This window comes from Lethenteron reissneri, unplaced genomic scaffold (assembly GCF_015708825.2).
Source record: "Lethenteron reissneri isolate LAM-NWPU_2019-01 unplaced genomic scaffold, ASM1570882v1 scaffold_115, whole genome shotgun sequence".
Taxonomy (NCBI): domain Eukaryota; kingdom Metazoa; phylum Chordata; class Hyperoartia; order Petromyzontiformes; family Petromyzontidae; genus Lethenteron; species Lethenteron reissneri.
The window spans coordinates 285,605-346,552 of record NW_026890838.1 but is presented as its reverse complement, the minus strand read 5'-3'; the positions used below and the strand labels follow the sequence as shown (position 1 = coordinate 346,552).

At 44.3% G+C, this 60,948-nt stretch overlaps 1 pseudogene; it reads right to left on the bottom strand.

Annotated features, from left to right (window-relative positions):
- Positions 1–1,366: 1,366 nt before the first annotated feature.
- On the bottom strand, positions 1,367–50,981 carry LOC133361581 (zinc finger protein 91-like; annotated as a pseudogene).
- Between the last annotated feature and the right edge of the window lie 9,967 nt (positions 50,982–60,948).

Here is a 60,948-nt window from a genome sequence, read left to right as displayed (position 1 = left end):
CAGTACATACCGACTGTGGTGGTACCTGCTATGATCACAGAAGTACTGTGGTGGTGGTACCTGCTATGATGACAGCAGTACATACTGTGGTGGTGGTACCTACTATAATGGCAGCAGTACATACTGTGGTGGTGGTACCTGCTATAATGACAGCAATACATACCGAGTGTGGTGGCACCTGCTATGATGAAAGCAGTACATACTATGGTGGTGGTACCTGCTATTACAGCAGTGCATACTGCTGTGGTGGTACCTGCTATGATTACAGCAGTGCATACTGACTGTGGTGGTACCTGCTACTTTACTTAATAACTAGGCTACAGTCTGCATTATAGACTGCCAGTACACTCACCCAGCTTAATAACTTTGTACAGTCTATATTTAAAGAATCGATTCTTGGCGCGCTCGGGTTTATTTTAATTTACTGAGTTTTATTTTCATTTCTCTGTTACGTTTTAAAGTTTTCAGAAGTTTTTTAATGTATTTTTCCCCCGGGCAACGCTGGGTATATCGACTCTAACAAGTGTGGGGTGTCGAGGCCTAGTCCCGTGCAGAGCCTCCGGCCTCGCCTAGATTGCCCAGTCGGGCGAGGCTGGGGGCTGGGCCACTACCCCCCCCCCCCCCCGCGCTAGAATAAGTCTAATCTCTATAATTTTATCATCTACCGACCCTATAATAGTAATTGCACACATTGGGGTGGAGGGAGAGAGAAGAGGACGTGAAACTTTGATGTATTTACCTCAGCGTCGCGTGTAAATGTGTGCGCATATTTTTAACGCGAGTGAGAAATGGGGTCCACCCTGCAGCGACGGCGCGCTGCCCGTTGCCAGGGGCAACCCTCGGTCAGCGTCTCGCGCATGCGCAACTGGCGTGCTAAATAAATAAATTAAGAGAAATCGCACTAAATCGATAATTAAATCGCTTTAAAGTTTAGGGACGAAAAACGGAAATGCCTATTCCCACCGCGGGGCTCGGGGCGTGCCTCCCGGCAAAAAAACGTCTCGACAAACCCCACGGTCCGAGAGCCATAACCCCCGCGAGCGTACGCGGACGGACGGACGCACAGAGACAGACAGACAAAAAATTTGTCTTATAGGTTAGATGAATGATCCGACTATGCTTCCGATTTCAAAGACAATGAGTTGCACCAGAGTCAGATGCTTCCCGATTTACAAAAATACCCTTTGACCCGCATCACAAAAATAACAGCTCTCACGTGAGCTTTTGTAAAGGTTACCACCAAAACAGACACTTTGTCCTGACATCACATATTCCATTTTGACATTAATACACAAAATGTTGCATGTACGTACAGAAACACACAAGCATTCTTTCAATTATGATTCAAAATAATCAAAAGGCACATTGGCAACATTTTTATTACTATAATGAAATGTACTGCATCACATTACAACGTATTTATAAGTTGATCTCTGACAAGATTAGGCCTATATGTGCAGCATTCTTATAGAGGGAAGCCAAGTAGTAGTACATTCTCTATTTGTTGCAGAGGTTCAAGGTTCAAATCCGACTGGCATATCAATCATCTCCCCCGACTTACAAACTCATATCCACATGCAGGCCAGTGAACGGTCACCTTGTGGCACACAGGGGCAGATGCCCATTATGGGCACCCATCGAGCGTCTAAGATGAGATATGATACAAAACACTTGAGTCACTCCTGGTTAGAGATCGCCCCAACCCACAGGTTCACAAATACTGGCCACTCTTACACTGCAGTTTGAACCTAGAAATTGAGTGTTCAACTTCACATTATATTCATTAGAAAGGCCTGTGACAAAGGTGCATCCATTGGAGCTTAATTGTCTCAAGCTTGCACATCTACCTGGTCTCCATTTGACTTTGTATTGTCTAAGAAGTCCACCCACACCTCCACATCCACAAACTCCTGGGAGTTGCCTCGCTCTGCCTCACAGTCAGAATTTAGTTCCTGCTTCACACTGCCTCCATCTATGTGAAGGTCCAATTTTGGAGTTGAATCATCTTCAAATTTAACCTTCACTTCTACGCTCTTCACTGTTACTTCTTCACATTTCACCTTCGCCTCTTCATATTTCACCTTGATACCTTTCAAAGTGTCCAGGCTGGGATTGTCTTCTGGTTCTTGTTTCATGAACAATGGGGTCATTGCAGCACTTTGACTTTCACAAGCTGATTTCAGATTACACTTCTTGTGTTTTTTCTGATGCTTGTGTGTTCTCTGGTGTTTTTTAAGATTTGATGACTGTGCAAATGCTTTCCCACAAACACTGCACTTGAAGGGTTTCTCTCCTGTGTGTATTCTCTGGTGTGTTTTAAGAGTAGATGAATCTAAAAACACCCTCCCACACAGAGTGCACTTGAAGGGTTTCTCTCTTGTGTGTGTTCTCTGGTGGGTGTGAAGAATTGATGACTGTGCAAACGCCTTCCCACACCGAGTGCACTTGAAGGGTTTCTCTCCTGTGTGTTCTCTGGTGTTGTTTAAGAGTAGATGAATCTGAAAATTCTTTCCCACACACACTGCACTTGAAGGGTTTCTCTCCTGTGTGTGTTCTATGGTGATTTTTAAGAGTAGATGAACCTGGAAATGCCTTATCACACAAACTGCACTTGAAGGGTTTCTCTCCCGTGTGTGTTCTCTCGTGTCTTTGAAGATGTGGTGACTGTGCAAATGACTTCCCACACACACTGCACTTGAAAGGTTTCTCTCCTGTGTGTGTTCTCTGGTGGGTCTGAAGATTTGATGACTGTGCAAACGCCTTCCCACACATAGTGCACTTAAAAGGTTTCTCTCCTGTGTGTGTTCTCTGGTGATTTTTAAGAGTAGATGAATCTGAAAATGCCTTCCCACACACACTGCAAATGAAGGGTTTATATCCTGTGTGTGTTCTCTGGTGGGTCTGAAGAGTTGATGACTTTGCAAACGCCTTCCCACACACAGTGCACTTAAAAGGTTTCTCTCCTGTGTGTGTTTTCTGGTACTGTGTCAAGTTTCCAGTACGATCCGTGGTGTTTGCATTCTGGTTGCATTGTTTCCTTCTTGTACTGAGCTGCGCTGAGTGCCTTTGATCCATCAGGCCAATTCTGCAGAACAAGCGTGAGCTGCAGACAGAAAAACATATCCACACCATATATGTAAGTATGAGGCAAAGAGGAATGCATATATACACAGTCACACATGACTTACACGTCTATACATATTCATATTTTCATGATATAGTGAAAGAGATCCCCCAATTCATCACACGGGCTGTTAAGGCACACAATGAGAGGGCAAATGGTCATAAACATGCCTGGACACCCTAGTGTTTTGAAAATTAATGTTTACCAAAAACTCCAAGCACACAATTTCGGTTGTCTAGCTACGACAGGAATATTTATTTAAGAAAAATTAGCTAACATAGGAAAGGCTGTTGAAAAGAATATTATTTGTATTATGCAGAAATGTATAAATTAATATTAATTTGCAACTTAGAGGTGTGAAGCCAGGCTCAGATGAGCTTGAATGCGAGGATGAACAGATCTAACTTCAGCTGCATATGTGCAGTGTTAATTTCCTGACTGTATCCATTCTTATAAAATCTTGTTCTGTACCTGTTGAATTCCATGACGAAATGGGGCCTTGCATATGTTCTACAAAAAGATCACCTCAATGGGAAAATCTTGACTTAAAACTTTTGTGATAGCGGGAATTCATATTCTTTGGTTATTTCGGTAAATTCACGTACATAGAAAATAATAATACAAATAAAGTGAATAGAAGAAAAAAAAGACTAATGTAGACTGTAGCCTGGTTCTTAACCTCGGTGAGTGTATTGTCAGTCTATAATGTAGACTATTGCCTGTTTTTTGACGAGACCTTTGCAATGGACTAGACCTTGGCGATGGACACTCACAGCTTTGTATGTAAAAAAGTCCAGGCAGCTTCCACATAGTGTTACAGAGCCTAATGAAAGAATGCTGCTAGACCAATTTGAAGTGAGACTTTAGATGCCAAACCAGAGCTGGTCGTGAAGACATTAACCAGGTATAGGAGCTCCTCCACCAGGTGTAGAACGACCTGATTATGTATGGACAGCTGAGCAGGTGCAGTGTTGTATGACATTTAATTCCCAGGGAGGTGTTCTTTGAGTCTTTCGGTAAAGTCACGTCACTTAACCAAAAGACCCAAAGAATATGAATTCCTGCAGTTACGAAAGCTTTTGGTCAAGATTTTCACAGGGAGGTGATATGTTTGTAGAACATATGCAAGGCCCCATTTCGTTATGGAATTCTCCAGGTACATAACAAGATTCTCCAACTCAATATCATTGAGTAGCCATGTCCAGATCATCAACATGTGTAACAAAGTTGACCAGCAGGGGACAATCCCTTGACTTTAGCCAGGCATCGATTAGCATATCATTGTTACTGTATGAAATGCAATTTTTTATAGGGTCATTGTGAGCTTCTCAAAACACATCATTATTTGAAAATGCTACGTAATGTAATGCATGGGGCCAGAGGGAATTTCGGCCACAAGCCAAATTGAAAAGGAAAGGGATCCGACTCCTGGTCACGCAGCTTTAGATGGGCCTGCCTAAAATAAAAATCCTCAACGAATGTGAACAGAGGCAGAGACATCGAAAACCAAAAAAAACAATCCAAAACCCCAAGCTTCTTTATGGTACTATAGGCCGTAATTACACCAATAAAGCAGAGATCTAGTTGCTGCTGAAAATCCGTACTCCTATGCTATAGCTGATGGACAGAAAATACAGCAGCCCCTTGAATAGTGCGGAGGTTACATTCTTGGAAAGTGCCGTGCGAAAGGTAAAATGACGATATTCAATATTTAAGCCTTACCTAAATAACGTGGTTAGGTTAACAGCAACTAAAATATACATCACAATTGAAATAAGTACTGTACTGTATTCCAAATAAACTAAATTACTGAAATAAATGTGGAGAAACCGTATACTAAATATTCCAAGATGAGTATGAACGTATATAAATAAAGCAGACTCTGTGTTTTTTTGAGAACCAAATTGCGTCAACACTTTGAAACTTACACACATCAAAAATTCCATGCGTACTCAAGGGTAAGTTATTATGTTTTTCACACAATTTTTAGCTTACCTGTTCACCTTCAACACCTGTAACACCTGCACACTCCAACACCCCGCTGCTGCTATATTTTTTCTCATTTACCACATTATCCTTACATATTATCAGGCCTGTATTTTTGCCACAAAATTAATTAACTTCCAGCTCCTTACTGTCCTCTCTGCACACGCACGGCTCACCTCTATATACTGCAATATTTAATCATGGAACCTTTGCCAGTACCAACATTTGAGAATAGGTTTTCCCTGTTTTTCTGGCAACAAAACAGGTGTTAAGATGTTAAAACACCAAACTGAAACCTTTTACAAGGAATCATGTGTGCATTAACCACAATACTTGTGGTCCGAATGCAAACAAAAACACTCTGATAGAAAATGCATGGACTGCTGCTGAGGCAGACTGTTTTTAAAAGGTTTGAAATGGGTGTAGCCCAAGGGTCATAAAGAAGTGGCTGGGGCTAGTGATGTTAATGTAATAAATTACTGTGAAATCGAAGAGTGGTGCAATCCAAAGCGACCTCCTTACAAGACAGAGAAGGAGCGAAGCTCTACCTGGGTAAACAACAACTACCACCACGACAACAATAACTACGATGTGAACTTCTCACTTCGGATCTCAGTGAGCGCGCACGAAAATAAATCACGCTTGCTAACACAGAGCGCACGCCTGGGATACACTGCCGAGATCATCGATGACCTCGCCGCCGAGAAAGTTCAGCAGTATCTGACAAGCACAATGGGGTGGCAGCAAGATGCTAACTGCCCATATCCCCCATCTAACACCCTTGCCGAGCACGCGCACGTGTGTGTGTGAGAGATTTGCTCGCGAGCGTGCGGAATTCCGACGGCTGGACGGGATAGCACCATTGCAAGTCTTCTTCCAGAGGAGAAGGTGAGGGGGGGGGGGACAAGGGAGCCTCCGGGACCCCGTGGGACAACCCCAGGATGGGTGGCAGGGATACAGTCCGGCATAGGAGATATCGCAAGCAATGCGACCCAAGTACGCGAGGAGGTAACCCAAGTACGCGGGGAGGTGGCCCAAGTACACCTGAATGTGACCAAGCTGCAGTCTACAGCGGAGATAGTCCAGTCCGAGGTGGGAGGGCTACGCTCCATGGTCAGGGGGCTAACCAGGCGAGTATCTCAATAAGAGGCAGAACTCGAACAAATGCGCACTGAGAGGGTAAGGGGGAGTGGGCAAGGGGCCACTGCCCTTCCCCGTGCGTGCTATCTATGCAACCAATGGGGGCATCTCGTGAGAAACTGTCCCCAGATCGCTCGCGCGAGAGAAGCACCAGGGTTAAACACCAAGGCCTCCCTAAAGAGGGGACCACAGAGGGGTGCAATCGACGTGGTCCCAACACAAATAAACTGTCATGATAATGGTCACGAGTGACCCCCACGCAGATGCCGACAACAACATCCCAGAATGCGGCGACTGTGGCTGCGGGAGCTGGTGGCAGGAATAATGGGGGCCACGTCGCTCGTGGAAGGGCAGGTGAACAGGCGGCGTACTCAGATTCTGCTGGACACAGGGGGCGGCGGTAACGTCACTCGTGAGTGCAACACATTGCAGCGTGGTCGGGGTTGACGTGAGCCACCTACAGGCCCCGGATCGTGCGCTGCACACTGCAAGTGGAAGGGGGATGGGACTGCTGGGGAGGGTCACCCTTAAGGGTCGCCTCGGACACCAGGTGTGTAACCAGGAGTTATATGTCTCGAGCGTGTTATGCCACGAGTGTATTGCAGGTACCGACCTCCTAGAAAAGTTGGGGCTCAACGTGCAGCCCCGCCGGCGATGCGCCACCGTGGAGGGCAGCGGGGAGCGGATTCCTTTCTTGGGACAAGAGCCGGGTTGCCCTCTCTTCGAGCCCGTGGCCGCTATCCTGGCGTCGGCCGTCACTGTCGGCATTGGTGTTCCACTGGGTTTTCCGTTTTTCTCCCAAACCTAAACTCAAAATATATTTGGTGGTGGTCAAACAGTCCAATGCAGGACCCTCCTGAAACATAATTTTTAACTGCTAAGTAAGAAATTAAATTGGAAAACCCTCAAACACAGTACGCTATTTTTATTTTACCAGGTGAGGCCCACTGAGCTGCATAGTTCTTTTTCAGAATCGACCTGGACACAAATGATAGCTCAACTTAGTGGCTTATAATATGGAAATGTTTTGCAGCCAAATTCTCAAAATGCATGTTTCTAAATGTGGAGAAAAATCAATGCCACTACAGGGAGAGAAAGAAAAGAAAATTAAACTCCAATTATAAATGCGTCAGCGTTGGACTCGAACCCACGACATCCTACATACCATGTGAGGTAGTTAACATCTCGCCACCACAGCACAATACATCACACACACACACAATACAATGAACACACTGACTCCCTCTCCCTGTACACACTCTACACGCGTGACTCACTCGCAAGCACTCGCCCCAAGCGCACCTCTCAGCTGCTGTCCCCAACTCCTCTCTCCGGTCTGCTCTTGGTGACGTCACCCGCCAGACAGAAGGGGGGGAGCCGACTCTGAGGGTGACGTCACCGCACGACACGGCCGCTCCCCACACAACACACACGGGGTACACTCACACACAGTAGAGTACTGTCACACAGAGTACTCTAATACAGAGTAAACACACGGAGTACACTCGCACACACGGGGTAATCTCACACACGCAGAGTACACTCACGCACGTAGTTTACGCTTGCGGAGTACACTAACACAAATGAGTACACTCACTCACAGTATTTGTTTTTCTTAGGGTCCTTCGATTTTTTCCCTCCACATTTAGTAACATGCATTTAGATTATTTGGCTGCTATAATCTTCCACGTTTAAAGCCATTTCGTTGAGCTATCATCTATGGCCAGGTGGCTTCTGACAAAAGATCTAACAGCTCTGTGAGCCTTGGTTGGTAATATAAAAATAGTTTACACCATTGGAACCTCATTTGCCAGTAAAAAATATGATAATTGTTTTTTTTACCCTTTTATCTGGCAACAAAACTGACACCTTTTTATGAGGAGTCATGTTTGCATAGACCACAATACCTAGTCATAATGAAAACAAAAAAACATAACTTTGATAATGTATGCACTGTCCTTGAAGTTCATTGGTCCACACCCGAGATAGCTTTCCTTAGAACCTAGTCTCACATGGTGTTGGACCAGATGACGCCAAAAGGCGCACAACTCAAAGACAATGCACCATCAGAGAGAGAGAGACTCTCTTGTTGCCAGATAAAAAACCAATTATCAAAATAGTTGTTCATCGGTCTAAAGGGTGCATCAGCAAAACCAACTCAGCAGAACGCTCCTGTATATTTGCAGTTTCCCCGTGGTCGCGTGGAATTTCCTCGGGTTTTCCTCTCCACATTAAGAGTCAACATCACCACGCGTTTAGAGTATTTGACCGACAAACATTTCCACACGTTGATAAGCCACTTTGTTGTGGGAAGGTCGCTTCTGAAAACAAGAGCGGTATAGCAGCTGAAGTGGGCTTGGCTTAGGTAGGATAAAAACAACTGTAGAAATATTTAAAAGAAACAAATTTTCACAGTGAGCCAGATGAAGACAAATTAAACTTAAGCAGAGAATTAAAGCAAATGCAATCAGGCGAGGGCAGGAGGCAAGGCCCAGCATGGATAGGCCCCGCGTTGTAATGTTCCAACCTGGACATCGATTCCATACTCGCTGCTACTCAATTGATATCCCTACGAGAGACGGAGCGAGGCTCTACCTGGGTAAACAACAACAACCACCACAACAACAACAACCACCACAACAACCACCACGATGTCAACTTCTCACCTCGGATCTCAGTGAGCGCGCGCGCGGTGCAGCAGCTTCCGGATACATCGTGACGTCACGCGGCAGCAGGAGGTGACATGACGTCACTAGCGGGGAACAGCTTTCCCTGGCGTCTCACGCCGACGAGTTAATGAGTGGTGACGTCACTGTGCGCGTGTGTACACTGTGCGCGTGTGTACACTGTGCGCGTGTGTACACTGTGCGCGTGTGTACACTGTGCGCGCGCGTACACTGTGTGTGTGTACAAACTGTGTGTACAAACTGTGTGTGTGTGTACCCTGTGCGTGTACACTCTGTGTGTGTACACTGTGTGTACAAACTGTGTGTGTGTACACTGTGTGTGTGTACACTGTGTGTACAAACTGTGTGTGTGTACCCTGTGCGTGTACACTGTGTGTGTGTACACTGTGTGTGTGTACCCTGTGCGTGTACACTGTGTGTGTGTACCCTGTGCGTGTACACTGTGCGTGTACATTGTGTGTGTACAAACTGTGTGTGTGTGTACACTGTGTGTGTGTGTGTACACTGTGTGTTGGCACAGTCGGGGGTACAGATGGTGCATCGGCCAGTCAACTGAGTCAGTCGACTCATGGCACCTGGGTCTACCCCGTGCACATAGCCTGGCACAAGCGCCATGGTGACGTGACCGCCACTTAGTGGCGAATGGCGGTTGTTGTTATTGTTACTGTGTGTCCGGCAAAACAAGAAATGGCACCTCAGCCAGCCATCTCATTGAGTAGCCATTACCAGATCATCAGCAGATGCAACAGGGCTGACCAGCAGGGAAACAGGTCCCTGCGGGGTGGGCTGGTAGGAACGAACAAATGAATGGCTATAATAAAATGAAATGGCGGGGGTACGATACGAAGGGAGAGTTTGAGGCCTAGTTCTAGCCTTTAGGCCTAGCTGTAGGCTTTAGGCCGCTGTGAGTTAAATTTAAATGTTTAATTAAAAGCTATCTCAGGGAATTATAAGGGAATGTTACACTTGTTTAGCCAGGAAAGCCTCACTGAGTCTAAAGGTTTTTGTAGGGTCCTGCCAAGTGTTTGCAGTAGGGGGCGATGTTGCTACACGTAATCGGACATCGGACGGACGGACGATATAATCTATTGTAGGCTGGTTCACTTCGTTCCTACCAGTATAATCCCTTAACTATAACCAGTCATCGATAAGCATATTATTTTTAACTGCGACGAATCCAATTTATTTATACGGCCATTGTGAGCTCCTCAAACTGCATAATTATTGAAGATGCTATTGTAATGTGTAATAAACCCCGTTGAGACGTCGTGAATAGAGAATTCTTTATTCAGTTTCGTTCACAGCTTCCACCACATTCGTTCCTCCAGTTCCCTTGCTCCTTCACGCTGTTGGCTGACAGCGAGAGAGACTGCGGCGGCCCGCCACGTGGCAGGCTCCGGACCACGACATCAGCCACGTGGCTTCTCCGCTCCTTTTAATCCCTGGCCCACGTGATGCCCCGCAGCCAATCTTCAGCCACACCCCTGGAACTTTCCCGAAGCTACTGTACGGCTCCAGGGCCACGCCCCTAACTCGACTCCCCATTGGTTGCGGGCTGAGGCCGGCAGAGCCCATCATTATTATCCAGGTGTAACCTCACATTACAAATGTAATGCATTGGGCCAGAGTGAATTTCTGTCACAAGCCGAGTTGAACAGGAAATGGTTCCAACTCCTGGTCACGCAGCTTTAGATGGGCCTGCCCAAAATCATAAAAATCCTCAACGAATGTGAGCAGAGGCAGAGACATCGAAATCAAGGAACCCAAAGCACCAAGCCTATTTAGGGTACCATAGGCCTGCTGTACTCGATAGACAGAAAATACAGCCGCCCCTTGAATATCGTAGGTTACGTTCTTGGAAAATTCCGCGCGACGGCTAAAAACGCGATATTCAATACTTAAGCCTTACCCAAGTAATAGCGTTAGGTAAACGTCAACTAAAATTTACATCTTCTTGGTTCTTTCGGTAAAGTCACATAGAAGGGAAGTAATAAAATAATAAAAATAAAACATAATAAAACAATTCTCACGACGTTTCGGCTACAACGCAAGCAGCCGTCTTCAGGTGAAGAATGAGACAATGCCAAGCTAGGAGCTTATATATAAGCTGCGTTGGAGGTGGAGGAAAGAGCGCCTTAACAAAAGAATGTGCATGTGAAGAGGAATTTAGCATATTCATGGAAAATGCGTAGGAGGTGGGCGGGGGGGTTTCAAAGTCATATTATGCCCATGCATTATGCAGGATCAACAGCACCAAGGGGGGGGTGCAGGGATTAGCAGTAACAAAGGAAAGGAATGTTAATGATATGTAGCTGCAGTTACTCAACTACCACGTAGAAAACTAAAGTATAAACTACATAAAAAACTAAAGTATAAATAGCATAGCACCATCAGTATACTTACTATACTCTACACTAAGCTGAGTTACTAACAGCAAGTAATACATTACAATTCTACGTCGTAAAAATTATATAATATGCTTCCATCTAAACTTTATTCTATTGCATCAACGAGCATATACCGTACTATATACTGCCAACATTAAATTATATACTGTATTGCTGTAAACCAACCTATATCTTATACATTTAATATAACACTATGTATTATTCTACCCACCCTAATGTGTGTCGAAATGGTTTATTACGTCCTTCCAATGATTGCTAAGCCAGAATCCATCTTCTCGGTTAAAATTGTCTCTGTGTTTGTATATGTGGATCGCCTCATGAACGAATCTCTCATGATAGCCAGATGGCTTGCAGAGAACCTCTGTCTTGGAGAAGTCAATGTCATGTGAGCCCACTGAATTGTAACAGTGATCTGCCACGGCTGAGGTGTTTGTCCTACCGTGTTTCAGGTCTGCCTTATGTTCACGGATGCGGTCCGAGACATGTCGTTTGGTTTCTCCAATGTAACTGCTACCACAGAGGCAACTTAGTTTGTAGACGCCAGGGTACTGTATGTCTGGAACCACATCTTTTACAGACGGGACCAGATCACGGATTTTATGTACTGTGTTGAATCGGACCTGGATCTTGTGTTTAATCAGGATTTTGGAGATCTTTTTTGTGACCCCAGCAATGTAGGGTAAGGTGATGGTCTTGAAAGGCTCCTCAACAGGATCCTTCTTGATGGTTGGAGTGATGGCTTTGCGGATTGTGTAGTCGGAGTAACCATTAGCCTTAAGAGCTTGGCGTACGTGTTTGAGTTCACTGGAAATGTGTTCATGGTCGGAGATGCATTGGGCTCTATGATATAGAGTCTTGATGAGGGAATTCTTCTGGGATGGATGGTGGTGGGAATCCGGTTTTAGATAAGCATCCGTGTGGGTGGCTTTCCTGTAGACAGAGTGGCTCATTGAACCATCAGGTCTCCTTTTGATTAGGACATCCAAAAAGGGTAGCTTGCCATCATTTTCGACTTCCATGGTGAATCTGATGGCTGGGTGTATGGAATTGATGTGGTCGAGAAATTAGGTCTAGAGCAGGCCGGCCATGTGGCCAGATGACAAAAGTGTCGTCTACGTACCTCTTCCATAAGGTCGGGCGTAGAGTGGCAGTCTGGATGGCGTCCGTCTCAAATTTCTCCATGAAGATGTTGGCTACAACCGGAGATAGGGGGGAGCCCATTGGGGTGCCCTCAATTTGCTTGTAGAAGGTTCCATTCCAGGTGAAGTATGTATTGGTTAAGCAGTGTCTCACCAGGGGGGGTACCCCAGCATTCAGTCCTTGATGAACCAAGTCTTCAATGATTGCGATGGTGTCAGGCACAGGCACCTTGGTGAACAAGGAAACCACATCGAAACTGACAAGCAGGTCGTCTGGGGACAGGGCAATCCCCTTGATTGTCGATACCAGGTCAGTAGAGTTTAGTACTGCAGAGGTGGTTTTTCCAGTGAAAGGCCGTAGGATTTCGGACAAAAAAACGAGCCAGTTTGTAAGTGGGGGAGTTGATAGTAGAGACAATGGGACGAAGAGGTGTATCTTCTTTATGTATCTTTGGCAAGCCGTACAATCTTGGTGGCCTGGCTGCAGAAGGTTTCAACGAGAACTGTTTGGTCTGATCAATTAATGCGGTTGAAGCAGAAATGATGTTGTTGGTTTTGGAGACGAGGCTGTTGGTGGGGTCTCTTTTTATTTTTGTATAGCTGCCATCGTTGAGTAGTTCTTGAATTTTGTTGTTGTATTCTATTTTGTCCATGATGACAGTGGCATTGCCTTTGTCGGCTGAGAGGATGACAATGTCATCCCTCTTTTTTAATTGAGCTAATTCAAAACGCTCATCTTTGCTAATGTTGCTAGCTGGCATCTTAGCGTTTTTGAGGGTTACAGAGATTTCAGATCTTGCTACGTCTGCAGCGATGTGACTCAAGCCCTTGAGAGCTACATCTACTCGAGCAATTATATCATTAACTGGTATGTGTCTAGGTGTGACTGCAAAGTTTAGTCCTTTAGCTAAAACGGATTTCAAACCTTCAGAAATAGGACTGTTACTGCGATTAATTACGACTTTGTTAACATCTAGCTTTTCAATGTGTGGGTCCGGTTTCTTGTTTGAGAGGCGGTTGAATTTGGAAATCAAGTTGTCCTTACATTTAGTCGACATAGCGGCAGCTGAAGAGGCAGTCATTTTTTCCACATGTTCCCAATCCGATGTGGACATTGTTACACTCAAAGATAAGTGTGATTTGTAGAGTGTCTTGTCTAACTGATCTAGTTCGGTGCGCGTAAGTCTGATTTTCTCTGAGATAAGGGCTAAACTAGTTCTAGACAGAATTCGTTTCGCATTAGAAGAAGTTACAGCAGCAGATGTTAGTGTAAATGCGTTTGGTATTACCTTAGAGTCGCGGCATCTCTTCAGAAAGGTGAGAGACTCGATTAGCTGAGCCTTCTTATCCCGGAGCTTGTTGAAGGATCTCAAAGTTATGTGGAAACCCTCCCCGTAGAGGCGGTTAAATTTCGATTTAAAGCTTTCGTGACTGCAGGGATTCATCTTCTTGGTTCTTTCGGTAAAGTCACGTAGAAGGGAAGTAATAAAATAATAAAAATAAAACATAATAAAACAATTCTCACGACGTTTCGGCTACAACGCAAGCAGCCGTCTTCAGGTGAAGAATGAGACAATGCCAAGCTAGGAGCTTATATATAAGCTGCGTTGGAGGTGGAGGAAAGAGCGCCTTAACAAAAGAATGTGCATGTGAAGAGGAATTTAGCATATTCATGGAAAATGCGTAGGAGGTGGGCGGGGGGGTTTCAAAGTCATATTATGCCCATGCATTATGCAGGATCAACAGCACCAAGGGGGGGGTGCAGGGATTAGCAGTAACAAAGGAAAGGAATGTTAATGATATGTAGCTGCAGTTACTCAACCACCACGTAGAAAACTAAAGTATAAACTACATAAAAAACTAAAGTATAAATAGCATAGCACCATCAGTATACTTACTATACTCTACACTAAGCTGAGTTACTAACAGCAAGTAATACATTACAATTCTACGTCGTAAAAATTATATAATATGCTTCCATCTAAACTTTATTCTATTGCATCAACGAGCATATACCGTACTATATACTGCCAACATTAAATTATATACTGTATTGCTGTAAACCAACCTATATCTTATACATTTAATATAACACTATGTATTATTCTACCCACCCTCATGTGTGTCGAAATGGTTTATTACGTCCTTCCAATGATTGCTAAGCCAGAATCCATCTTCTCGGTTAAAATTGTCTCTGTGTTTGTATATGTGGATCGCCTCATGAACGAATCTCTCATGATAGCCAGATGGCTTGCAGAGAACCTCTGTCTTGGAGAAGTCAATGTCATGTGAGCCCACTGAATTGTAACAGTGATCTGCCACGGCTGAGGTGTTTGTCCTACCGTGTTTCAGGTCTGCCTTATGTTCACGGATGCGGTCCGAGACATGTCGTTTGGTTTCTCCAATGTAACTGCTACCACAGAGGAAACTTAGTTTGTAGACGCCAGGGTACTGTATGTCTGGAACCACATCTTTTACAGACGGGACCAGATCACGGATTTTATGTACTGTGTTGAATCGGACCTGGATCTTGTGTTTAATCAGGATTTTGGAGATCTTTTTTGTGACCCCAGCAATGTAGGGTAAGGTGATGGTCTTGAAAGGCTCCTCAACAGGATCCTTCTTGATGGTTGGAGTGATGGCTTTGCGGATTGTGTAGTCGGAGTAACCATTAGCCTTAAGAGCTTGGCGTACGTGTTTGAGTTCACTGGAAATGTGTTCATGGTCGGAGATGCATTGGGCTCTATGATATAGAGTCTTGATGAGGGAATTCTTCTGGGATGGATGGTGGTGGGAATCCGGTTTTAGATAAGCATCCGTGTGGGTGGCTTTCCTGTAGACAGAGTGGCTCATTGAACCATCAGGTCTCCTTTTGATTAGGACATCCAAAAAGGGTAGCTTGCCATCATTTTCGACTTCCATGGTGAATCTGATGGCTGGGTGTATGGAATTGATGTGGTCGAGAAATTGGTCTAGAGCAGGCCGGCCATGTGGCCAGATGACAAAAGTGTCGTCTACGTACCTCTTCCATAAGGTCGGGCGTAGAGTGGCAGTCTGGATGGCGTCCGTCTCAAATTTCTCCATGAAGATGTTGGCTACAACCGGAGATAGGGGGGAGCCCATTGGGGTGCCCTCAATTTGCTTGTAGAAGGTTCCATTCCAGGTGAAGTATGTATTGGTTAAGCAGTGTCTCACCAGGGGGGGTACCCCAGCATTCAGTCCTTGATGAACCAAGTCTTCAATGATTGCGATGGTGTCAGGCACTACTATCAACTCCCCCACTTACAAACTGGCTCGTTTTTTGTCCGAAATCCTACGGCCTTTCACTGGAAAAACCACCTCTGCAGTACTAAACTCTACTGACCTGGTATCGACAATCAAGGGGATTGCCCTGTCCCCAGACGACCTGCTTGTCAGTTTCGATGTGGTTTCCTTGTTCACCAAGGTGCCTGTGCCTGACACCATCGCAATCATTGAAGACTTGGTTCATCAAGGACTGAATGCTGGGGTACCCCCCCTGGTGAGACACTGCTTAACCAATACATACTTCACCTGGAATGGAACCTTCTACAAGCAAATTGAGGGCACCCCAATGGGCTCCCCCCTATCTCCGGTTGTAGCCAACATCTTCATGGAGAAATTTGAGACGGACGCCATCCAGACTGCCACTCTACGCCCGACCTTATGGAAGAGGTACGTAGACGACACTTTTGTCATCTGGCCACATGGCCGGCCTGCTCTAGACCAATTTCTCGACCACATCAATTCCATACACCCAGCCATCAGATTCACCATGGAAGTCGAAAATGATGGCAAGCTACCCTTTTTGGATGTCCTAATCAAAAGGAGACCTGATGGTTCAATGAGCCACTCTGTCTACAGGAAAGCCACCCACACGGATGCTTATCTAAAACCGGATTCCCACCACCATCCATCCCAGAAGAATTCCCTCATCAAGACTCTATATCATAGAGCCCAATGCATCTCCGACCATGAACACATTTCCAGTGAACTCAAACACGTACGCCAAGCTCTTAAGGCTAATGGTTACTCCGACTACACAATCCGCAAAGCCATCACTCCAACCATCAAGAAGGATCCTGTTGAGGAGCCTTTCAAGACCATCACCTTACCCTACATTGCTGGGGTCACAAAAAAGATCTCCAAAATCCTGATTAAACACAAGATCCAGGTCCGATTCAACACAGTACATAAAATCCGTGATCTAGTCCCGTCTGTAAAAGATGTGGTTCCAGACATACAGTACCCTGGCGTCTACAAACTAAGTTTCCTCTGTGGTAGCAGTTACATTGGAGAAACCAAACGACATGTCTCGGACCGCATCCGTGAACATAAGGCAGACCTGAAACACGGTAGGACAAACACCTCAGCCGTGGCAGATCACTGTTACAATTCAGTGGGCTCACATGACATTGACTTCTCCAAGACAGAGGTTCTCTGCAAGCCATCTGGCTATCATGAGAGATTCGTTCATGAGGCGATCCACATATACAAACACAGAGACAATTTTAACCGAGAAGATGGATTCTGGCTTAGCAATCATTGGAAGGACGTAATAAACCATTTCGACACACATTAGGGTGGGTAGAATAATACATAGTGTTATATTAAATGTATAAGATATAGGTTGGTTTACAGCAATACAGTATATAATTTAATGTTGGCAGTATATAGTACGGTATATGCTCGTTGATGCAATAGAATAAAGTTTAGATGGAAGCATATTATATAATTTTTACGACGTAGAATTGTAATGTATTACTTGCTGTTAGTAACTCAGCTTAGTGTAGAGTATAGTAAGTATACTGATGGTGCTATGCTATTTATACTTTAGTTTTTTATGTAGTTTATACTTTAGTTTTCTACGTGGTGGTTGAGTAACTGCAGCTACATATCATTAACATTCCTTTCCTTTGTTACTGCTAATCCCTGCACCCCCCCCTTGGTGCTGTTGATCCTGCATAATGCATGGGCATAATATGACTTTGAAACCCCCCCGCCCACCTCCTACGCATTTTCCATGAATATGCTAAATTCCTCTTCACATGCACATTCTTTTGTTAAGGCGCTCTTTCCTCCACCTCCAACGCAGCTTATATATAAGCTCCTAGCTTGGCATTGTCTCATTCTTCACCTGAAGACGGCTGCTTGCGTTGTAGCCGAAACGTCGTGAGAATTGTTTTATTATGTTTTATTTTTATTATTTTATTACTTCCCTTCTACGTGACTTTACCGAAAGAACCAAGAAGATGAATCCCTGCAGTCACGAAAGCTTTAAATCGAAATTTAACCGCCTCTACGGGGAGGGTTTCCACATAACTTTGAGATCCTTCAACAAGCTCCGGGATAAGAAGGCTCAGCTAATCGAGTCTCTCACCTTTCTGAAGAGATGCCGCGACTCTAAGGTAATACCAAACGCATTTACACTAACATCTGCTGCTGTAACTTCTTCTAATGCGAAACGAATTCTGTCTAGAACTAGTTTAGCCCTTATCTCAGAGAAAATCAGACTTACGCGCACCGAACTAGATCAGTTAGACAAGACACTCTACAAATCACACTTATCTTTGAGTGTAACAATGTCCACATCGGATTGGGAACATGTGGAAAAAATGACTGCCTCTTCAGCTGCCGCTATGTCGACTAAATGTAAGGACAACTTGATTTCCAAATTCAACCTGCCTCTCAAACAAGAAACCGGACCCACACATTGAAAAGCTAGATGTTAACAAAGTCGTAATTAATCGCAGTAACAGTCCTATTTCTGAAGGTTTGAAATCCGTTTTAGCTAAAGGACTAAACTTTGCAGTCACACCTAGACACATACCAGTTAATGATATAATTGCTCGAGTAGATGTAGCTCTCAAGGGCTTGAGTCACATCGCTGCAGACGTAGCAAGATCTGAAATCTCTGTAACCCTCAAAAACGCTAAGATGCCAGCTAGCAACATTAGCAAAGATGAGCGTTTTGAATTAGCTCAATTAAAAAAGAGGGATGACATTGTCATCCTCTCAGCCGACAAAGGCAATGCCACTGTCATCATGGACAAAATAGAATACAACAACAAAATTCAAGAACTACTCAACGATGGCAGCTATACAAAAATAAAAAGAGACCCCACCAACAGCCTCGTCTCCAAAACCAACAACATCATTTCTGCTTCAACCGCATTAATTGATCAGACCAAACAGTTCTCGTTGAAACCTTCTGCAGCCAGGCCACCAAGATTGTACGGCTTGCCAAAGATACATAAAGAAGATACACCTCTTCGTCCCATTGTCTCTACTATCAACTCCCCCACTTACAAACTGGCTCGTTTTTTGTCCGAAATCCTACGGCCTTTCACTGGAAAAACCACCTCTGCAGTACTAAACTCTACTGACCTGGTATCGACAATCAAGGGGATTGCCCTGTCCCCAGACGACCTGCTTGTCAGTTTCGATGTGGTTTCCTTGTTCACCAAGGTGCCTGTGCCTGACACCATCGCAATCATTGAAGACTTGGTTCATCAAGGACTGAATGCTGGGGTACCCCCCCTGGTGAGACACTGCTTAACCAATACATACTTCACCTGGAATGGAACCTTCTACAAGCAAATTGAGGGCACCCCAATGGGCTCCCCCCTATCTCCGGTTGTAGCCAACATCTTCATGGAGAAATTTGAGACGGACGCCATCCAGACTGCCACTCTACGCCCGACCTTATGGAAGAGGTACGTAGACGACACTTTTGTCATCTGGCCACATGGCCGGCCTGCTCTAGACCAATTTCTCGACCACATCAATTCCATACACCCAGCCATCAGATTCACCATGGAAGTCGAAAATGATGGCAAGCTACCCTTTTTGGATGTCCTAATCAAAAGGAGACCTGATGGTTCAATGAGCCACTCTGTCTACAGGAAAGCCACCCACACGGATGCTTATCTAAAACCGGATTCCCACCACCATCCATCCCAGAAGAATTCCCTCATCAAGACTCTATATCATAGAGCCCAATGCATCTCCGACCATGAACACATTTCCAGTGAACTCAAACACGTACGCCAAGCTCTTAAGGCTAATGGTTACTCCGACTACACAATCCGCAAAGCCATCACTCCAACCATCAAGAAGGATCCTGTTGAGGAGCCTTTCAAGACCATCACCTTACCCTACATTGCTGGGGTCACAAAAAAGATCTCCAAAATCCTGATTAAACACAAGATCCAGGTCCGATTCAACACAGTACATAAAATCCGTGATCTGGTCCCGTCTGTAAAAGATGTGGTTCCAGACATACAGTACCCTGGCGTCTACAAACTAAGTTGCCTCTGTGGTAGCAGTTACATTGGAGAAACCAAACGACATGTCTCGGACCGCATCCGTGAACATAAGGCAGACCTGAAACACGGTAGGACAAACACCTCAGCCGTGGCAGATCACTGTTACAATTCAGTGGGCTCACATGACATTGACTTCTCCAAGACAGAGGTTCTCTGCAAGCCATCTGGCTATCATGAGAGATTCGTTCATGAGGCGATCCACATATACAAACACAGAGACAATTTTAACCGAGAAGATGGATTCTGGCTTAGCAATCATTGGAAGGACGTAATAAACCATTTCGACACACATTAGGGTGGGTAGAATAATACATAGTGTTATATTAAATGTATAAGATATAGGTTGGTTTACAGCAATACAGTATATAATTTAATGTTGGCAGTATATAGTACGGTATATGCTCGTTGATGCAATAGAATAAAGTTTAGATGGAAGCATATTATATAATTTTTACGACGTAGAATTGTAATGTATTACTTGCTGTTAGTAACTCAGCTTAGTGTAGAGTATAGTAAGTATACTGATGGTGCTATGCTATTTATACTTTAGTTTTTTATGTAGTTTATACTTTAGTTTTCTACGTGGTGGTTGAGTAACTGCAGCTACATATCATTAACATTCCTTTCCTTTGTTACTGCTAATCCCTGCACCCCCCCCTTGGTGCTGTTGATCCTGCATAATGCATGGGCATAATATGACTTTGAAACCCCCCCGCCCACCTCCTACGCATTTTCCATGAATATGCTAAATTCCTCTTCACATGCACATTCTTTTGTTAAGGCGCTCTTTCCTCCACCTCCAACGCAGCTTATATATAAGCTCCTAGCTTGGCATTGTCTCATTCTTCACCTGAAGACGGCTGCTTGCGTTGTAGCCGAAACGTCGTGAGAATTGTTTTATTATGTTTTATTTTTATTATTTTATTACTTCCCTTCTACGTGACTTTACCGAAAGAACCAAGAAGATGAATCCCTGCAGTCACGAAAGCTTTAAATCGAAATTTAAAATTTACATCACAGTAGAAATACGTACTGTATTCCAAATCAACTAAAAATTAAACAATTGAAATAAACATTGGGAAACCGTGTCTCATGCTTTTGGTTACAGGTCTACCCAACACTTATGGTCACACATGCTGTCTGCTTCTACTCGACCTTGTCCGAAAAGTCTTCCCAAAACTCCACATCCACAAATGGATGTGATTTGTCTCGGGCTCCATTAGTGACTTGGAAGTCAAACCCTAGAGCCTTCACAGGTCACCTTCACGAATGGTGACGTTTCCCAGCTGCCATCTTTATTGGGTCCTTGCATCACAAACGATGGGCTTATGGAACTTCAAATTTCACACGTCAATCTCAGACTCTGCTCCTTGTAGACCTCCTTACACGTGTTTCAGTTTCAAGACAATTCAAAAGGCCTTCCAATTGTACATTAAGTGGTTTTTAATGTGTGTTCCCTGGCAGTTGTGAAGATTTGATTACTGTGTAAATGCATTCCAAGACAGTGCAGTCGTTAGATTCCGTGGAGGCGAGTTCTGCTCTTGGTGACATCACAAGCCAGAGAGAGGGGGAGGCCCTGATGTAACCCACTCGTTAATTTGAGGTGACGTCTTCAGAGGGAGCGTCTACATATTTAGGTAAACATGTGGTAAACAAGGTGGGATATCAATGCAGACAGATATATCTAAAGTTTTATTTAAATAGAAGTTAAAATTCAATAAAACCTAGGCTAGAATACAAATCTGTAACAAAAATCCACGATGCCTTCAAATGTGCTCTTTAAAGTACCTCCTTTCGAAAAAACAGATCGGCAGACATCTTTCATTCAACGTTCTCTACACGAAACAAAGGAATGTTTTACACAAACTGTAAATACCACGGCCTTTTAGGAATGCATGTGTAATGGGTTCCGGAGACACTTGTAGAGGTATCTTCTTTATTACAATGCAACACTCCAACAGTCCTGACACTCTGTTACAGCCTAGGTACACAGCCTAGATACACTACTCTGGCTACGCTCTGGGCTCCTCCGGCTGCAATTACCCGAGGGGAGGCTAATTGACCCGACCCAGCCAAGGTGCGGGTCTGGACTCTGGCTTCCTCGGAACTCGCCCTTACAAGGACGTAGAGCCGGGAGTCCCAGATTCCCACCACTGGCCCTCACAGCGTCCCGGCCCTTACAAGGACAAGCGGGACGAGGGGGTCCAGAGTCCTAAGCTGGCTGATCTTGGGTCTTGAGCTGCAACTGCCCCCGATTGGCCAGGGAGCTGCCCTTTTATATGCCTCGTCCCCAACGAGGGGTGGGGTTGTGTGCGCCCCCAGATATCCCACAGAGCATGCACAGCCCCTCCCCCCCGTTGGTGGCGTCAAGGGGCTTAACTGTTTGGGGTGCCTGGGATCCTAGCACCTGGCACCGAGGGCTTATCTGCCTAGGATCCGAGAGCCCCCAGCAGCCCCTCCTCTCTTATGGCACTACACATGTTTTCAGTACAAGCCACCTGTGGACTGGTTTTGGTGTACAATGTCTCAACAGTCCGGCTTGCTTCAACTGATGTTCATCGGCAAGGTCCATTTCAAGTCTCAGTTCGACAAAATGTATACGTAATACAAAATAATAATTAGTGTTCTTGTGGAGAATGTATCTCCTATACGTAACTTATAAGTGGCATACCTTAACTGATGAATGATCCGACTATGCTTCCGATTTCAAAGACAATGAGTTGCCCCAGTCAGATGCGTCCTGATTCACAAAAATACCCTTTGACTCGTATCACAAAAATAACAGCTCTCACGTGAGTTTTTGTACAGGTTACCACCAAAACAGATACTTTGTCCTGACAGCACATATTCCATGTTTGACATTAATACACAAAATGTTGTATGTACGTACAAAATCAGACGGGTATTCTTTCAATTATGATTCAAAATAATCAAAGGGCACATTGGCAACATTTTATTACTATACTGAAATGTACTGCGTCACGTTGCAACGTATTTACAAGTTGATCTCTGCCGAGATGAGGCCTATATGTGCAGCACTCTCATAGAGGGAAGCAAAGTAGTAGTACATTCTCTATTTGTTGCAGAGGTTCAAATCCGACTGGCATATCAATCATCTCCCCCGACTTACAAATTCATATCCACATGCAGGCCAGTGAACGGTCACCTTGTGGCACACAGGGGCAGATGCCCATTATGGGCACCCATCGAGTGTCTAAGATGAGATATGATACAAAACACTTGAGTCACTCCTGGTTAGAGATCGCCCCAACCCACAGGTTCACAAATACTGGCCACGCTTACACTCCAGTTTGAACCTAGAAATTGAGTGTTCAACTTCACATTATATTCATTAGAAAGGCCTGTGACAAAGGTGCATCCATTGGAGCTTAATTGTCTGAAGCTTGCACATCTACCTGGTCTCCATTTGACTTTGTATTGTCTAAGAAGTCCACCCACACCTCCACATCCACAAACTCCTGGGAGTTACCTCGCTCTGCCTCACAGTCAGAATTTAGTTCCTGTTTCACACTGCCTCCATCTATGTGAAGGTCCGATTTTGGAGTTGAATAATCTTCAAATTTAACCTTCACTTCTACGCTCTTCACTGTTACTTCTTCACATTTCACTTTCGGCTCTTCATATTTCACCTTGATACCTTTCAAAGTGTCCAGGCTGTGATTGTCTTCTGGTTCTTGTTTCATGAACAATGGGGTCATTGCAGCACTTTGACTTTCACAAGCTGATTTCAGATTACACTTCTTGTGGATTTTCTGATGCGTGCGTGTTCTCTGGTGTTTTTTAAGATTTGATGAATGTGCAAACGCTTTCCCACAAACACTGCACTTGAAGAGTTTCTCTCCTGTGTGTGTTCTCTGGTGTCGTCGAAGAGCAGATGAATCTGAAAACGCCTTCTCACACACACTGCACTTGAAGGGTTTATCTCCTGTGTGTATTCTCTGGTGGGTCTGAAGAGTTGATGACTTTGCAAACGCCTTCCCACACAGAGTGCACTTAAAAGGTTTCTCTCCTGTGTGTGTTTTCTGGTGGGTCTTAAGATTTGATGACATTGCAAACGCCTTCCCACACAGAGTGCACTTAAAAGGTTTCTCTCCTGTGTGTGTTCTCTGGTGTTGTTTAAGAGTAGATGAATAAAAAAATGCCTTCCCACACACACTGCACTTGAAGGGGTTATCTCCTGTGTGTGTTCGCTGGTGTCTTTGAAGATGTGATGACTGTGCAAACGCCTTCCCACACACAATGCACTTGAAATGTTTCTCTCCTGTGTGTGTTCTCTGGTGTCTTTGAAGATGTGGTGACTGTGCAAACGCCTTCTCACACACAGTGCACTTGAAAGGTTTCTTTCCTGTGTGTGTTCTCTGGTGTTGTTTAAGAGTAGATGAATAAAAAAATGCCTTCCCACACACACTGCACTTGAAGGGCTTATCTCCTGTGTGTGTTCTCTGGTGGGTCTTAAGATTTGATGACATTGCAAACGCCTTCCCACACAGAGTGCACTTAAAAGGTTTCTCTCCTGTGTGTGTTCTCTGGTGGATCTTAAGATTTGATGACAATGCAAACGCCTTCCCACACAGAGTGCACTTGAAAGGTTTATCTCCTGTGTGTGTTCTCTGGTGTTGTTTAAGAGTAGATGAATACAAAAATGCCTTCCCACACACACTGCACTTGAAGGGTTTATCTCCTGTGTGTGTTCTCTGGTGGGTCTGAAGATATGATGACAATGAAAATGCCTTCTCACACACAGTGCACTTGAAGGGTTTCTCTCCTGTGTGTGTTCTCTGGTGTGATTTAAGAATGAACGACCATGCAAACGCCTTCTCACACACAGTGCACTTGAAAGGTTTATCTCCTGTGTGTGTTCTCTGGTGTGATTTAAGAATGCATGACAGTGCAAACGCCTTCTCACACACAGTGCACTTGAAAGGTTTCTCTCCTGTGTGTGTTCTCTGGTGTGATTTAAGAATGCATGACCGTGCAAACGCCTTCTCACACACAGTGCACTTAAAAGGTTTCTCTCCTTTGTGTGTTCTCTGGTGTGATTTAAGAATGGATGACCGTGCAAACGCCTTCTCACACACAGTGCACTTGAAAGGTTTCTCTCCTGTATGTGTTCTCTGGTGTGATTTAAGAATTGATGACTTTGCAAACGCCTTCCCACACACACTGCACTTAAAAAGTTTCTCTCCTGTGTGTGTTCTGTGGTGTTGTTTAAGAGTAGATGAATCTGAAAATGCCTTCCCACACACACAGCACTCTAAGGGTTTCTCTCCTGTGTGTGTTCTCTGGTGCTGTGTCAAGTTTCCAGTACGATCCGTGCTGTTTGCATGCTGGTCGCATTGTTTCCTTCTTGTACTGAACTGCGCTGAGTGCCTTTGCTCCATCAAGCCAATTCTGCAGAGAGAGCGTCAGCTGCAAACAGAAAAGCATGTCCACACCATCTATGTGAGTATTGAGGCACAGAGGAATGCATATATACACAGTCACACATGACTTACACATCTATACATATTCATATTTTCATGATATAGTGAAAGAGATTCCCCAATTCATCACACGGGCTGTTAAGGCACACAATGCGAGGGCAAATGGTCATAAATATGCCTGGACACCCTAGTGTCTTCAAAATTAATGTTTACCAAAAACTCCAAGCACACAATTTCGGTTGTCTAGCTACGACAGGAATATTTAAGAAAAAAATTGTTAACCTAGCAAAGGCTTTTGAAAATAATACTATTTGTATTATGCAGAAATGTATAAATTAATGTTCATTTGCAACTTAGAGGTGTGAAGCCAGGCTCAGATTAGCTTGAATGCGAGGATGAACAGATTTAACTTCAGCTGCATATGTGCCGTGTTAATTTCCTGACTGTTTCCATTCTTATGAAAATTTCCAAAGCAAAACTAAAATAAACTATATTTATGATTTAACCTCCATGTTCAATCGAGTCAATATACTTGACAGCAAATACAAACTTCACATGTTCATACACTTGCATGGTAAAAAGGTGGTTAAATTTTGACTTTCGTGACTGCAGGAATTAATATTCTTTGGTTATTTCGGTAAAGTCAAGTAGATAGAAAATAATAATACAAATAAAGTGAATAGAAGAAAAAAACGACTAATGTAGACTGTAGCCTGGTTCTTAACCTCGGTGAGCGCAGAGGCGTAGCTAGGATATTTTGCGCCCAGGGACGAACTATAAAATTGGCGCCCCCCCCCCCGTTTAATCACATTTTCCTATTACATCGAATAAGGAATAACAATTTTAATGAAACATTGTATATAAAGAAGCAAATTTATAGAAATTATATTACATGGCTCACTCAGTCACTGTCGTAGACTGGTTGACATAGTCTACAAAAGATAATTTTTTCTTGATTTCACTGTCGCAAACTGGTCAATCACGTAATCAAAATATGTTTTTTCCAATGTTTTTCTTTCAACGCTAAGAAGAGCAAGATCGCTGAGACGATCTTGTCCCATTGAAGCACGCAAATACGACAAAATAAGTTTCAATTTGCTGAACGACCGCTCACAGCTTGCAATTGAAACTGCTACTGTTAATACAATTTGCAGTGAAATTCGCAAATTCGGAAATATGTCGTCTCCATAAAACACAATAAAACCAAGAAGATCAAAAGGAGTTTCTGGTAGAACTTAATTCCGGTTATCGAGCAGCATTTTGCAATCTCCAAATTCTGTGAAAAGTTCGTGGCCATTGATGTCGGTGTCATAGAAATTTCCAAAATCTGTGCAATTTCGACGAATTGCATCGACATCTGTGCCAGTTCTCCCGGCATCTTCCGACGTCACCTAATTCTTCTGTCCACATCGATCCCCCAGGCTGTGCATCTTGTTTCGGCGTTTTTTACAGCAACTTGGCTCAAATCATCACGAAGCTGGACAAATTCATGCTCCAAAGATTCAAGATCAGTTGCTGCTTCCTTGAAATTCATAGTAGGACCCTGTAAGCGCTTCTGAACACGATACATTTTTCCAAGAATGACATTCCAGAAATGTAATAAAACTATGAAGTAAAAATTTAATACGCATGCCTGTAACTGTTCTGCATCACTTCTGGTTTCTGGCGTCATAATTACGTCCTCCGACAATTTGTCTAGCAGCCCTACTAGTTCATCCATTCCTTCATAGAGAGCTTTAACAGCTTCTGATCGTGCACTCCAGCGTGTTTCAGACTCCCGCTTTACTGTGATGGGCACAGCTTTTTTTAACTCTTCCCAATGAATTGTTGAACGAGAGAAAAATATATACTTTCAACTGTTCCAAAAAACGTGACGACAAGTGGATCATGTTTAGCTGAGTGTACTCCTGCTAAGTTTAAGCTGTGGTTGTCACAGTTGACAAACAATGCTCTGTGATTTTTGTCACATATTCGTTGTTGAAGGCCGGATATATGCTCAGTCATCACAGCAGCATTGTGATAACATTGTGCCCGACAGTCGGCTAGAGGTATGTTGTCAAATTTCAGTATCTCGACGATGATTCTTTCTAGGCTTGCTGCATCTTTTTCATGTATCTCGATATAACCTAAAAATGATTTTTTGATAGTTACTTTTTTAGTTTGAAAATCCACATCCACAAATCTTATGACCTGAGAAAATGTAATTACATGCAATGTAGGCTGTGTGGCGGGATATATAAACTTTTAGGTTGAAGTGTAGATTTGCGCAGTAGTTTCAGGCTGCCGCGCCCGCCGCAATAAGTGATAATGTAACGTTGTAAGCCTCATTTAGGCGCCCCTTTACCTTGGCGCCCGGGGACATATGTACCCCCCTGCCCCCCTAGCTACGCCTCTGGGTGAGCGTACTGGCAGTCTATAATGTAGACTGTAACCTGGTTCTTAACCTCGGTGAGTGTATTGGCAGTCTATAATGTAGACTATTGCCTGTTTTTTGACGAGACCTTTGCAATGGACAAGACCTTGGTGATGGACACTCACAGCTTTGTATGTAAAAAAAGTCCAGGCAGCTTCCACATAGTGTTACAGAGCCTAATGAAAGAATGCTGCTAGACCAATTTGAAGTGAGACTTTGGATGCCAAACCAAAGCTGGTCATGAACACATTAACCAGGTATAGGAGCTCCTCCACCACGTGTAGAACGACCTGATTATTCATGGAGAGCTGAGCAGGTGCAGTGCTGTATGACATTAAATTCCCAGGGAGGTGTTCTTTGGGTCTTTCGGTAAAGTCACGTCACTTAACCGAAAGACCCAAAGAATATGAATTCCTGCAGTTACGAAAGCTTTAAGTCAAAATTTTCCCAGGGAGGTGATCTTTTTGTAGAACATATGCAAGGCCCCATTTCGTCATGGAATTCTCCAGGTACAGAACACGATTCTCCAACTCAATATCATTGAGTAGCCATGACCAGATCATCAACATGCGTAACATGGTTGACCAGCAGGGGTAAATCCCTTGACTATAACCAGACATTGATTAGCGTATCATTGTTACTGTATCAAATGCATTTTTTTATAGGGTCGTTGTGAGCTTCTCAAAACACAACTATTTGAAAATGCTACGTAATGTAATGCATGCGGCTAGAGGGAATTTCGGCCACAAGCCAAATTGAATAAGAAAGGGATCCGACTCCTGGTCACGCAACTTTAGATGGGCCAGCCAAAAATCATAAAAATCCTCAACGATTGTGAGAAGAGGCAGAGACATCGAAAACCAAAAACAAACCAAAACCCCAAGCCTCTTTATGGTACTATAGGGTGTAATTACACCAAGAAAGCAGAGATCTAGTTTCTGCTGAAAATCCGTACTCCTGTACTATAGCTGATGGACAAAAAATACAGCAGCCCCTTGAATAGCGTGGAGGTTACATTCTTGGAAAGTGCCGTGCGAAAGCTAAAATGCCGATATTTAACATTTAAGCCTGACCTAAATAATGGGGTTAGGTAAACGGCATATAAAATATACATTACAATTGAAATAAGTACTGTACTGTATTCCCAATAAACTAAATTACTGAAATAAATGTGGAGAAACCGTATACAAAACATTCCAAGATGAGTTTACATGTATATAAATAAAGCAGACTTTGTGTTTTTTTGAGAACCAAATTGCGCAAACACTATGAAACAAACACATCAAAAATTCCATGCGTACTCAAGGGTAAGTTATGTTTTTCACACAATTTTTAGCTTACCTGTTCACCATCAACACCTGTAACACCTGCACACTCCAACACCCCGCCGCTGCTATATTTTTTCTCATTTACCACATTATCCTTACATATTATCAGGCCTGCATTTTTGCCACAAAATTAATTAACTTCCAGGTCCTTATTGTCCTCTCTGCACACGCACGGCTCACCTATAATATACTGTAATATTTCATCATGGAACCTTTTCCAGTACTAAAATATGAGAATAGGTTTTCCCCGTTTTTCTGGCAACAAAACAGGTGTTAAGATGTTAAAACACCAAACTGAAACCTTTAACAAGGAATCATGTGTGCATTAACCACAATACTTGTGGTCAGAATGCAAACAAAAACACTCTGATAGAAAATGCATGGTCTGCTGCTGAGGCAGACTGTTTTAGAAGGTTTGAAATGGGTGTAGCCCAAGGGTCATAAAGAAGTGGCCGGGGCAAGTGATGTTAACGTAATAAATTAGCATGTTAATGTGAAATCGAAAAGTGGTGCAATCCAAAGCGGCCTCCCTACAAGACAGAGAAGGAGCGAGGCTCTACCTGGGTAAACAACAACTACCACCACGACAACGATGTGAACTTCTCACTTCGGATCTCAGTGAGCGCGCACGAAAATAAATCACGTTTGCTAACACAGAGCGCATGCCCGGGATACACTGCCGAGATCATCGATGACCTTGCCGCCGAGAAAGTTCAGCAGCATCTGACAAGCACAACGGGGTGTCAGCCAGATGCGAACTGCCCATATCCCCCATTTAGCACCCTTGCCGAGCACGCGCACGTGTGTGTGAGAGATTTGCTCGCGAGCGTGCGGAATTCCGACGGCTGGGACGGGATAGCACCATTGCAAGTCTTCTTCCAGAGGAGGAGGTGAGGGGGGGGGGACGAGGGAGCCTCCGGGACCCCGTGAGACAACCCCAGGATGGGTGGCAGGGATACAGACCGGTATAGGAGATAACGCAGGCCATGCGACCCAAGTACGCGAGGAGGTAACCCAAGTACACCTGAATGTGACCAAGCTGCAGTCTACAGCGGAGATAGTCCAGTCCGAGGTGGGAGGGCTACGCTCCATGGTCGGGGGGCTAACCAGGCGAGTGTCTCAATAAGAGGCAGAACTCGAACAAATGCGCACTGGGAGGGTAAGGGGAAGTAGGCAAGGGGCCTCTTATGGAGCCACCGCCCTTCCCCGTGCGTGCTATCTATGCGACCAATGGGGGCATCTCGTGAGAGACTGTCACCAGATCGCCCGTGCGAGAGAAGCACCAGGGTTAAACACCAAGGCCTCCTCTTCTTGGTTCTTTCGGTAAAGTCACGTAGAAGGGAAGTAATAAAATAATAAAAATAAAACATAATAAAATAATTCTCACGACGTTTCGGCCACAACGCAAGCAGCCGTCCTCAGGTGAAGAACATGTCTGTCGATAAGACAGAGTCTACTAAATGACACATCTTAGGCTTGGAGTGTCTATTTAAGCTGTGAAGGAGGAGGAAGAGAGCCTTGACAAAAGAATTTGCATTTGAAGAGGAATTTAGCATATTTATGGGAAATTCAGGAATGCGAAGTGCTAATTGTGAAATGCGTGGGAGGTGGGCGGGGGGTTTTCAAAGTCATATTATGCCCATGCATTATGCAGGATTAACAGCATCAAAGGGAGGGGGCAGGGGCAGCACCAACAAACGGGAAGGAATGTGAATAGTATGCAGCTGCAGCAACCAAACAACCACGTAAAAAACTAAAGTATAAACTTCATAGTATCATCAATATACTAAATATACTCTCTAATAAGCTGAGCTACTAACAGTAAGTAATACATTACAATTCTATGTCGCAAAAAATATAATATGCTTCCAGCTAAACTTTTTTCCTTACATCAAACAGGTCTGACCCGTACTATATGCTGCCATAGACAAACCCAACATTAAATTATATACTGTATTACTATACACCACCCTAAACCTTATACATTGTAATATTACACTATGTATTATTCTACCCACCCTAATGTATATCACACTGCTATATATTCACTATACAATTACGATACTATATATTACTTTGTACATTGTATTAAGGATATAAATGTTATGCTATTTGTTATTATACACTGTACCATTGACCGTCGTGTGAAAGATACTAAGAGGCAGCAACGAAATATGAGAATGGGAGAGTAGCAGAGCAAAGAATCCATTCCCTGCATAACATTTATATGCTTAATACAATGTACAATGTAATATATAGTATCGTAATTGTATAGTGAATATATAGCAGTGTGATATACATTAGGGTGGGTAGAATAATACATAGTGTAATATAACAATGTATAAGGTGGTGTATAGTAATACAGTATATAATTTAATGTTGGGTTTGTCTATGGCAGCATATAGTACGGGTTAGACCTGTTTGATGTAAGGAAAAAAGTTTAGCTGGAAGCATATTATATTTTTTGCGACATAGAATTGTAATGTATTACTTACTGTTAGTAGCTCAGCTTGCGTTGTGGCCGAAACGTCGTGAGAATTATTTTATTATGTTTTATTTTTATTATTTTATTACTTCCCTTCTACGTGACTTTACCGAAAGAACCAAGAAGATGAATCCCTGCAGTCACGAAAGCTTTAAATCGAAACCAAGGCCTCCCTAAAGAGGTTGACCACGGAGGGGTGCAATTGACGTGGCCCCAACACAAATAAACTGTCGTGATAATGGTGAGCGAATGACCCCCACGCAGATGCCGACAACAACACCCCAGAATGCGGCGACTGCGGGTGACTGGCTGTGGGAGCTGGTGGCAGGAATAATGGGGGCCACGTCGCTTGTGGAAGGGCAGGTGAACAGGTGGCGTACCCAGATTCTGCTGGACACGGGGGCAGTAACGTCACTGGTGAGTGCAACACACGGCAGCGTAGTCGGGGTTGACGTGGGCCGCCTACAGGCCCCGGATCGTGCGCTGCACACTGCAAGTGGAAGTGGGATGGGACTGCTGGGGAGGGTCACCCTTAAGGGTCGCTTCGGACACCAGGTGTGTAACCAGGAGTTATACGTGTCGAGCGTGTTATGCCACGAGTGTATTGCAGGTACCGACCTCCTGGGAAAGTTGGGGCTCAGCGTGCAGCCACCGTGGAGGGCAGCGGGGAGCGGATTCCTTTCTTGGGACAAGAGCCGGGTTGCCCTCGCTTCAAGCCCGTGGCTGCTATCCTGGCGTCGGCCGTCACCGTCGGCATTGGTGTTCCACTGGGTTTTCCGTTTTTCTCCCAAACCTAAACTCAAAATATATTTGGTGGTGGTCAAACAGTCCAATGCAGGACCCTCCTGAAACATAATTTTTAACTGCTAAGTAAGAAATTAAATTGGAAACCCTCAAACACAGTACGCTATTTTTATTTTACCAGGTGAGGCCCACTGAGCTGCATAGTTCTTTTTCAGAATCGACCTGGACACAAATGATAGCTCAACTTAGTGGCTTATAATATGGAAATGTTTTGCAGCCAAATTCTCAAAATGCATGTTTCTAAATGTGGAGAAAAATCAATGCCACTACAGGGAGAGAAAGAAAAGAAAAAAAAATTAAACTCCAATTATAAATGCGTCAGCGTTGGACTCGAACCCACGACATCCTGCATACCATGTGAGGTAGTTAACATCTCGCCACCACAGCACAATACATCACACACACACATTACAATGAACACACTGACTCCCTCTCCCTGTACACACTCTACACGCGTGACTCACTCTCAAGCACTCGCCCCAAGCGCACCTCTCAGCTGCTGTCCCCAACTCCTCTCTCCGGTCTGCTCTTGGTGACGTCACCCGCCAGACAGAAGGGGGGGAGCCGACTCTGAGGGTGACGTCACCGCACAACACGGCCGCTCCCCACACAACACACACGGGGGTACACTCACACACAGTAGAGTACTCTCACACAGAGTACTCTAATACAGAGTAAACACACGGAGTACACTCGCACACACGGGGTAATCTCACACACGCAGAGTACACTCACGCACGTAGTTTACGCTTGCGGAGTACACCAACACAAATGAGTACACTCACTCACAGTATTTGTTTTTCTTAGGGTCCTTCGATTTTTTCCCTCCACATTTAGTAACATGCATTTAGATTATTTGGCTGCTACAATCTGCCACGTGAAAACCCATTTCGTTGATCTATCATATATGGCCAAGTGGCTTCTGACAAAAGATCTAACAGCTCTGTGAGCCTTGGTTGGTAATATAAAAATAGTTTACACCATTTGCCAGTAAAAAATATAATTGTTTTTTTAACCCTTTTATCTGGCAACAAAACTGACACCTTTTTTTACGAGGAGTCATGTTTGCATAGACCACAATACCTGCAGTCATAATGCAAACAAAAAACATAACTTTGATAATGTATGCACTGTCCTTAAAGTAGATTGGTCCACACCCGAGACAGCTTTCCTTAGAGCCTAGTCTCACATGGTGTTGGACCAGATGACGCCAAAAGGCGCACAACTCAAAGACAATGCACCATCAGAGAGAGAGACTAGGCTCTAAGGAAAGCTGTCTCGGGTGTAGACTAATCAACTTCAAGGACAGTGCATACCTTATCAGAGTTATGTTTTTTTTTGCATTATGACTGCAGGTATTGTGATCTATGCAAACATGACTCCTCGTAAAAAAGGAGTCAGTTTTGTTGCCAGATAAAAGGGTAAAAAAACAATTATCATAAAAATAGTTGTTCATCGGTCTAAAGGGTGCATCAGCAAAACCAACCCGGCAGAACGCTCCTGAATTAGAGTCCTGAGACTCATTGTGGTCATGTACTCGAGTGTGCACCATGGTGGCTGGGAGATGTTAACTGCCTCTCCTGGAATACAGGAGGTGGTGGGTTCGATCCCGACCCCTCCTGTATATTTGGAGTTTGCGTGTCTCTCTCTCTCTCCCCGTGGTCGCGTGGATTTTCCTCCGGATCCTCAGGGTTTTCCCCTCCATATTAAGAGTCAACATCACCACGCGTTTAGAGTATTTGACCGACAGACCTTTCCACACGTTGATAAGCCACTTTGTTGTGGGCAGGTCGCTTCTGAAAACAAGAGCGGTATAGCAGCTGAAGTGGGCTTGGCCTGGTAAGATACAAAAAAAAACTGCAGAAATAATTAAAAGAAACAAAGTTTCAAAGTAGTGAGCCAGATGAAGACAAATTAAACTTAAGCAGAGAATTATAGCAAATGCAATCAGGCGAGGGCAGGAGGCAAGGCCCCGCATGGCTAGGCCCCGCGTTGTAATGTTCCAACCTGGAAATCGATTCCATCCTCGCTGCTACTCAATTGATATCCCTACGAGAGGAGCGAGGCTCTGCCTGGGTAAACAACAACAACCACCTCAACAACAACCACAACGACAACAACCACCACGATGTGAACTTCTCACCTCGGATCTCAGTGAGCGCGCGCGCGGATCGGCAGCTTCCTGGTGTCTCGTGACGTCACGCGGCAGCACGAGGTGACATGACGTCACTAGCGGGGTTCACCCCCCCTCACGCCGATGAGGTAATGCAGTGGTGACATCAGAGAGCGGGATTAGAGTTGAAGTTCATTAAGATTCCTATTCCATTGATCCCTCTATTGAACATTGACCCTTTGGGTGCGTGAGCTCAACAACGTGAACATTGTGTGTACAAACTGTGTATACAGTGCGTGGGGCCGTCCATAAATGACGTCACGCAACTGGGGAGGGGACGGTCAGACATTTGTGACGATGTATGACGATGTGCGATGATGGGGGAGTGATAAATGTGACGTCACATCAAAATGCGCAACTTAAATAAATATAGACATATCGAATTAAATAGACTTTTTAATGATTTCTCCTACATCAGTGTAGCGCCACATTAAATACGAACTGCAATGACAATAGTTTAAAGCGATTTGAAGCATGTTTTTTTGGGGGGGTGGCAGAGCTTTGTGACGTCATATTTGAGGGGGGGGGGTCTGACTATTTGTGACGTCGTGTGATGAAAGGGGGGGGGTCAAAATCGTCCAAAATCGCGTGACGTCATTTATGGACGGCCCCTGCATACAAACTGTGTACACATGGTGTGCGCGCACATACCGTGTGTGTGTACAGTGTTGGCAGTCGGGGGCACAGGTGGTGCATCGGTCAGCCATCTCAGTTGAACCATGGCACCTGAGTCTGCCCTGTGACCTCCTGCCGGCGGGAGTTCGACACTTCACGTGGCCTTAACGTGCACATAGCCTGGTACAAGCGTCATGCTGACGTCACCACCACGTATTGGCGAATGGCAGTCGTTTTTGTTAGTGTGTTTGTGTATACAGTGTATGCGCAGACTGTGTGTACACTGTAAAAACCGAGACTGGGGTTAATTAATGTTTAGTAAATATATAGGCGTAGCCTATACATAAAAATAATGACTATGTGTAGTTTAGAATCACATTGAGCTGAATTCAACACATTTCTATTAGTTATTAATTGTATTTTACTCAGTTTTGTTCAAATAAAATCAGCCATCAATAACTGAGTAGAATTTAATTGTATTTTATCAGGAAAGTCAAAAATGCCAAAAATTGATTAATTTTACTAACTGGGAGGTTTTTGAATTTAATAACGTTACACTCCCGCCCAAACTTGAGGCATTTTTTCGCGCCACGTGCATGTCAACCATCTTCTTCCACAGACACGTTTCAGGGACCGCCGTTCTCCCAAAGGTAAGACATGTTTTATTATTTTAGCGAACAATTTTTTAACAAAGGAGTGGTAGCAGTTGAACATTGTTTTATGTTACTGCATGTTACCAGCATGCCAATTTAACTGGCTGTAACGTATATCAGAATTAACTAGCACAACGTTAGGCCTTTGGAAGTCAGTCTGATTCGACTAAAAGCACGAGACTATAATTTTTGTTCCGCACACGAAAAAGTAACGTGCGTGATTAAAACTAGACTATATTCATTCGGATCACAGCGTGTACCGAACCAAAAGTCCTGTACCTGCCGTTACACCTCCAGTATATTATATCTTGGTGTTTATGTACGTACAGTATGCTAACGTTAGCTATCTTGACACCAGTCAGCGTCACATTTACGTTGTGGCTAGCTTGTTGTGTAGTTGCTAGCTAGCTAGATGATGTGAGTGACAAGAAGTTGATGTGCTAAATTTGAGCATGAAAATTTGAATATTAAAAATAATAAAGAATTATCTTGTAAATGCGATTCTATTGTCCTCATGTGATTAGAGACCTGGTGGCCTTGCATCTGATACATGGACCTTTTTCTGCCTCAGGTTTTTGCTTATGGAATGGAAGTGTAAGATCTGCAAGTCTTTGTCTGCCACAAAAGTAAATCTACTAACGCATTACAGACAACACGCAATATTTGGTCATGGCCAATCCCAGTCATGCCTATATGACAGTTGCCCTTGCACATTTAAAACGCAGAGTGCCCTTCGCACACATTTGTCCAGATACCATTCAGATGAAGAAAGTCTACGGTCAGGAAACATCTCTGCTTTTAAGTATTTAGTTTGCAATGCTTGTTGTTCTATAGAGAAGGACTACTTTCAGCATATTGGAAATCATCTGAAGAGCCACGAAACTGTCTTTTGTGTATTTGAAGGATGCAGCTTTCAGACAAATATATACAATACATTTCTAAAACACAAAAGCAAAAGACACAAATCCTATTCTTTGAGTGATTTTAAGAAAGATGTGTATGAGAGTCGCCATAATCAGACTGTTGACCATTCTGATTTACCAGAGGCCAATGATGGTGAGGGCACTAGTTTAGATTGTGATCAGGAAAGTGCATCATACTTAGTTCTTCAAAGAATTGGCTTACTTCTGCTGAAGCTAGAAACCATCTATAATGCCTCAGTGAAGTGCATTGATGCCTTGGTTGAAGACCTTCAGTTCATTTCATCTTCAGTATCAGTTGCAGTTGTTAGAAACATACTAGATTCAACATTGAAGGTGAATAAATGCATTTTGACCAGGCCATCGTAACTGAATTGTCAGCAGTTGTGCAACTTCCATCCCATTAGTACAGCACTTGGAGCAGGTGGTCCACTTGGTTCGGCTTTTAAGAGAAGAAAGTAGTTTAAGGTGCATTTCCAGTGTGTTGATAGCATTGAATATATTATTGATACTGAAAAGAACAAGACCTTTCAATATGTGCCTATTCTCCAGACTTTACAGGAAGTCTTGAAGAATGAAGACATTGCAGAAATAATTTTATCCAGAAAATCAAATAGTACTGGATATATTAAGTCAATTTTTGATGGAAAATCCTTCAAGCAAAACGTATTTTATGCTGGGGAAGAAACAAGACTGTCTATAATCCTTTACGTTGACGACTTTGAAGTGTGTAACCCACTAGGAACTTCGAGAGAAAAAAACACAAAATAACAGCTGTTTATTGGGTTTTGGCAAATGTTCCAACAAAGTTGCAATCTGCATTAACGTCAATACACCTAGCTTTACTTTGCAAAGCTGTTGATGTCAAACAGTTTGAATACAGAGCAGTTTTGGAACCACTCTTGAAGGATCTTGTCATTCTAGAACAGGAAGGGATTTTCATTTCCAGTGTTGGAAAAAACATTAAAGGGACATTATAATAGTAGGTTTTTACCCTTTTAACTGGTACAAAACTGACACCTTTATTCAAGGCATCATGTTTGCAATGACCACAACACAAGTAGTCAAAAAAGCAAACAAAAAGAAGCAACTCTGATAAGGATGATAATATGCACTGTCCTTATCATCCTTATCAGAGTTGCTTCTTTTTGTTTGCTTTTTTGACTACTTGTGTTGTGGTCATTGCAAACATGATGCCTTGAATAAAGGTGTCAGTTTTGTACCAGTTAAAAGGGTAAAAACCTACTATTATATTTTGCCACTGGTAAAAGAGATCTCATAGTGAGATTAAAGGGACAGTACATTGTGTTGTAGCTGACAATCTCGATGCACATTCTATCAGTGGACTAGTTGAATGTTTCACGGGGCCGTACATCTGTAGATTTTGTCTTGGACATTCTTCAGAGTACCAGACACACGAAGTGCGGACCGGAGTGTTTCCACCTCGGACAAAGAAGGAACATAGTTTGCATGTGCAAACTGAGAGAAAATCCAAATGTTACTCATTGCTTTGGTGTAAAGCGGTCGTGTCCATTGACTGATAAATTAAATCACTTTCATTTTGAGTCTGGGTACCCACCAGATGTACTACATACATGACCTTTTGGAAGGCATAGTCCCAAGGGAACTAGCATTGTGTTTTCAGATTGTCACCAAGAAGAAGTACTTCAGTTTGACTGAGCTTAACGAGTTAATAACTGAGTCTGACTGTCAAAGTTCTGCGTTATAGGCCTATACATCTGATAGGCTATCAGAGAATGCACTGATTTGTTACTGAAAGCTATCTTTATTTTTGTTTAATGTTTCTTGGGTGTTCTAACATTGTGCTTTCTTCTGATGTGACGCTGACCTAGGCCATTGCAAGTGTTTGTTCTAAAGGAATAGATGTAAGATGCATAGAACATCTGTAGGCTGTGCTAGTTTACTTGTTAGAAAGCCATGCTTGTACTGTAATTATGCATGTTAAAAAAGATAGGTCCACCCGGATTGTGGATTATGGCTACTAGTATAAGTACAGGGAATGCAAGTCAATTCACGTGATGTTTTAATCTCTTTTAGCTGTTTGAAAAACATATTGGCCCTTAGGATTTCAATTTGCGCATATAAAAAAGAAATAATATGAAAGTTTTTTTACAGATTTTTTTTAAAACATTGTCGTAATTTAAATGCGCTAAAAAGACTAAACCTTGAATCACATCCAAAAAAGTAATCTGTGCCTGTAATGCCCACAAATTATAAATACCTCCAGTATTGTATCCCTATTGTACACATACATGATTTCTGTCTTTGTTTTGTACTTGTAATATGTTGGATAAACATGTTGAGACAAAATTGCACGAATAAATGTTAACCTGCTGTTCCTTTTCATGGTTCTTATCTTTTTCATGGTGATCGGTTGACTTAACGTAAGTGAATTGTGGCACCACGAAGGCATGATATTGGGTGTATTAGAAATAGAAAAGTTATGGCAACAGACATTCAATATAAGTATTTTATTTAGTAAATCCAAATCATTTTGATCCAGATATTTAGTAAGCTTATATCAATTTCACCCAGACAATTAGTAAATGTAAATCAATTTCACCCAGATCATTAATAAATATTAATCAGATTCCACCAGATATTTAGTAAATCTAAATTACCATTGCTCATATTAAGTAAATATAAATCACTTTTCCTTGTAAAATCTATTTGGATTTACACAATTTTTTTTAGGCTATATAACTCATCATTTGGAATCATATTACTAAATCCAACACATTGTAACTGTTGCTTTTATTACCATGTACTTATTTTTTATTATTATTTTTTAGTTAATTTATTCAACACTTTTTATTCAAAGTTGTAGTGCTTAAAATCTACTCAATTATATTACGTGTCACTTTGTTGCCATAATTTTTTTAAGTAACAATGTGTCACATTTTTTACAGTGTACGCTGTATATACATTGTGTGTACACAATACGTCTACCCTGCGTATGTGGACAGTGTATGGGTGGTCCGAATCAGTCGGGCAGCATTATCTTTTCATCAGCTCTGCAATGCTGTGTGGAAGCTACCTGGCCTGTCGCTCTGCATGAAGCTTCGGGTCTTCTCGGCAACAGTCATGCCCTACGTTCTCTAGGCATGTGAAACGTGGACCCCTCTAAATGGAACATCTGCGCTGGTTAGAAACACTGGCTGGCATGGCTACACTCAGATTGAGGGAAGCCAAGTGGTAGAGCATTCTCTATTTATTGCAGAGGTTCAAGGTTCAAATCCGACAGGCACCCCTGGCTACTCCAGTAACATAAACCAAAATATGCACCGTCTGCTTAAAGAGTGGATGTAAAACATACTATTGTGTCATTCAAAACACATAGGTCTTTGCATGTTGGTTTCATTGTCAAAATTTTGGAAATTCCAAATATTATCCAGAAATTGCACAACTGAGATTACACATCAATTATCGCCCCTGACTGACAGACTCATGTCCACATGCAGGCTGGTGCTGGGCCACCTTATGCCACACAGAGGCAGCTGCCACTTAGGGGTGCTCTTCGAGTGTTTGTGATGAGATATGATACAAAACTCCGAATTGCTGAGTTAATTAAGCAAGTTTAATGCGTAGGCTTTCGCGACCAATATCATCCATAAGATTTTTTTTGGGTTAGATCGCGTAAATATAAATGTGCTCTCTCTAGTCGTCTAGCCTAGCCTAAACACAACCCTGACCGTGTAACACCGATGGCGCTGACCGAGACAGCCAACAACTATCCGGCCGCACAATATCTAGCGAAGATGACAGCGACGACGATACGAGCCCACTCCCAGAACCGGCAGCACTGAGCTCACGCTCTCAGCTGCTTTTATTGTACCCAGCGTGGCCTGGCTCCGCATAGGTCGCACCTTTCTTCTCGAACCCTCTAGCAGGATACAGAGGCTTCCAAATAGGGTCTTCCATCACCCTTGCCCCAGTTCCTCCGCCCTGCCGACACACTCGTGTATGTGCTCACCGGCGTGTGTACTGTTTGTCCACTGCAGTTGCCGTTGCAACTACAACCGGTGGACAGGCAGAGCAACCCAAACCCCGAGGAACACCACCAACACGAAAAAACAATTTACTCCAAAAAAAAACCTTGGTTGCAACACTTCCCGCAACCATACAGCACAATCGCAGCGTCTCCCGTGAACCATAACCACGTAGCACAACTCCGGCGCCCCCCGCGGACCGCCAACAAAAAGGACAACCCGCGGCACCCCCCCACAAACCGCCAACACGCAGCGCAACTGCGGCATGGGCCAGAACCCCATCAGGGACCGCATAACCGTGACGCCCCCCCCCCCCACGAGAGCCGATAACACAAGCCAAACAATATACACAACCCCCACGAATCCCACCTTACAAGGGAGAGTCCGCCTTTACCAGAACATAGCTCACGTGAGCCGGTCCTCGACATTGATCACCCCCCCCACCTTGGCAGGGTTTTGCATTCCTTGGAATTCCGAGGAATGGGAACAAAAAAACAATGGCCTAAGGGCACGGCCCATCGCTGAAATCCGCAGTAGCATCTAATCAGATCCAGCCCCTGACACTTTGCACACGGCAGTCACGGAAAACATCATCATGGACCGGCAGGTGGGAGTGCTACGGTGGCGCTGCCGGGACCCTGCTGACACCCCGGCATTCTATGGCGATGTGGCTCGGCTGACCACACCTGAAACACTTGGCCGTGGGACCCCAGGGCGGAGGGGGCTTCCCCGGTTGCCAACCCACCCGCGGGGGCCTTCTCCCGTGCATCCCCAGGCCGCACACCACAGCCACCATGTCCTCCTCCCGCCATGGCAAAGCCTCCACTTTGGGCCAATGCTGGCGGGCCTCGTGGCCCTGAATTTCCCAGGCCACCTTCAAGGACGTGATCCCCAAGCCTTCCTCTGAAGGGCAGGACGATCCCCAACTCCCGCGCCACCAGTCTTTTCACCACCAAGGAGTCGAGCGCCATCTCACCTGTCTGGGGGTACGCGGTCTGCCCCAGCACCAGCAGCGCCTCCCGGAAAGTGAAGGGTGTCTCGGCTTTCCCTCACTTCCACTGGAGAAATCTCGTGCGGACATCGCACGGGAGGCCAAAAATATCCCCTTGCAGCGCCATTAACTCCGTCGCCCCTCCAACGCTGTCCGGCGCTCTTCGCAAAATAGCGCCCGCCAGCCATGCCAAGCCCTCCACGGGCAAAATGGCACCCACCACATGCGTGGTCTCCGGCCCAGGCTCCTCCGCTCTCCCACAGAGACGGGGATCGCCGTCAGGGTCCCCTCGTGACTCCTGTACACGCCGCTGGCTGTGGAGCGACTCCCGCACTTCCCCGCGCTCCCCTCAACACAGTGGTCCTCGGCCATGCCGCGTGCTCGGCGCATGACCGGGGAGCATCGGGCTCCTCTCTCGCCAATTTTTCGCCACTCTCCCGCCGATCCGCAGCCGCTCTCTCTCCGCCAATGGGCTTCATAACCGGGTTCCCGTGGCTGCCGGAGGGAGGAATGTTTCGCCATTCCCATCCTCCAATGACACTATAGGTGGGTTCTTTCTTCACCCCACTCCTAGCACCAGTTGTAGTGTCATCGTTGCAGGAGACAAGGTTTCTAAGAGGGCACCTTTAGTAATACCTTCACAGGTTTGCCATCGCACTCCCTCATTGTCAAACCTAGCATAAACACAACCCTGAGAATGTAACACCAATGGCGCTGACCGAGACAGCCAACAACTATCCGGCCGTGCAATATCTAGCAAAGACGGCATTGACGAAGGCGGCGAAGATGACAGCCACGATGAGATGAGCCCACTCCCAAAACTGACAGCCCTGAGCTCCCACTCTCAGCTGCTTTTATGCTACCCAGTGTGGCCTGGCTCCGCCCTGGCCGCGCCTCCCTTCTCGAACCCACTAGCAGGTTCCAGGAGCTTCCAGATGGGGTCTTCCGTGACCCTTGCCCCAGTTTTTCTGCCCTGCCGACACACCCGTGTATATGCTCACTGGCGTGTGTACTATTTGTTCACCGCAGTTGCCGTTGCTGGACAACAATCGGCGTTATTACACTTCACTAGTACAGCACACCGGTGTGTTGGAGAACAAATCGCGTAGTGGCGGGTTTCACCAAACATTGAAATTAACGTGATCTAATTATGGGCAATTAAGCTCCACATTAATGCAAATATTATCATAATATAGTGAATGCTTGGGAGCTTATTGGCTCTTACTCCTGGTTAGAGATCTACCCAACCCAAAGGTCCGCAAATACTGGCTGCTCTTACTCTGCAGGTTGAACCTAGGAATTGAGTGTGCAACTACACGTTATTTTAATTAAAGGCCTGTGACAAAGGTGCATATATTGGAGCTTCATTGTCTCAAGCTTACACATCTACCGGGTCTCCATTTGACTTTGTATTGTCTAAGAAGTCCACCCACACCTCCACTTCCACAAACTCCTGGGAGTTGCCTCGCTCTGCCTCACAGTGAGAATTCTCCTCCTGCTTCACGTTGCCTCCATCGATGTGAAGGTCCGATTTTGGAGTTGAATCTTCATATTCACATTTTACCATCGCTTCTTCGCTCTTCACCATCATTTCTTCACATTTCACCTCTTCAAAATCCACCTTGACACATTTCATTGCGTCCAAGCTGGAATGAAATTCTGGTTCTTTTTTCAGAAAGGATGGGCTCATTGCAGCACTCGGATTTACACAAGCCGATTTCAGACTCCGCTCCTTGGGGATCTTCTGATGCCTATGTGTTCTCTGGTGTCTTTGAAGATGTGATGACCGTGCAAATGCCTTCCCACACACAGTGCACTTGAAGGGTTTATCTCCTGTGTGTGTTCTCTGGTGTCTTTGAAGATGTGATGACCGTGCAAATGCCTTCCCACACACAGTGCACTTGAAGGGTTTCTCTCCTGTGTGTATTCTCTGGTGTCTTTCAAGATTTGATGACTCTGTAAATGCCTTCTCACACCTAGTGCACTTGAAGGATTTCTCTCCTGTGTGCGTTCTCTGGTGTCTATGAAGATGTGATGACTTTGCAAATGCGCTTCGACGCACAGTGCACTTGAAGGGTTTCTCTCCTGTGTGCGTTCTCTGGTGTCTTTGAAGATTTGATGACTTTGCAAATGCCTTCTCACACACAGTGCACTTGAAGGGGTTCTCTCCCATGTGTGTTCTTTGGTGTTTTTGAAGAGATGATGACTTTGCAAATGCTTTATCGCACAAAAGGCACCTGAAGGGTTTCTCTCCCCTGTGTTATCTGGTGTTGTTTCAGAGGAGATGAACCTAAAAATACCTTTACACACAAACTGCACTTGAAAGGTTTCTCTTCCGTGTGTGTTCTCTGGTGGATCTGAAGAGTTGATGACTGTGCATATGCCTTGTCACACACAGTGCACTTGAATGGTTTTTCTCCTGTGTGAGTTTTCTGGTGCTGTGTCAAACTTCCAGTACGATCCGTGCTGTTTGCATGCTGGTCGCATTGTTTCCTTCTTGTACCGAGCTGTGCCGAGCCCCTTTGCTCCATCAGACCAATTCTGCTGAGGAAGAGTCAGAGAAAGCGTCAGCTGCAGACAGAAAAACATATCCACACCATCTACGTCAGTATCAAGGCACAGAGGAATGCAGATATATACACAGTCACACATGACTTACACATCTATACTAATTAATATATTAATGATATAGTGAAAATAATTCCCCAATTCATCACGCGGGCTGTTAAGACACCCAATGTGAGAGGGCCAATGGTCATAAATATGCCTGGATGCTCTAGTATCTTCAAAATGAATCTTTACCCAAAACTCCAAGCACACAATTTCGACTGTCTAGCTATGAAAGGAATATTTAAGAAAAATTCAGCTATAATAACAAAGTGTCTTGAAAATAATACTATTTGTATTATGCAGAAATGCATAAATTCATGTTCAATCGAAACTTCGAGGTGGAAGCCAGGCTCAGATTTGCTTGAATGCTCGGATGAATAGATCTAACTTCAGCTGCATACAGTGAGGGAAAAAAGTATTTGGTCCCCTGCTGATTTTGTACGTTTGCCCACTGACGAAGAAATGATCAGTCTATAATTTTAATGGTAGGTTTATTTAAACAGTAATAGACAGAATAACAACAAAATCCAGAAAAACGCATGACAAAAATGTTAAAAATTGATTTGCATTTTAATGAGGGAAATAAATACTTGACCCCTCTCAAAACATGACTTAGTACTTGGTGGCAAAACCGTTGTTGGCAATCACAGAGGTCAGACGTTTCTTGTAGTTGGCCACCAGGTTTGCACACATTTCAGGAGGAATTTTGTCCCACTCCTCGTTGCAGATCTTCTCCAAGTCATTAAGGTTTCGAGGCTGACGTTTGGCAACTCGAACCTTCAGCTCCCTCCACAGATTTTCTATGGGATTAAGGTCTGGAGACTGGCTAGGCCACTCCAGGACCTTAATATGCTTCTTCTTGAGCCACTCCTTTATTGCCTTGGTCGTGTGTTTTGGGTCATTGTCATGCTGGAATACCCATCCACGACCCATTTTCAATGCCCTGGCTGAGGGAAGGAGGTTCTCACCCAAGATTTGACGGTACATGGCCCCGTCCATCGTCCCTTTGATGCGGTGAAGTTGTCCTGTCCCCTTAGCAGAAAAACACCCCCAAAGCATAATGTTTCCACCTCCATGTTTGACCGTGGGGATGGTGTTCTTGGGGTCATAGGCAGCATTCCTCCTCCTCCAAACACGGCGAGTTGAGTTGATGCCAAAGAGCTCCATTTTGGTCTCATCTGACCACAACACTTTCACCCAGTTGTCCTCTGAATCATTCAGATGTTCATTGGCAAACTTCAGACGGGCATGTATACGTGCTTTCTTGAGCAGGGGGACCTTGTGGGTGCTGCAGGATTTCAGTCCTTCACGGCGTAGTGTGTTACCAACTGTTTTATTGGTGATTGTGGTCCCAGTTGCCTTGACATCATTGACAAGATCCTCCCGTGTAGTTCTGGGCTGATTCCTCACCGTTCTCATGATCATTGCAACTCCACGAGGTGAGATCTTGCATGGAGCCCCAGGCCGAGGGAGATTGACAGTTATTTTGTGTTTCTTCCATTTGCGAATAATCGCACCAACTGTTGTCACCTTCTCACCAAGCTGCTTGGCGATGGTCTTGTAGCCCATTCCAGCCTTGTGTAGGTCTACAATCTTGTCCCTGACATCCTTGGAGAGCTCTTTGGTCTTGGCCATGGTGGAGAGTTTGGAATCTGATTGATTGCTTCTGTGAACAGGTGTCTTTTATACAGGTAACAAGCTGAGATTAGGAGCACTCCCTATCAGAGTGTGCTCCTTATCTCAGCTCGTTACCTGTATAAAAACACCTAGGAGCCAGAAATCTTTCTGATTGAGAGGGGGTCAAATACTTATTTCCCTCATTAAAATGCAAAATCAATTTATACAATTTTTGACATGCGTTTTCTGGATTTTGTTGTTGTTATTCTGCCTCTCATTGTTCAAATAAACCTACCATTAAAACTATAGACTGATCATTTCTTTGTCAGTGGGCAAATGTACAAAATCAACAGGGGATCAAATAATTTTTTCCCTCACTGTACATGACATCATAACAACAGTCTGGACCACTGAATGGGTTCTGCAGGACTGGAAGGATACCCTAGTGGTCCCCCTCTTTAAGAAGGGGGACCGCACAGACTGTAACAACTACAGGGGCATCTCACTCTTTAGTGTGCCAGGGAAGGTCCTGGCAAGGATTATTCAACATCGCCTTGCTAGGCACGCCGAGAAGAGGCTTGCAGAGCCCCAATGCGGTTTCAGGAAAGGGCGGTCCTGCACAGATGCCATATTTTCTGTCAGTCTGCTACAGCAGAGGTGTAGGGAATTCCAACTAGACCTACATCTCTGCTTTATTGACCTGGTCAAGGCCTATGATACCATTAGTAGGCCTGGGCTCTGGGTTGTTCTTCGTGATTTCGGAGTCCCTGACCCTCCGCTCACGATCATTAAGGACCTTCATGATGGTGAGCGGGCCCGTGTAAAACTAGAAGAATCACAGCTGTGTTCGTTAGTTTCTGAAAGCGCTTGTCCTGGTGAGGGTCGTGGTGGCAGCATGCCGAGTAGGGTGGTCCAGGTCTCTCTTTCCCTGGCGACAGACTCTAGCTCAGACATGGGCAAAGTACGGCCCCCGGGCTGTATACGGCCCATTGGGCTTTTAAATCCGGCCCGCCGAACTTGTCCAAATATTATTATTAAATTAAATTTTACCTTCCTCCTGTAATGCCCCCATTTCCCCATTAGATGAAGCACTTTGACCAGGAGTGTGGTGTAAAGTAGAACCTCTGGTCACGACCATAATTCGTTCCATAACTTTGGTCGCAACCCGATTTGGTCGTGACTCAAACCTAATTTCCCCATTGGATTGTATGTAAATACGATTAATCAATTCCGGACTCCTACGAACTGTATTTAAATATTGTTTTTTTAAGATTATTAAGCACAAAAATAGTTAATTACGCCATAGAATTCAGTGTAATAATAAACTAAATGTAAAAACATTTAATAACACTGAGAAAACCTTGAACAGAGAAAACTAGCATTGCCGCATCAAGGTTTAGAATCGTTCAACAAGATGATTGTTTCGTCTGCTACATCAGTTGGTCGATTCTGAGAGAGAATATTCGTATGAGCATGAGCAATTCATGTTTCTATTGAAAGTAAGTTAACAGTAATATTTGGGTACGGTATTGTTTTTGGAAGCATTCACCGTAATATCATATTAACGTTTACTTCACCGCATCATCGTATGAATGATGCGAGAAGAGATTAACGGGTTCTCATGTTAGCGATTTACGTACTCGGCGCTTTCGCTCTCTAAATTACGTCTTGAATGAGGGGGGAGGGGTATGACTACACTCACAAAATTAATATCTTGCTAGAAATTTTATATAACAAAAGTTATATACATTATATATATTACTGCAAATACAAACTTGACACTGTCACACACCCACATGGTAAAAAGGTGGTGGTGTGTCCAGAACCATGCCTGGCCACCTTCATCTGCTCAGTATTAATGCTTCCTCACACTTCACCATGTAATTAATTCAAGATGAATCAACATAGCAGGGGCCCACAACAAGTTCAGCTTTCACTTACACTATGTAACACGATTTTTGTCCCTGGATGGCTAGTGTTATTTTTTTTATTGGTTATGCCCACACACTTTCCTTTCGTGACCAGGACTTTACATTAAGGAATGACACAAATGAACACATTTTCTCATTGAAAATAGGTACGTTTCAAAATATCACTGTCCTGGTCACAAAAGCAAAGTTTGTGGGGAATAATAGCCATTTTCTGTACTTTTGAGGCATAAGCAATTAGAAAATAACCCTTACTATGCAGGGACAATTTTTTTTTGTTACGCAGTGTTATCAATCATGTTTGCTGTTGGCGATAATGAAACTAATTGTTGAGTTCATAATGCAGTGAAATAACTGCGCTACAGCTCCCCACAAAGATAAACTCTTAAATACACATGCATTTCACATGGATCATTAACATCTGACTTATAAACGTCATTATTTCTGTCTGTGTGTCTGTCTGTGTACAAAATTTGCTAAGGATTTGGTTTTAAAAAAAAAGAACCCAGGTACCACGCCATAAGTCCTGTAAGTGAGCCAGTGCTATTACATTTTCGCATCCATCAACTTTACAGTAGTTAAATTAAAAATGTAGTGCTAAAGTCACATACATAAAAACTATTTACAAACTTATTTACTCTATAAAAGTTTGTGTGTGCGTGGGTACGTCCATGTGGGTGTGTTAGTCCATATATGTGAGTGCGTTGTGTGTGCGAGTTCGTGTGTGTGTGTGAGATGAGTCAGATGCCTTCTATGACCTCCTGTCACAGGTGCTAGCTCAAGTGGCCCCACGAGATCATCTTGTTGGGTGACTTCCATGCCCGTGTTGGTCATGATGCTGGCACCTGGACTGGAGTGATTGCAAGGCATGGACCAGATCAGCTCAATAACAACGGTAGGAGGCTGCTCGATTTTTGTGCAGCCCATGGGCTTGTAATTACCAACACGCTGTTCCGGCATCGGCACATCAACACCACATCATGGATGCATGCCGGGTCCAAGCAAGAACATCTTCTGGACCACATAGTGACAGAACAGCGGATGCGGGCCCATGTCCTTGACACCAGGACCTACCGTGGAGCTGATCTGCCCATCGACGTCTCAAGATGGCGGCGGCGTGTGCAGCGGTGTGTCAGTTGGAAAACAATCAAAAGTATCGAAAAGGCATCTAACACAGATAATCTGCCCGTTGAGCTTAACCGAAATGGGGATTATTTTTTAGAGCCCAAAAAAATTGTTGACAATTTTAACCTTAATTTTTCTGAAGCTGGTAACCTTTTTGATAATGTACTGGGAGTCACCCTTGCTCATGCAAATTCCTATACACCTGTCCAAACATTAAACGAATTTAGTTTCCACCCAATCCACGAAAGTAATGTTCTGAAACAACTGTCCTACCTCAAAGAGTCCTCCCCTCTAACGGAGCAGATAGTATTCCCGTCTTTGCTCTGCTAACTGTTGGTCACCTAATATATAAACCTATAGCCCATATTTTCAACTGGTCCATCCAACATTCCTATGTTCGTCCACTTCACAAAGGGAGCCCTAAAGATGATCCAAATAACTACCGACCTATCTCAATTTTGTCCCCGTTGACGAAAATTTTTGAAAAATTATTAAACTACCAAATTAGCAGTTTCCTGTCCGACAACAATCTATTACATTTAACACAATCTGGGTTCCGAAAAAATACAGCACATTCTGCTGCATTAGTAGCCTTGATAATATGTAGTACTGCACCAGTCTTTTTCTTGACTTGTCCAAAGCCTTTGATACAGTCGACCACAACACCCTGCTTAGTAAACTAAGTTGTCTCAGGTTCTCCAAACACGCAGTAGAATGGTTAAAAATGTACCTCTTTTCTCGCACCCAAACTGTATTCACAGATGGTTGAAGGTCACTGTTAAGATAGCAAAAGGGATTCCACAGGGTTCCATCCTTCGGCCCCCTCTTGTTCTCTCTTTATGTCAATGACTTGGGCACTGATCTAGATCATTCCAGGGTAAATCTTTTTGCAGATGACACGATACTAATTACTGCTGGCCGTTCTCCGGATGACGTGATTGCCTTCTGATCTTCAAAATGAATGTTAACCCAAAACTCCCGAGCACACAATTTCGGCTGTCTAGCTACAAAAGGAATATTTATGAAAGCTAAATTCAGCTGACATAGCAAAAGGTGTTATGCAAAAATGCATAAATTAATGTTCAATCGCAACTTAGAGGTGTGAAGCCAGCCAGGCTCACGATGTCCTTGCAAGCTGGAATGAACAGATCTGACTTCAGCTGCATGTGTGTACTGTGTTAACTTGACTGTTCTACACTATGGGAACCTCATTTGCCAGTAAAAATATGTTGTTTTTTACCCTTCTATCTGGCAACAAAACTGACACCTTTTTACAAGGAGTCATGTTTGCATTGACTGTTTCCAGTCGTATAAAGAGTTCCAGAGGAAAACAAAAATAAACTACTGTTTTGATATAACCTCCGTTTTCAACAGAGTTAATAGACTTTACTGCAAACACACATTTTACACTGTCCCACACTGGCATGGTTAACAGGTGGTGGTGTGTCCAGACCCATGCCTGGTCACCTTCATCGGCTCAGTATTAATGCTTCCTCACTCCACCAAGATATTCATTGAGGATCAATCAACACAGCCGAGGCTGCGTGTCTCTCTCTCTCTCCCCGTGGTCGCGTGGATTTCCCTCCGGATCCCCTGGTTTCACCTCCACATGCAGAGAGAGAACACCGCCACGCTGTTGACGAGCCTCACCTTGTTGTTGTTGTGGGCAGGTCGCTTCTGAAATCAAGAGCGGTTTTGCAGCTCAAGCGGGCTCGACCTGGTAAACAATAAAAACCGTGTTAATATTTAAACAAAGTTACAAAGTGGCGAGCCGGGTGAAGACAAATTAAACTTAAGCGAGAGAATTGAAGCGAATGCGATCAGGCGAGGGCAGGAGGCAAGGCCCCACGTTCTAAAGTTCCAACCTGGACATCGCTTCCATGCTCGCTGCTACTCAAATGACATCCGTACGAGAGAGAGAGAGAGTGAGGCTCTACCTCTGTAAACAACAACAACCACCACAACAACCACCACCACAACCGCGATGAGAATTTCTCACGTCGGATTTCAGTTCCCGCGCGGAGCGGCAACTTCCCGTTACCTCGTGACGTCACGCGGCAGCAGCAGGTGACATGACGTCACTTGCGTGGTACAAGACACTCCTCTCCCACAATTAGCGGCTCTGAAACTTAAATAAATTATGTTAATGAGCCTGGCCCAAACGTGGAGGGATGGGGCGTGGGTGCCGAACCGGTCACAACGAACTCGAGACGACTTTCACGAATAAATTATGTTAATGAGCCGCCAGTCACTGGGTGTGGCTTTGCCCAAATAAGGATAGGACTTGAACAGATAACGGAAGTGACCCAGGCAGAGGTGACGTCACGCTCAAGGGCGCGTTTGACGGGGTGGGGTGAATACCTTGGTGACATGACGTCACTAGCAAAGTACACTTCCCCCTGGCGTTTCACGCCGATGAGGTAATGCTGAGTGGTGACGTCACAGAGCGGGTTTGGAGTTTACGTTGATTTAGATTAATTTTCCATTGCTCCCTCCCTTGAACAGAGACCCCTTGGGTGTGTGAGCTCAGCAACAACAATGTGGACATTATTGTGTGTGTGTACACACATGGACAGTGTGTACATTGTGTGTGTGTGTGTACACTGTGTGTGTACACATCAGACTGACTGAGATGACTGTGCCCCCCACAGTGTGTACACACACACAGTGTACACACACAGTGTGCTCAACAGTGTACACACACACAGTGTACACACACACACACTGTGTGTATCTTGGTGGAGCTGTGAAGGATGAAGGCAAAATAACTAATCAGCCCACATTGTGACAGTTTGCATCTCCTTCGGCATTGATGGAGTCCCAGAGATGAGCATACTGTTCACATGCAGGCGGTTTTGATTCAGTAGAATGTAAAGAAGGCGCTCACTCTCAATGTTGGCATACTCATCGACAACATACTGGTGAAAGAGGTTGGCGCACCATAATGTGGTGTCCTCCTCTGTCCATGATCACGAAGGAATATACGTTTTTTTTTAGAGGAGACAGTTTCGTGAGGATGTCTTTGTCCTGCAGCTTTGTAATTGGAGGAATCTTGACGTGGTACCCATCTTGGCCTTGCGACAGAAAAATGTGTTATTGTAGGGCATCGTATGCTCCGTTAGTGTCAAGAAATGGTGCGATAGTGTTTTCTTGGTATGGAAGAACAATGTCTCTCGCACAATGTTCCTCACCCACCGTAAGAAAGCAAGGTCAATAATATTTGGGACATTGAACCTCCCTGCGTGCTCCCCGCTTTGGTGGAAAGTAAAGGTGCGGTACAGCAAAATTTAAATGGGTGATGTTCCCACGAATGTCACAAAACGATAGACGAAATGTAATGGGCTGTAGCTAAGAAAATCCAACGTATTTAGCAGTATAACATATTAATCGGCATCGCAGTACTACATATCAGTAAATAGCGTGACGTGCGCAATCGAAACAATAGAAATGCTGTTTCATTCAGACTCTGTCGCCTCGATGGACCTGGTTTTCACCTGAGGACGGCTGCTTGCGTTGTGGCCGAAACGTCGTGAGAATAATTTTATTATGTTTTATTCTTATTATTTTATTACTTCCCTTCTACTTGACTTTACCGAAAGAACCAAGAAAATAGAAATGCAGTGAAGAAATAAGACGAAAAAATTTTACATTAAAGAGCAGCAGAGCAGTACGTACAGGTAAGTTGAGAAGTAGGCTACAGTCTAGATTACAGACTGCCAGTATGCTGACTCAATGACATAAGCATTGCTACAGTAGACATAAAAAGCTGGCAATATGGTCAGCAGCTGAAAAAGCAGGATACAGTCGACATGAAAGGCTGGCAGTACACTGAGTGAGGTAAAGAAGCAGGCAACAGATTATAGACTGTTCTGCCTCATGGCAGGGGTTTTGCCTCACGGCAGATTGGGGAGGGGGGTGTATGTACACAGGAATTTCCTGTTTTTGATGCTAATTTTGGTCACGTGACCAGGAAGTTGCGATTTAAGATTCCCGCTCAACCACGCGGGCGTCGGCCATTACACACATATTTCAAGATGGCGGCACACATCGTGTCCCAGTGAAGCCAGCCGCAATTGTCCATTGTGGGACTTTAAGAAGCATTGTCTGTAAGTTCGTTTATGTTCTAATAATATTGGCAATGCTGTTATAATGACCGTTATAATGATGTAAATGCCTTTATAATGCTGTTAAATTGTTATGATAAATATGAGTGCTAGTTAACAACGAAGCCTGCTACTTTCCTTACTGTGAATGTTACTTGTAATTTAATAAATCGAGTCAAACTTGTACCCAAGTAACTTTATTGCGATCCTGAGAGCAAGGATGACGAAATATCTCATCCACAATTTAGTGTTATGTGTAATACTGTACATTTGGGGTGCAGTGTGATGAATACAAGATGTGCCTTTATGTAACACAGCAGCTTATGCTCTTGTATAGTTATTCAGTGGTAATGTAGGGGCCTGGTCCATCCAGGATCTATTGTTGAGAAACATGTTATCTAAGACAATGGTATGATTATGTGGTGTTCATTCATTGTGTTGGTGTTTCCGTGTATTAACAGATGTTGTATCTGTGCTGTTTTCTTACCAGTTTTACCTCGTTAAATTCAATAAATGACGTTTGGAGTCAGATGTTCATCCTGGCTCTGAGGGTTTATTGGACGCGAGGTTAACTACTCGGCTAGCAGTGCAACGCAGCGCACAGCGAGGCGGAGATAGCAGTTAAGACGCACACAACACAGACGGGTTAGCAGGCAGGTAGGAGGCGGAGCCACGAACGGTGAGAAACCAGGGTAAGCATCTGATTGGAATGGTGGCTGTTTTTTATAGCACATGTTAATGATCCACGTGCAATGTATGTGTATGTAATACTTTATCTATGTGAGGAGCGGTGGCGCAGTTATATCACTGCATTATGAATTCAATAATTAGAGTTTGATAATCGTCGACAGCAAACATCATTGATAAGTGAAAGCTGAACTTATTATGGACTTCTATGTTCAATGATCCTCAATTAATTACATGGTGAAGTGAGGAAACATTAATACTGAGCAGATGAAGGCGGCCAGGCATGGTTCTGGACACACCATCACATTTTTACCATGCCAGTGTGTGACAGTGTCAAGTTTGTATCTGCTGTAAAATATATTAACCAGGGGCGGTTTCGTCATTAGGGCGATTGGGCGACGCACCACCAATGTCATTCAACCACAGAGTCACGCTAGCCGTCACTGTGCCTCTGGATATAGTCCAATCAGCATCATGCTACGTTCTGTGGAGTACCGCCTCTTTTTGGGTGATTTCCCTCCAGCTGAGAATCGCCCCGAGTGGTCCCATAGACTTACATTCAAAGATGTTTGTTTTCGAACGGGGGCGCTGCAATGCATTCTCTATGGCTTCCGGGAGGGCTCGCCCTAACGTGCTTACGTCATCATACGTGCTTACGTCTTCATACGTAAGCACGTTTCATCCAACAATATAATTTGTCGCCACCTAGTGGAATCTTTAATAAAATAAACTTGAGTGGTTTGTTTTAATAGTGAGTATAGAAACAAACAAGATGTATTGTAAGAGTCACTTTATTTTTCATTAATATTAAAGAAGTGAAGTTGCCTTTACATGCTTAAGCTGTTAATTTATCCATTGCATGGGTGGACCTTATCCTTATCAATCATCCAGACATTTGCCCCCCCTGAGAGATTTTGCAGGAGCCGCCACTGATATTAACTCCATTGAACACGCAGGTTAAATCAAAACATTGTTCATTTCTGTTTTCTTCTGGAACTTTTTCTAAGAATGGATAAATTCAGGAAATTAACACAGCACATTTCCAGCTGAAGTTAGATCTGTTCATCAAAGCATTCAAACAATTCTGAGCCTGGCTTCACACCTCTAAGTTGCGATTTAACATTAATACAAATAGTATTATGTTCAACATCCTTTGCTATGTTTGCTGAATTTTTATAAATATTTTTTTTTGTAGCCAGACAGCCAAAATTGTGTGCTTGGAGTTTTGGGTTGACATTCATTTTGAAGATACTAGAGTTTCCAGGCATATGTATGACCATTAGCCCTCTCATTGTGTGCCTTAACAGCCCCTGTGATAAATTGGGGAATCTTTTTTACCATATCATGAATATATGAAAAAGTATAGACGTGTAAGTCATGTGTGACTGTGTATATTGCGCTTCCTCTGCAGAATTGGTCTGATGGAGGAAAGGCACTCAGCGCAGCTCGGTACAAGAAGGAAACAGCACGGATCGTACTGGAAATTTGAAACAGCACCAGGGAACTCACACAGAGAAACCCTTCAAGTGCACTGTGTGTGAGAAGAAATTTGCATGGTTATCAGTTCTTCAGAGCCACCAGAGAACACACTGGAAAATTGCCCTTCAAGTGCAGTGTGTGTGGCAAAGCATTTTCAGTTTCATCTGCTCTTAATAAACACCAGAGAACACGCACAGGAGAGAAACCCTTCAAGTGCAATCTTAGACGTGGTTTAGTTGTAATTTATTGAAGGTGGAGGGGTTACCAGCCCCTCACACTCATCCAGAGCCCCCATTTAGCTGATGTGGTAGCTACGAATGCCCCGAGGGGAAAGGCTAATCGGAATTGGCCCTCCCCCCACAGCACTGTCCACAGTAACAAGAACAACAACCGCCATTCGCCACTAAGTGGCGGTGACGTCACCATGGCGTTTTTGCCAGGCCATGTGCACTGGGTAGACTCAGGTTCCATGGGTCGACTGACTCCGTTGACTGGCCAATGCACCACCTGTACCCCCGACTGTGCCAACACACGGTGTACACGCACACACACAGTGTGTACACATACACATTGTACACACAGTGTACACAAACACACAGTGTACACACACACAGTGTACACAAACACAGTTTATACACACACCGTGTACACACGCACACAGTTTGTACACATACACATTGTATACACAGTGTACACACACACAGTGTACACACACACACAGTTTGTACACACACAGTGTACACGCACAATAATGTTCACGTTGTTGTTGAGCTCACGCACCCAAGGGGTCTCTGTTCAAGAGGGAGCAATATAAATATAATCTAAATAAACTTAAACTTCGATTTAAAGCTTTCGTGACAGCAGGGATTCATCTTCTTGGTTCTTTCGGTAAAGTCACGTAGAAGGGAAGTAATAATAATAACATCTTCATGGAGAAATTTGAGACTGACGCCATCAAGACTGCCACTTTACGCCCGACCTTATGGAAGAAGTACGTAGATGACACTTTTGTCATCTGGCCACATGGCCGGCCTGCTCTAGACCAATTTCTCGACCACATCAATTCCATACATCCAGCCATCAGATTTACCATGGAAGTCGAAAAAGATGGCAAGCTACCCTTTTTGGATGTCCTTATTAAAAGGAGACCTGATGGTTCAATGAGCCACTCTGTCTACATGAAAGCCACCCATACGGATGCTTGCCTAAAACCAGATTCCCACCACCATCCATCCCAGAAGAATTCCCTCATCAAGACTCTATACCATAGAGCCCAATGCATTTCCGACCAGGAACACATTGGCAGTGAACTCAAACACGTACGCCAAGCTCTTAAGGCTAATGGTTACTCCGACTACACAATCCGCAAGGCCATCACTCCAACCATCAGGAAGGATCCTGTTGAGGAGCCTTTCAAGACCATCACTTTACCCTACATTGCTGGGGTCACAAAAAAGATCTCCAAAATCCTGATTAAACACAAGATCCAGGTCCGATTCAACACAGTACATAAAATCCGTGATCTGGTCCCATCTGTAAAAGATGTGGTTCCAGACATACAGTACCCTGGCGTCTACAAACTAAGTTGCCTCTGTGGTAGCAGTTACATTGGAGAAACCAAACGACATGTCTCGGACCGCATCCGTGAACATAAAGCAGACCTGAAACACGGTAGGACAAACACCTCAGCTGTGACAGATCACTGTTACAATTCAGTGGGCTCACATGACATTGACTTCTCCAAGACAGAGGTTCTCTGCAAGCCATCTGGCTATCATGAGAGATTCGTTCATGAGGCGATCCACATATACAAACACAGAGACAATTTCAACCGAGAAGATGGATTCTGGCTTAGCAATCATTGGAAGGACGTAATAAACCATTTCGGATCTTAATTGATTGTGTTCACGTTTACGGTGACTTTCAGACCGCGTTCCACTCACTGGCATGGTGCAGTGTGCAGAGTAATGTATGGTGTCGTAATTGTATAGTAAATATATAGCAGTGTGATACACATTAGGGTGGGTAGAATAATACATAGTGTTATATTAAAATGGATAAGGCAGAAACTGCAGCAGCAGCAGAAACTGCAGCAGCAGCAGAAACTGCAGCAGCAGCAACTGCAGCAGCAGCAACTGCAGCAGCAGCAACTGCAGCAGCAGCAACTGCAGCAGCAGCAACTGCAGCAGCAGCAACTGCAGCAGCAGCAACTGCAGCAGCAGCAACTGCAGCAGCAGCAGCAACTGCAGCTCCCTTTGATGCTGTTAATCCTGCATAATGCACATGCATATGTAGTACTAATCACATTCCTGCATTTCCCATAAATATGTTAAATTCCTCTTGATATGCAAATTCCTTTGTCTAGGCGCCCAGCTTATATATGTGCTGTTTCATTCAGACTCTGTCGCCTCGACGGACCTGGTTTTCACCTGAGGACGGCTGCTTGCGTTGTGGCCGAAACGTCGTGAGAATAATTTTATTATGTTTTATTTTTATTATTTTATTACTTCCCTTCTACGTGACTTTACCGAAAGAACCAAGAAGATGAATCCCTGCAGTCACGAAAGCTTTAAATCGAAATCAGCACTGCTCAACGAAACACCCAACTACGACTGGAGAAGTCCAAACCATCAAGCACATCACCGATGAATGCTCCATCCATGCACATCCTGGCGGTATCGCTAAAATTCACACTGCATCAACCACATAATTGGACTGGATAAGAAACCTTTGCATTCATTCATGACGATCATTTAAAATAAAAACTGTTGCTTTTCACAATGCCATATGAAAGAAGAAGTACTGCGAGTGGTCGGCTCCGGGGATGGCCCTCGTGACTGGCAAATTGATAGGGAGCTCTGCATCGTCAGAAGCCACGCATCACGGAGAGTTTTTTGTTGTTGCGTCATTGAGGCTGCCAGCCATGGCTGGTGCTCGCAGTATTGCAATACAGACGTGGGGAAGAGTGCCAAGCATTACTATTCCCGGTGGCGAGATCGTTCTGTACAGCAAACACGATCATAGAGTGACAATCGTTCGGATTGTGCTCAGATCAAAGTCAACCCTTTGAGGGAAAACTGGTGCAACCACTATTCGTGAGAGTGCCCCTTGAAATCGCAACCCACAGGCGAAGTTTAGTTGAGGGTCGGATCAGAGACTGACACGGAACGATATAACTTGATCTGTAGCGTGTCCTCTCTGCAGCACGAGTCGTACAAACAACTGGAAGAGGACTCTCTTGAAGAGGCGGGGGGGGAGACGACAGGCACTGTCTCTCCAAGTTGCTCCACAGTCTACAAGGATCAACAGTGTCTGGTGCGAGTGGTTTCTGGTGACGGGATGATCGCGCACATCGACGCAGACGGAGCCGGACCCATCATCCCTGCCAGCACGGGCACTGCCGACAGAGTGACCAGTGTGCCGACTCGGCAATCACCTCAGCGGTGGAGACTGATGAAGCAGCCGAGAGCGCCGTGTGCTCAACACACGCTGACCCAGCGCCCCTGCTGGGGACCTGAGGTATTTTCGTTCCAAGGAACGCAGCACCTCAGAAGCCAAAAGAAGACAACTGTCGATTTAAAGCTTTCGTGACTGCAGGGATTCATCTTCTTGGTTCTTTCGGTAAAGTCACGTAGAAGGGAAGTAATAAAATAATACAAATAAAACATAATAAAACAATTCTCACGACGTTTCGGCCACAACGCAAGCAGCCGTCCTCAGGTGAAAACCAGGTCCGTCGAGGCGACAGAGTCTGAATGAAACAGCACACGGGCTTAGAGCATATATATAAGCTGGGCGCATTGACAAAGGAATTTGCATATCAACAGGAATTTAGCATATTTATGGGAAATGCAGGAATGTAATTAGTACTGCATATGCATGTGCATTATGCAGGATTAACAGCATCAAAGGGAGCTGCAGTTACTGCTGCTGCAGAAGTTGCTGCTGCTGCTGCAGTTTCTGCTGCTGCTGCAGTTACTGCTGCTGCTGCAGTCACTGCTGCTGCTGCACTTGCTGCTGCTGCTGCACTTGCTGCTGCTGCTGCAGTTGCTGCCTTATCCATTTTAATATAACACTATGTATTATTCTACCCACCCTAATGTGTATCATACTGCTATATGTTTACTGTACAATTACGACACCATACATTACTCTGCACACTGCACCATGCCAGTGAGTGGAACGCGGTCTGAAAGTCACCGTTAACGTGAACACAATCAGTTAAGATCCGAAATGGTTTATTACGTCCTTCCAATGATTGCTAAGCCAGAATCCATCTTCTCGGTTGAAATTGTCTCTGTGTTTGTATATGTGGATCGCCTCATGAACGAATCTCTCATGATAGCCAGATGGCTTGCAGAGAACCTCTGTCTTGGAGAAGTCAATGTCATGTGAGCCCACTGAATTGTAACAGTGATCTGCCACGGCTGAGGTGTTTGTCCTACCGTGTTTCAGGTCTGCCTTATGTTCACGGATGCGGTCCGAGACATGTCGTTTGGTTTCTCCAATGTAACTGCTACCACAGAGGCAACTTAGTTTATAGACGCCAGGGTACTGTATGTCTGGAACCACATCTTTTACAGACGGGACCAGATCACGGATTTTATGTACTGTGTTGAATCGGACCTGGATCTTGTGTTTAATCAGGATTTTGGAGATCTTTTTTGTGACCCCAGCAATGTAGGGTAAGGTGATGGTCTTGAAAGGCTCCTCAACAGGATCCTTCTTGATGGTTGGAGTGATGGCTTTGCGGATTGTGTAGTCGGAGTAACCATTAGCCTTAAGAGCTTGGCGTACGTGTTTGAGTTCACTGGAAATGTGTTCATGGTCGGAGCCCAATGCATCTCCGACCATGAACACATTTCCAGTGAACTCAAACACGTACGCCAAGCTCTTAAGGCTAATGGTTACTCCGACTACACAATCCGCAAAGCCATCACTCCAACCATCAAGAAGGATCCTGTTGAGGAGCCTTTCAAGACCATCACTTTACCCTACATTGCTGGGGTCACAAAAAAGATCTCCAAAATCCTGATTAAACACAAGATCCAGGTCCGATTCAACACAGTACATAAAATCCGTGATCTGGTCCCGTCTGTAAAAGATGTGGTTCCAGACATACAGTACCCTGGCGTCTACAAACTAAGTTGCCTCTGTGGTAGCAGTTACATTGGAGAAACCAAACGACATGTCTCGGACCGCATCCGTGAACATAAGGCAGACCTGAAACACGGTAGGACAAACACCTCAGCCGTGGCAGATCACTGTTACAATTCAGTGGGCTCACATGACATTGACTTCTCCAAGACAGAGGTTCTCTGCAAGCCATCTGGCTATCATGAGAGATTCGTTCATGAGGCGATCCACATATACAAACACAGAGACAATTTCAACCGAGAAGATGGATTCTGGCTTAGCAATCATTGGAAGGACGTAATAAACCATTTCGGATCTTAACTGATTGTGTTCACGTTAACGGTGACTTTCAGACCGCGTTCCACTCACTGGCATGGTGCAGTGTGCAGAGTAATGTATGGTGTCGTAATTGTACAGTAAACATATAGCAGTATGATGCACATTAGGGTGGGTAGAATAATACATAGTGTTATATTAAAATGGATAAGGCAGCAACTGCAGCAGCAGCAGCAAGTGCAGCAGCAGCAGCAAGTGCAGCAGCAGCAGTGACTGCAGCAGCAGCAGTAACTGCAGCAGCAGCAGAAACTGCAGCAGCAG